At 38.7% G+C, this 70,145-nt stretch overlaps 1 long non-coding RNA gene across 1 annotated transcript; it reads right to left on the reverse strand.

The window, feature by feature from the left end:
* Positions 1-20,406: 20,406 nt before the first annotated feature.
* LOC129147249 (uncharacterized) lies at positions 20,407-48,395 on the reverse strand. The gene is made up of 3 exons (XR_008554620.1): positions 48,325-48,395; positions 20,977-21,177; positions 20,407-20,581 (listed from the first exon to the last, which is right to left on the reverse strand). It is a non-coding gene; the product is annotated as an uncharacterized LOC129147249 (long non-coding RNA).
* Positions 48,396-70,145: the final 21,750 nt, after the last annotated feature.

A 70,145-nucleotide genomic window follows, 5' to 3' on the forward strand; every position in this document is an offset into this window, starting at 1 on the left:
GTGGTAGGAATGTTACAGATTCCTTCCATTGTCCTTCCAAATTCTTTAATTTTAAAATTATTTCAAAATAGAAGAGTTATAAAAGGAGCAATGTTTCATTCAATAAACAGAGTTTTATATTCTTTGCTGGTACGCCTTGAAATAGAATTTTTAAGCAATATTTTTCTGTCTGTCATCATGACTAAACTGCTTTTTATTTGTGGAAACTTTAAAAAATTTTAATTTTTTCATGGATCACTTGACCATGACAAAAATCACATTCCCTACAGTCCCAGTAAAATGCATGTAATCCGGCTGAGATTCTAAGAAGTCTGATATACCCTGGATAAAGGAGCATACAACCTAATCTTACCTAATAATAGACAAACAAGTAAATTGACAGTACCTCCGCTACGCCCATAGCCAATCAGGAGTGAGTATGCAAATTAACCCAACAAAGATGGTGGGTTAATTTGCATATGTAGGTGCAGAGCATCCGGGAGGGGCGGGACGCCTGCTATGAGGGGGAGGGGGTTGCGGAGGGAGCTACAGGAGGGGTGTTCTGGGCGGGAGCGAGGACTTGCCGGCTCCCAGGCAGCTGGGAGTGAAGCCAGGGGAAGGAAAGCCTATTTTTGCACGAATATTGTGCAATGTGCCTCTAGTTACTAGTATATCACTCTACAGAGCAGTATCCCAGCACCCAAACAATGCTCATCAATAGCATCCACCAAGAGGTGTAATTAGTTTTATTGTTTCACAGAGTGCATAGACAACAACCAGCCTCTAAGATAGCCTAATGAGCTTCAGGTTAGTACAGATAGAACAATGTGTAGCATGCGCTCAGAATTCAATAGGTTCACCCATAGAAAATCAAATGCAGTAAGAAAATAAACACTAATATCAGAGGTAAAATTCTCAACAACTTTCCTGTTATACCTTAGGACATGTTCATGCTGCCCAGTTGCCCATATTTCATATTAATATGGACATATAGTTATAGAGCTTTGTAAGTTACAAAGTGGATTTATATACATTGTGCCATTTTAATTTTGAACCAGTATTTAGAATTAAATAGGTCAGAAACCACCAGTCATTTTATATTATAGTTTAGTAACCCAGATGTAAATTACTGTTTTGCTCCATAATGGCTACTAAGTTAGAGGAAGAGACTGCTATTGAACCTAGTTCTTATTCTATGCCTTATATTCCTTCCTTAAAAAAACTGGAGGCACCTTAATATCTTTTGTCTATTTTTATGGACAGAAATGAACAAAGACAATTTAGAATGCTTTTCAACAATTCAAGTTGAAAGCAAAAGGACTCTCTAATTATGTTGGCAAACATAACAGCAAACACATTTATGCAGATATTTTGATAGAACCCAATTCTACTTCATGTAGATAAATTGGCAGTGAGAACCCTCTTCATGTCTCTGTGATATCTAATGCCATTCTAGTAATTGCATCTATTTAGAGTTTAGAAATTGAAGCAGAGTTTAACTTACTCAAAATATAGAAACAAGCCAGGCATCTTTACATGGCCAGCATGTTGAAGAACATTTCTGACTGAAGACTTTGACTGAACCAAGCATCTGCATTTGCTCTTTTGGGAGGTATATTTGTTATGATGGATACTTGGACCATTCAACTGATTGCATTGTTGGATAAAGGACTGTAGATTTCCTGTGGGTTTTGGAGCTTACGTAGCCATCTTTTCTCCAACCCTTAAAATACTGACTCCACTTTCCTCCAATATTAGTATATATTTACCTTGTGAAAGGACAATGTACCCACTAAGTAGTTTCAGATTCCTTCATTTTTAAGCACACATACTTTTTGAGAAGATAAACAACTCTAAAGGAAGCAGATTTAGCTGTATAAAAGATTAACAAAACTTAACCTACTTATATTTCAGTTGAGCTGATGGTAAGGATTAACTCATGGATGACAATTCCAAGCTGAGCCTGGTATTCTACCAAATCCAATACTTTTTTTTTTTTTTAAGCTAGAGAGGGAGGGATGGAGGGCAAGAAGGAGAGAGAGAGATATGGGGAGTGGGTGAGAGAGACACATTGATGTTGCCTCCCACCCAACCAGGGATCAAACCAGCAACTTAGGCATGCGCCCTGACTGGGAAATCAAACCCTCGACCTCCCGGTGTACAGGATGATGAGCCAAACCAGCCAGGGCAAAATTCAATAAAATTCAATGGTTGTCTGTGTGGAGTTTTGAGCCAGATTTCTGATTTTGAATCCTGGCCCTATGCTTGTTAACTGGATACCAGAGACAAGTTAATTAAAGTCAATTTCCTCATCTATAAAATAGGGATAATGATAGGATCAATGCCATAGGATTGTTTTGAAGATTGCATGGGTCAATTATATGTAAGGAAGCCAATATATAAAACACTACCCAGCATATTACAAACAATTTAAAAAATTATCCACTTGGAAGTGTCAATGCAGAGATTTATGTTTAAGTCTGTTTATGTCATAAATCCTCAGATAGTAAGCAACCACTGAAAACTGGATCAAGCATTTCTGGGGTGTGTGCAGTTCTGAGAAAAAGAGCATTCATGTACTCCTAATTAAATGTATAGAACCTGAGCCACCACCAATGGAGACAGGGCACAAAAGACAACCATTCTGAGAGTAAAGCTGGGAGCCATAACTGTAACCTGAGTCAAGCCATAGCAATGTTGAAACAGAGAATGTATGCCTAGAACCCAAGCTAATTCCTGAGTGAACAGGGGATGAGAAAGGTATCATTGAGGCTGCTGGCTGGCAAGGCGGTGCCTCACGGAATTCGAAGCATCAGTTTTGTGGGACTCATTTTTACTCCTTTTACTTGCTAGACTGGGCCTCCAAGGCAACAAGTATATTTGTTCTTTTACTTTAAAAGTATCCTTATGCTTGGCCTGTGAATGAAAGCTTAATAATTCAAGTACACATAAGACTTAGTATGTTTGGGAAAAGCCTAATTTGTACCTATTGTCTCAATATAATTATTAATAGCATTTCAATTTCACTCTCAAAAGTATCTCAACTTGCCCGGCTGGCATGGCTCAGTGGTTGAGCGTTGGCCCAAGAACCAGGAGGTCACGGTTTGATTCCTGGTCAGGGCAAATGCCCGGGTTGCAGGCATGATCCCCAGTAGGGGGCATGCAGGAGGCAGCCTATTGATGATGTTTCTATCTCATTAATGTTTCTATCTCTCTGTTACTCTCCCTGCCTCTCTCTAACATCAATAAAAATATATTTTTAAAAAGAATGCATTTGCTTAAAAAAAAAAGTAGCTTAACTTGGATAATCAATTATACATTTTTCCTATTAATAATGATAGCTGAATAAACAAATTGTCCTTACCCATACATCTGTCTTCTACATCTAATTTATGTTTCCCATTTCTCTAGCATTTTCCCCTACAAATAATAAATAGAATTGAGATAGAATAGTGGAAAGTTGTACAATGTATTATTTAATATAAAACGGCATCTCTTTAAATCTAGTTAGCCTTCATTAAAGTTAAGAAATATACAAAGAAAAAGCTATTTCAGAATAGTTATATGGAGAGGCAACTTTAATAAGGAAAGTCATATAATTATCAAAATTGAGCAAAAAATACTTAGTTTTTCTGATCATATAGCCACATATTTGATTTGTGGACAACCGTTGTTTCAAAATGATTTTATTAATGACAAAACATTTTGAAGAATGTACAAGCACCAAATTGATTTCAATATGTTTTCTAAAATTTTTGTTTTTAAAAGGAATGCAATAATTAAATTAGCTCCAAATTGGAAATGCCCATAATTTCATGGAAGCAACTCAAAAACACTACCTATAAAAATTATTTTTGCTAGTATAGTTAAACATTATAAATCACACTTGTTTCCTCATCTATTCATTTTTACTACTCATAATTTGATCCAGGTGTTTTATCCTCTTTTACATAATTAATCTCAATTGAAATCCAACCAACCAGAATATTGCAATGGCACACACAGTTACTAGTTATTAAAAACATTGTTCAGACTAATTGTGCCAATAAAAGGAAAGTCAGAATCCATCCTACCGTTATTTTCTCTTTAAACATATGCTAACTAAATAATCACCAAAACAACAATATTGGTGGAGGTACGGTATGTTCTCTCCTTCTCCACCAATTCTCTCTTCATCTTCTAGCTTGGTTTATGCTATATTTATAACATTCATGTTATTTAATTTCAAACAAAATGACATTGATTTGAGTGAGATTGAGACCACAAATATTAGTCTAAATATGTTTCATCACTTTCTCTATTTCTTTATCCTTTTATCTGAAAAACATGTAAATGGCAGCTCCATTGTTCAGTTAATTTGTAGGTAAGTATGGAGGTGAGTGTTAGAGGAACATAACTGCACAATTATTAGCTTTTAAATATCCATTGTTTAATTGGTGACATTTCAAATGACAAGAATGTTTGTACACTGCAAGTCTAATTTATATTTTGAAAAATCACTAAGGATAAAATTCAATCAAGTTTTTAAATTAATATTTAGAACATACATTTGCTACAACAAAAAATGGTGCTGTGCTCTATTAAAAAAAGAATCAACAGGCCAAGGTGGAGTCACTTGTGCCCAGGACAGCAAACCAAGATTTCATTGCAGTTGTAGCCCCTCCCAGGAAAGTGACCTTAAACCACAAATATTAGTCTAAATACATTCCATCACTGATCAACACTAGTGAGTAATCTGCCTGTAAGACCCCAAAGAAAGGTGAGCTTGCCTAAAACAATCCTATCATTCTTTTGTTAATCAACTGTGTTACCCCCCCCCACCCCATTTCTGCCTATAAAAACCTTTCGTTTTGTTTAACTTTTGGGGGCTCCCTTCTAGTTACTAGATAGGATGTTGCCCAACTCATGAAGTGGTTGATAAAGCCAATTAAAATCTTCAAATGTCTCAGTTGAATTTTGTTTTTTTTTTAATAGTTCTGCTTTAAATTCATACTTTAAAATCCTTTGCATCATGGCTGTTCAAAAAGTGTATAGATTTAAAGAATATAATTTCTCATCCTTTTATTTCACAGAGTTTAAAAGATAGTATATCACACCACTGACTTTGTATACCACTCTTGACAACATATTTACGATGCACTCTTAATCTGGCAAGTGATTTTGATCAAATCATAGAGTAACGTGATACAGAGAAACTGACCTATTAGTGGCTAATTTTCTCCATGTTATAAACTCTTAACTTCCTTAAATTTAAATTGTTTTCTGAAGACAAAGAAACAGGCATAACTGCTTTAAAAGTCTGACCACAGATACACAAAAAGAATAATTTCTCAATTATATTTAGTTTGATCATGCAAATTAGGTTGGAACAAGTAGGGTTTGTTGGTCCCAGGAGTGTTTTAATGCTAAGATACTATAGCAATCATTTGATTACTCACCCTTTTGTGTTGTCAACATGATACTACTTTGCCAGATTGAAAGTCATTTTCTAGCCAAGTAGTAGGTTCTGCAAATAGATGGGTAATCTGCTTGCTGCTCTCATCCTCATAACCTGTAATCCGCTAAGCGTTATTGACAGAAAAATCATAGGACACTGCAGAAGTCATTATCTGAGGCCCAGTTTGTTGAGTAACATTGTAAGGAACTTTATGTAGCTACGCACGCAGACACCTTTGTGGGGAGTGTGACCTGAGCTTTTATAAAACCCTCAAAGGACTTCAAGACCCCAAAATGCTTGAGAACCAATGTGCCACCCATTTCCCCATGACACTCTCTACTCAATTGCCTGTGTATGTCCACTGTCTGCCCAAAGGTTATTTGACTGAGTTATCCACCATATATTTATTGAGTTTCTACAATGTGCCAGACCACAGGGCACAATAATGATTAAACATGGACTCCATACTCTAGCAGTTTATCCTCTTACGGGAGACAGAACAGCAATTATAATAGAATGCGATAAACCTACGATAGAGATGTCTTCAGAGAACTGAGAAACCACTCAAATAAGACTAGAATTGATGGTGTGGAGGAATGAAAGACTCACAGAGAACAGGACATTAGCCTATTATCTTGATAGGTGAGAATGGACACAGAAGAATTTTGTTCCAGAATAGGAAAAGAGCAGAAGTGTAAAAAACTTGAGGGTATAGTGGTGTAAGAGGGTGGATGGGTAATTAGGCCAGAGGTAGGAAGGGACAGTGTAAAGGGATTTATATGGTAGGTTAAGTAGTTGCACACTTATTAAGATAGTGGTTTTCAATTTGGGAGGTTATGAATCCTCTCTAGTAGCCTTGGAAGGAGTCTAAATACTATCATCAGTATTTCATAAAGCCTGTAAAGATAGATATTTGTCCAAAATAAAAACTGTTAGCCTTGTGATAAGATTTTATTTAAAAGGAACTGATTATTGATGAAACCAGTTTGGCTCAGTGGATAGAGCGTCAGCCTGCGGACTGAGAGGTCCCGGGTTCGATTCCGGTCAAAGGGCACGTATCTTGGTTGTGGGCACATCCCCAGTAAGGGGTGTGCAGGAGGCAGCTGATTGATGTTTCTCTCTCATCGTTGTTTCTAACTCTCTATCCCTCTCCCTTCCTCTCTGTAAAAAATCAATAAAATATATATATATATATATAAAAAGCACTGATTATTAATTAATGCATTTTAGGATTAAAATGTTTCAACATTACGGGGTTCGTGAAGGAAAAAATGTAAAGAAATCTTTTGCAAAGTTTGCAAACTGTTGCTTTTGAGTAGTTAATGTGAACAAATTCTAGATTTAAGAATTTGTGTCTACTTAGTTGTGGAAATCAAGGTGATGCCGTTGTAATAGCTGGTTATTATTTAACAGGAAAGGAGGAAGAGGAGGACCAGAGAGACATGCCCAGTAAGGTCTACGTGATGCGGGAAGGTGCCTACCTGTCAGCCCGTCAATCACCCCTGAAAGAAAGTCAGTGGCCTGAATTGGATGGCCACTGCAAGCTCTTGCAGCCTGAATGTATAAATTTCCAAACAAAGGAGCCCCTCCCCTCCTCTCTCTCTTGCCCCCCCCCCCCCCTCTCTCTCTTGGCTCCAGTGCTCTGGGCTCCTGTGATCCTGCTGCAGGGGCACACTCCCCTGCGCCCACATGGCCCACAGCCATGTTGGACTCCACAAGTGGACTAAATGACTTTTTTTTTTTTAAGTATATTTTTTTTTATTGATTTCAGAGGAAGGGAGAAGGAGAGAGAGATAGAAACATCAATGATGAAAGAGAATCACTGATCGGCTGCCTCCTGCACACCCCCTACTGGGGATCGAGCCCGAAACCCAGGCATGTGCCCTTGGCCAGAATCAAACCTGGGTCCCTTCAGTCCGCAGGCTGATGCTCTATCTACTGAGCCAAGCCGGCCAGGGCGGACTAATTGACTTTAATTAGTTTGAATGCTGAACTACACGCGGCTGTAACATGGAATGGAAGCTCTGGACACTGGCTTTGCTTTGGACTCTGCTGGAACCTCAGTTGCACCTTTTCCAGGGCCGGCTTAAGGGGCAGGGGATGTTGGAACCCGAGAAATGTAACTTCATGCAACTAAAGCCTTCTTCCACCTCCCATCCATCTGTGGGGGCTTCTGAAAATTCTTATTTCAGTGGCACCCCAAGAAACTACACCTGGCTCCCACAAGCAACAGGGGAGTTTAATTCTCCAGTAACAAAGGGAGAGTGGACAAATGATATTAATCCCCATCTTTCTAATTTATACATAGAGATAATACATTCAGAATAAAAGAGACATTCAATGCCCATTCTTGGAGTTTAATTTAGTGAGTTATTGGGAGAATATAAAATAAAAAGAGAAAATCCTTGGTGAATGCCAACAATTAAGAGATAAACATGATAGTTAAATGCAATGTATATTTCTTGATAGATCCTAGGGGGCACAAAGGACATTATTGGGCAATGGGGGAAATTTAAAAATATGGATTATGTATTAGATAATAAAATTACACAATGTTAAATTTCCCAAGTGTAATAACTGTTCGCAGAACATACATGCTGAAGAATTTTGGGCGAAATGTCAAGATATTTGCATTTCTCTCTGAAAGGATTTTTTAAAACCCCACTATAAATGTGTACGGTATGTGTATATGTGTGGGGGAAAGTAGAATTAGTCAAACAATGGAAAATATTATTAACAATTAATGGGTCTAGATAGAAGGTATTTGAGTATTTATTATACATTTCTGCAACTTTTCTGAAGTTATAAAGATTTTTATAATAAAGGGGACAATGAGCTAAAAAAAAAAAAAAAAAAGAACTGGTAAAGAGGAAAATTTGGAATGAAAAGCAAAAAGACATGCACCGGATTCAAGTGTTGTTAATGGAGGTAGTTGCCACTGATGCTTTAGGAGGGAAATTTGTCTCTGCCAGGAAGGAGAGAAGCAGCATAAAGAGAAGGGACCACTGGCAGGAAACTAGGTGAAAACTGATATGATACATTAAAGAAAGGGAGATTGGAAAGAAGGAGACCAGCTATAAAATTTAGCCAGAAAACTCAGGGGGAGATTCAACTAGTGTTTAAATAGAAGGCTAGTATCTGAAGGAAGACTGTACAAACTCTGAAAACTCTGTTGGTTTTGATGGGTTTGCTGAAGGGAAAAATCCTTTGATCTTTTTCCTTGACTCTATTTCAGTGATTTGAGGCTACTTTAGAGTTCATTAGCTGATGTTTGATACAACTCTTTCAGAAAAAGCCACTTATTTCAGAGAATTTAATTTCAACTTAGTGGTGGTAATAATCCTATCTAATAATAGAGTAACATGTAAATTACCATCACTCCGCTATGCCCACGATTGGGCGGTGGGAGGCTGGGGGGCGGGACTCAGGGTGGCCTATCCGGCCATTGAGAGGCACGGATCCGCTGCCACTGAGGGGGGCTACCCTGCTGTTGAGAGGCGCAGGGGGTGGGACTCCCGCCCCCGTGCCTCTCAACGGCCAGATCCGCGGCCTGCTGAGGGGGCCTGCCGCGGACACCCAGCTGTGCCTCTCAACGGCAGGGTAGCCAGGTGTCCACGGCAGCCCCCCTCAGCGGCCATTGAGAGGCGCAGGGGGCGGGACTCCCGCCCCCTGCGCCTCTCAACAGCAGGGTAGCCCCCCTCAGCAGCCGCAGACCATCAAAAGTGGGGGAGCTGGGTGCCTGTCTGCTCCGGCACCAGGCCTTTCAGAAGCCTCCACCGAGCCGGAGGCTTCTGAAAGGCCTGGTGCACCAGCGGACAGGCACCCAGCTCCACCGCGAAAAGCGAAAGCGTGTAGGGGACCCTACACGTGCATGATTCAATCATGCACTGGGCCTCTAGTAATAATATAACAATAATTAGTACCTTTTGAGTACTTACTATCTTCTGGGTACTGGGTACAGAGCTTTGGCTATATAACCAGGTTAAATTCTTGCAAACATCCTATTTGCATATATTAATTTTATTGATATTCCAAGTTTACCAATTTTACAAGGGAAGTAGATAGTAGATCGATTTAATTACATATTCAAGGGCACCCAGCTCGGAGGTGCAGAGCCAGTACTCAAGCTCTAAAGCCTACGCTCGGAAACATAGGACATTTATTTTGTATGAGGACGATTAAAATCCTAAAGAGGATTGCCAACTCCTCATTAATCAGATATAGCATATTTTAGAATTACAATAATTTTAAATCGAATGTTAATAAGTTTACTTGCTGTCTTCCCCCCTTTCTAAACTTGAAGCCTTTTGTAAATTAGATTTTCTATTCATTCATTCATTCATTCATTCAGGAAATTGCTTTGCCTGTGAACTCACAAACTGATAAGGCACAATGCTGCAAAGTCCTGGGGGAGGAGAGGACTAGAGAGATCTAAGGATCCTGATAAACAGCTAAGGGTGTGTCTTGGAATAAGGTGGGGAACTTCCCTATTTCTCTTTCCCTCCCCCACTCCGGAGCAAAGAGTCACCAGCTTCCAAGCTCACTTGGCCTCCTCTTCACCCCCACTCTTGTTTATCCAGGCTTCTTTTGAAGGAACACTTATTTAAAATGAACTCTTTGTTGTGAAAGGATCATAGTAAATCCAAAAGATAGTGCTTGAGAGTTCACTCTTCATAGTGAACAAGAATTCTTATAGAATTAAGCCATTAGATAAAAACCTTGGCAAGATTCTTGGCCTAGATCAGTGGGCGACAAACTGCAGCTCATGAGCCCCGGTTTGCCGCTCTGTTGACTAATGAGTTTGCTGACCACTGTCATATACTACCATTTACCTCTTTGCACACAATATGCCACAATTGCCTAATCCTCACAGCTTCCAACTACATGGTAACATTTAGTCTACCAGTGGTCGGCAAACTCATTAGTCAACAGAGCAGCAAACCGAGGTTCTCGAGCCTCATGTGGCTCACAAGCCGCAGTTTGCAGACCACTGGCCTAGATGAATCAAAACCCCAGCAGAGGATGTTCAAGGGCACAGGGCTGGTAAGAAATGATGAGTTACTTCTGTAGGGTCCACAGCCCCAGAGCTCCGTTCTTTTAGAAGGGACCTCCCTCTGATTACAAAAAAGCCTAATTGAGACATGAATAAAAGCACAACCTATATGGATCACAGCTGAATATTTTTGAAATGGGAAACAGATATCTTGATTAGTATTCCAACGGCATGATACTTTCCATAAACTCAGCAGAAATATATCAAGAGGTTAAAAATAATTACCAGTGAAAAATCAGGGCCAAACATTGTCTTTTGGTTGAGTAAACTCACATGTTTTCACCAAGGCTTTTCAATTTCTTATGTGAAACTACCCATTTAAGAGCAGTTTCAATTTCTTATATAAACACTACACCTGCACAATTAGGCTTTATTCCAGGCTTTCAGAAATGGTCAGGCTAGTGCTAGGCATCGAGTAAAATGATACTTCGGCCCTGGGTCAAAGATGGACCTGAGGAAATCAGATGGAGAAGCAAGGAGGGTGGAGATGCTTCAGAAAACGTAGTGAGACCCAGGAGACTCTCACTTGCATTTACTAGACAATGAATGACTGACCAATATATGAATATTTTGGCTAAATTTGTTTTTGTACAGTCCACATAAAACTTATCAATTACTTGAACACATTCACTATTTAAAGAACTAATTTGAATGGTGAAACCAACTTGGAAAACAGTCTTACAGTTCCTCTAAAGCTTAAACATCAAGTTACCATAGGAACCAGCAACTGTAGAGAAATGTAAACATATGCCCCCAGAAAAATGTATACACAGACATTCATAGCAGCATTATTTGTAATAGCCAAAACATGGAAATAACCCAGATGTCCATGACCTGATAGACAGATAAAATATGGTATATCATACAATGAAACAAAAATGAATGAATTATTGATACATACTACAACATGGATGAACCTTGAACATATTATGCTAAGTGAAACAGCATGTCACAGAAGACCAGATATTTCATGATTCTATTTCCATGAAAGGTCCAGAACAGGCAAATCTATAGCAAGAGATTAGTGATTGCCTAGTGACAGGTAAAGGTATGGGTTTCTTTTAGGGGTAATTAAAATGTTCTAAAATTAATTGTGGTGATGGTTGTACAACTTGGAATTCTTGAAAAATCAATGAATGATACACTTTAAATAGGTGAATTATGTGATATGTGAATTTTCTCTCAACAAAGCTATAACAGCAAACTGCCTAATTTAGCTAACAGAGACAAAGAAGTTTGCTTGTTTTTTAACCAACAATAATTTCCCTTGTCTCCTTTCCTGCTACTGGTGGCCCCTTTGTGAGGATGTAGGCATCCGACATTATTTTTAAACCAAGCTGATCTCACACTCATGGATATTGGAAAAATAAAAGTTCTATATACATAACTAGATAATCTCATTACCTAGATATACATATTGTTAGTATTTGGTAAATTATATAAATATATCTTTTTTTTGCAACATTGGGGCATAATGTACATTCTTTTGTATTCTGTTTTTGTTAACTTAATATTTTATGAGTAGTTTCCCATGGATTTTGAATTTTGCCAATCAGTCCTAAAAAACTCATTGAAAATATTTTTAATGACTGCAAAGTATTTCATTATGTAGATAGAGCATAATTTAATTTATCATTTATTATTGTTGGATATTTAAGTTGTTTCAATAACTTTTATAAATAATACAGTGATGGAAAACATTTTACACAAGTATTTTTCCTGCATTTCAATTTTCCTGTGATAGATTCCTAACAGCAGACTTATTGTGTTGAGTACCTATTCTGTTTATCTGTGACTCTCCTTCTGTTAAAAGACCCATTTTCTGGGGTTCCGGGACTGGCAAGTGTCTGACACTTTGCCAGTAATGATGCCCATTCCTCTGACCACATAGACTAGTTGAGGGACAGTTATATGACTCAGGCTGGGCCAATCAGCTTAATGACTATATATCGCAGAGAAGCCATGCCCCTCCCCGTCCCGAGACTATGGAGAAAACAGTCAGCTGGAGAAAGTAATGAAATTAATTTGGAGAGCAGAAACAACAGGTAAACAGCATGCAAATTTTCAACCGATTCTAGCTTACTCTTCCAGAACAAAATTACTTTAAAAAATATAGCTCAAGTTGGATTTATCAGTCTTGAAGAGTTGGAGTATGATTGCATTAAAATCTACACATGTGTCTGAGAACATTGAACACCTGTATATAGTATTTAGTCTTCCTATTTGGAAGCATTTTATGTTTTTCCATTTGGATTTTCTTTTATAATTTGCAGTACAGCTTTGTAATTTTCTTCATGTAGGCGCAACATATTTCTTATCAAGGTTATTCTGACACGTTAGTTTTGGTTGCATTTGTTATAACAAGCTTTACCTCTGTATTAAGATTTCTATTGCGGCTGTAACTGTTTACCACAAACGTAGTGGCTTAAAACAACATAAATTTAGTATCTTACCGTTCCGACGGTCAGAAGTCCAGCAGCGCTGTGCACCTCCCGGAGTATCAAAGGGAGACTCGATTTCCTTACCTGTCCAGCTCCCGCAGGCTGTTTCCATCTTCAAAAGCAGCGCTGGCCAGTCGAGTCCATGTCACAACACTCTCTCTGTGCTTCTGCTTCTTCCGCCTCCTCCTTCTCTATTTAAGGATTCTTACTTTAACATTGAGCCCACCTGGATAATCTCCTGGCTTTAAGGTCACCTGATTAGCAACCTTATTCCACCTGCTACTTTATCCTTGGCTACGTAACTTAACATAGTCACAGGTTCTGGGGATTAGGATGTGGATTTCTTTGAGGGACTGTATTACTGTGTGCACTGCAACCCTCATTATACATATCGATTGGCTACTGGTTGACTGATTTTTGTATACATATGATTTGCTGCTTTTACTCAAAACTCCAAATGATTGTGTCTATACATTTGCTCTTGACATTGTCTCTTGAATGTATTGCAATCATGCTTTCATTCTCACCATGCCACTAGAAATTTATTTCAAGGTTATCAATTTTTTACACGCTGCCAACCCAAGGATTAACTCATGGTTCCCATTAGGGGAGGGGAGAGTTCACACTCATGAAATCTCAGTGTCTTGGCACAAGGAAAGTTTATATCTTGCTCATGTCAAATGAAGGCTGAAATTGGGAGACAAATGAGATCCACACTGACATTGTATGACCCAAGTCCTTTCCAAATAATGGTTCCATCATCCCTAAGTCCCCACAGTCCTCCCCTGAATCCTTTACCTACAGCTGAGAGAAGAGAGAAGAAAAGTGTGCAAAGTTTACTTTTTTCAAAGGAGCGAGCACTGGAAATGATGCGCAATGCACCTTGCACATCCCGTTTAGCATAATTCAGTCTTGTTGCCCTTCTAACCACTGGACATCATGCGAATTGGATCTAGCTGTGTGCTCAGGAGGACAGGAAGATGGTGAGAAGGCTAACCCCTATTTGGTAGAACTACTGTTTGGAATTCTCTGCTATTTTTTAGATGGCCTCTTATTCTAAAAAAAATAATAATAATAATAACAACAACAACAACAACAACAACAACAACTTTGCTTTCTAGCCTGCTTTAGCCTGCTTGAATAATAAGAAAGATAAACTTAGCTGTCTGACTTTGTAGGCCAGAGACTAGATACGCCCATACTCTCAATGCCATGCCAGGTGTATTTTTTAATTGGATAGAACTGTGTTGTTTTCAAGGCCAGCAGCGAGATAACCACTAAGCACACATAGGGCTGGCTCTTTAATAAAAAGGGAAGTTCTGCTTGTAGCTCTGCTTAGAATTTGAATTCATTTTTCTCTGAGCCCACCACGGTGAATAAAGTGTGACTCCAAACTCTCCGAGCATTGCTTGATTTAGTCCGGTTCTCTGTAACAATGGGGTTAGGGAACACAGGGCACTGCGTCCGCTGCATAACCGGTCCTGTGCATTCACCACAGTGGTCACTGCCTTCCGGGACCTTCACTGTTTCCCTGAGACCAATCCAGGCAGACCCTGCAAAGCTCAGCCAGTCCCAGAACCAATACAATCTGCCCCCAATCTAAGGACATGTGTGTTGATTTAATTCTGTACTTATTTTTCTCTCCCCAAACTTTTCCTTTATCCTATTTTCCATATATCTTTATTAGTGCTCTGTTCTTCCTTACTAGTGAAACATTTACTCTTCTGACTGTGGCAATATTTTGCAATTTTTTACACATTTTAAAAAATCCATAGTCCGTTTTGAACAATTCCCCCCAATGCCCACACTCATTAATCCCTTCAAATAATCCATTATGATAAAATAACTTAAATATGGACATTTCTCTGTGAAGTTCTCTAGTGGACAATAAACATTTGCCTTAGTTCATATTAAAGGGCCAGAAGGGGGAGTTGGTATTTTCTTTTCCAAAAATTGTTTGTTTGTTTTTTAAGCCCAAGTCCTCATTACTTTTCTTCTAAGCTTTGGCCTTATGGAATTTAATATTACCATTACTATTAATAATAATAACAACACTAATTAAGATATATAGCATTTGTTACATTTACCAAGCACTGGAGTAAGGATTTATATATGTTCATTTAATCCACAAAACAAAACAAAAAAATTTCCCCCTAATTTCAAAGAAAGAGCTATCGCTCTTCCTTTAACATGTCAGATTTCATTTTGTGCAACCTTATAATTATTATCTGAAGGTCTTATTTGATTATTTTCTTTAACTTTTCCCCCCCAATATTTAATCCTATCAAAACCCTTTTCATAATTACAATAGCTAACATGTATTGTGCCAATTATGGGCCAAAATATTAAGTGTTTTGTGAGAACTGTCATATTTAATACTTCAAGACATTAGTACTTTTTTTGTTGTTATTTCCCCATTGATTTTTTTTTTCCTTTTTAGCGAGAGAGTGGAAGGGATGGGGAGAGACAGAGAAATATTGATGTATCTGGGCCCCAAACAGGGCCAGAAATCAAGTACACAACCCAGGTACGAGCCTTGACCCGAATGGAACCCGGGACCCTTCACTCGGCAGGCAGATGCTCTATCCACTAAGCCACATCAGCCAGGGCAGACAGTACTTTTTATTCCATTTTACGGAGTAGAAAATAGAGGCACAGAAATATTCAAGAATTTGCCTAAGATTGTGTGGTTTCACAAGTGGAAGAGCAAGACCCCTGATGGAGACCCAGTTGGATGCCAGTGCCCGGTTTCCCAGTTAATGGTGTGTTTGTCATTTGGCCCTTGACTCTCCCATATGCCGACTGTCCAGCCAAGGCCCTCGTTTCCTCCTCTTTACAGCCATGATTCTTGTCCCTAGACAACTTTCTGTGCTGGATCTCTTTTTCCTATTTTTTAAGATGATAGTTTATTAAAATTAGAAATGAGGTGAGGATTTTTGTATGTATTATTTAAAAAATAATTGTGTCCATCTATTTTCTTGTTCACTTCTGAATCTGTAGAATGTCTGTGGTACAATTAGAGATAGGTTTTGACTTTCGTGAAGGCATCAATCAGCCATATTTTAAAATCTGTACTTTTATTCATTTAAATTTTGCTAAATAAGATAAAATTCTGACACTTAAGAATAAAATACAATAAAGAGATGTTTATATGTAATACGAAGCAGTGAGGGTAATTTTTGAGAAAGATTTTAAATTTAAAGTTCAACAATGATAGTGATAAGCATGATAAATATAAAGGGAATTAAAAAACCAACATGTGTATGCCCATATCTGGACAAGTTCACTAATCTGTGAATTTATTGCATGCGTCCTAGCATGCAATAAGCACAAAAATTGCCTCATCTCCTTCTTGACTAATCAAACACTTACAGTAAACTCTGTAGCAATGAGATTATACACAAGTCATTGTAAATCAAGTGGAATAAAATAGGCTATGAGGTAACTTGATCCAGAAAATCTGGCTTTTCTCTGAACCACATTCAATAAATTCTGGGGATTCTTCTAATTTAGACAATTTATGTGCCCAGATGAAAACTAATAAATATATATTTTCCAGTACCATTGTTGGAGAAAAAGTTGCCATGTTTATTAATAGCTGAAGAAAATTCAAAAGATTGAGGGTATATTAAAATATCCGTTAATAAAGTATTCTAAAAATGCCTGTCAGTTTTTCATTATAAGGAATGTAGATTGCATTCTTATTTGAACACCACTGTTGACCTCAACCCAATGACACTTGTCCACTTTAAAAGTGAAGAGTGTAAAACTGCTTGAATTTCCATGGTGACTTAACTTCGCTGACCCTTTTCATCAGTTCTTATTTTTGAGGATTTGTAGTTCAAAGAAAAGTCCACAGTTTAGCCCATTGCAAAGTAGCTTATGCTCAAATCCATGTGAACTGCACCAAGCATTAACCTAGCTTTAATAGACCTCTTTGGTTTCCTAAAGAAACTGCTGCTACTTAGCAAATGTTTCCTCAATTGTTAATTTGATCTTTCTTCTCCTAGTTCCCCTAATGTATGATTACATGTCCTTGTGCTATTTACATTTTTTTTTTCAACAAAAGCAGTAAGAATCATGCGAAATCAAGAGTAGAATAGAGTCAAATATCCAAGTAATGCAAATAAACATAATCTTGCCGGTAGTCCTACCACCTGTTAATAAATCATGAAAATTAGCTCTTCCTTTTCTCAGATTATTTTTTAATCAAGTCAACATGTTGGTCACCAGAGTGTGTTATTGTAACAAAATAAAATTCTCCTACAATCAATTTTTATTCTACTCTTCTGACCTCAAGATATTTTGTTTGCATAAGTTTATAGTAAGTCACTTAATGTTTACATATGTTTAAATATGACTATCACCAATGCTTGCAAAAGCATCATAAGATCTCAACCTTTATTAATTGTAGCCCTTAAAACTGCTCTGCTGACCATAACAGCAGCAATGTAATGAAGATATTTTCTAGTATCAGTCATGAAGGTTTTGAAATAGAGGGGAGGTGGCTCATTTGGGCAACATACACTTCCCTTGGGTCAGATGCTGGTTAATTTAAAGCTTATAGCTAATGGGTCTTATCACCTCCTATGACACAGAATTGGCCAGAGGCCCAGATCAGGAGCCTGTAATTGGATGAATGATTATTAATTCTGAAGATGATATAAATCAAAGGATTTAAAGAATGGGGTTGTTATGTTCATCACAACTGGCATCTTTGGAAAATTTAATAGCTCCCATCCTCCCAGCCCTGGCAGACCAACTCAAGCTAATCTTGGGAGGATTTCAATATAAGAAAAGGTTCAGGCTACTATGACCACCAAGCTCTGTGGTTCAGACTCCAGGCAAGGGTGATGTAACATTATCTGGGAGCCACCAGATGTCGTACATACATTGTTCATTATTTGATTTTCCAAGTACATGTAGTAAGCACTGGAAAGAAAAAAAAAAAAAAGCTTCTGCAGCTGTTAAGAGGTTAAGAGGATTCTATCCAGAGCAGTGTTGAGTTCACTGATAAAACTTACTTCCTCTACCTTTGTACATGTAGTTTATAAAAGAACTTCTACTCATTCATGGAAAGTATTTTAAGTTAACATGAAACATAATCATTTTTATGATGGATTCAATTTTCCTGAACACATTAAAAGTTTTTTTTTTTCCCCCTTTTAAGTTGACTCCTTGCTTATTTTTCATTCATTCGATGGACAACTCCTGATGGAGTGTTTTCTATTTAATCACCACTTGCTAGCTGCTGGGAATCTACAGCTAAATAAAATTTGTCCTGTCTTCAGGGATCTTTCAGCCCAGTCAGGGAGTTAGGTAGAGAAGTAAACTAATAAGAACATAGCTACGGAGCAGTCTCAGGGGAGGTTCTCTGGAAGCAGGTACTGAGATGAAGTTTAAGGTGAAAGATGTTTATTTGGGGTGGACACCTGTGAAAGGATGAGGAGGAAACGGGATTGGGCAGAGGGAAAAGTCAGACTGATGCAGATCTGCCAAAGTGTTGGCCAACACGTTGGGACATTCTGAAGCAACTGCCCCTCAGAGCTATCCCATGCCAGGATGGTCTCTCTATCTCTTACTTTGCTCAGTGGCTGGAAGAGATCTGCCCTAGGAAGGACATGACCTTGGGTGAGGTTGTTTTCTGTGGCTGAGGCAGACTCTGAAGCTGTCAGCTGAAGGCTGTCTGAGAGCCACACTCCCTGTAAGCTGGGAAGCAAGTCCTTTCTTGTGGGGGGATCTAGGAGGTACATCTCTGTGTGGACCATACACAGGATGCTGTGAGGCCCCAGGAGAAGGTCAGCTCAGCCTTGGGAGGTAGTTCATGGTAGGTCATAGATGGTTTACAGTGAGGCCATGATGAATCTTAGAAACAATAATGGTAATAATAGCTAAGCTTTATTGAGCAACTAATGTATGTCAGGTATAACATTAAATTTTTTGCAAGGATTATCTCATGTAATATTTACCACACACCTAAGAGACATATATGTAACTACCATTCTTAGGTTATACATGAGAATATAGCAGATGAATGATTAAGTAACTTCCCCAAGGCTACAGAGTTGGACTCAATCCCAGGCTGGGTGACTTCAAGACCCATTGGGGATAAGCATATGTGGGTTAGGCTGTCACTTTGGGGAAATAGTGCATAAAGACATGAATTGCCAATCACAGTTCCTAACCTAGAATGTGAACTTAACAAGTATTTGTTGAAGGAGATAGAAAGGGAGGGAGGGATGAGAGGGTAAAGGAAGGAATAGGGAAATAAACAAAGTCAAATTTAAAGAACTATAAGAAGATGGATATGGTCAGATAATTGAGTCTCACATCCTGTTAAGAAGCTTCCAAACTTTTCCTAAAATGAACTGAATGGGTAATTGGCATGCTGCTGTTTGTGTTCTCTGCATGGAAAGGGATTCCTTCTGAGACTATTTCCTCCCGCTCACCATTTTTAAAAGCTACACATGTGATTGCTAGTTTTTTTCCTCCAACATCAGCGTTATCCTATTAGGTTGAGATTGTTTACAGAGGTCTTCACTCCTTACCAGACTACCTGTGACCTTAGGGACCACACGATTCTTGTCTCAAAAGGATGCTTGTCGTTCCTAGAGTGTTACAACAGACGGTAGGATTTGACTTCTCAGGATTTGATGGTCATGCTATTTTCACTTCCATTTTTGGGTCTCTTTTCCAGATTTGTCCCTTTCTACATATTTTGAGTTCAGCCCATCTCATCTACCATCCAGCAGTACTTGTGGCTCATACTCAGTTACCAAGCCCAGTGGAAATGTGCCTCCACAAGATGCAAGCCTGGTCTCAGTAATATGGGAATAGCTGAATTTTTGGCAATCCTGTCTACCTTACGTATATAATGTTGTTAAGGGTTATTAAAAAGCTTCATAGGATGCTGCTTATGATAACTGCATAGGCCTATTGCTATAACTCTTTGGTTGAGATTTCTGATTTCCTAGCTATATTTTAACTTATGTGGCCCTATTTAATTTAATTTATTTATTTATGTTGTTAATCCTCACCAGAGGATATTTTTTTCAATTGATTTTTTTAGAGAGAGTGGAAGGAAGGGGGAGAGACAGAGAGAGAAACATCGATGTAAGAGAGATACATCAATTGGTTGCCTCCCGTATGCACCCCAATTGGGGCCGGGGATCGAGCCTGCAACCAAGGTACATGCTTTTGACCGGAATCGAACCTGAGACTCTTTAGTCCATGGACTGACATGCTAACCACTGAGCTAAACTGGCTAGGACATATGTGGCCCTATTTTAAAGCCCATGCTTCATGGTTTCTGGAATTGAGAATAGTACCATGTACAAACAGAGCCTAGATACTATAATGGAAAAGAACAATGGAATAGAAGAGGAGGATGACAATGTGTCCCATTTTTACATGATTTTGGAAGAGATGGCATGTCAGAAAAATCCATTTTGATGGTGCTGGATGATAGGCCTCGGAGTGCAAACTTCCTGCAGTGTTTTAAGCTTACACCAGAAGTCCTCTATAAAAAACTTACAAAAAGAGAAGCTGGGACCTCTGTTACAAGCTACTGCCAGAGGCCTAACCGAGACCTGTGATGTCTGATTTTCTGCTGAACACTGGTGATCTGGGCTGGCACCAGGGCGACATCTGAGACCAGAGCAGGAATTTTACCTGGAATGAAACTTAAGAAGCAAGACTGGAATAGTGAGTGGTGCAGGAAGCATACACTTAGCTTCAAATACAAGGTTAAATGAGGGTTAGTAGAAAAGAAATAGAGGTGATTAAGGACAAATTTGAAAATAGCTTTGGCCAGGGCAGGGCAGGGGGGGCAGAGGGTGGGGGAGATGGGATGAAAAGTCCAGGACAAAGGTATTTATAAAGGCAGGATTTGGGGAGCATCTTCCATCCAGTTCAGGGAAGTAACACTTAGCTTATCCACACATAAGGATGATAGTGGCTGGGGAGGGTGGTTATGTTGACATGCGGAACAGGAGGAAAAAAAAAGAGGTATGTGATCTCAGAAGGCACATTCTACTTTACTTTCTGTTTTTATCTGGTCTACTTACATATATAAAAGTGATTTTCAAAGTATTTTTATTTTACTAGTGGACAAAATCCTACACGGAGCCCCATTTCAGAGAAGACAAAGAGAGCGGCCGTAGTTGATATGGGTGGCAGTTGGGACCAATGACTTCCTCCTCTCCTGAGTGGGTTCCTGAGTAGAAGCTGTTAGCAGTTTCCACTGGTTTTATGGTGTTTGAGAGGAGCTATGGGATGGAACAGGAGGTGTGGGATTAGTGCAAAGGGAATTATAATTATAGAACATTTTTGTGTGGACATTTTGCATGTGCTAGTAATTAAATGTACAGTTATTCTAATAATCTTTTTAATGGAATGGAATTAAATTTAATTTTTGGCATTACGAGGTCATTTATGGCATAATGTATACATTGAGAGTAAATCTAAATCCAGACTGCCTGGGATTTTGTTCCAGTTTCACCACTTACCTTAGACAAATTCTATTTTTTCTGTGCCTCAGTTTCCTGACTGGAAATTATATCTTCCTCATAGATACTATTCTGAGGATTACGTGAATTACGTGTATAAGCCACATAGAATAGCCCTTGGCATATGGTGTGTGTTATATAAATGTTTTCTATTGTTTTGTCATTATTATAATTAACATTGTTTTCTGTACCTTTTATTTGTAAGCATATTATGAACTTTCAGAAATATTACTTATGTTTCTTTTTATCTTGAAGTACAAAACTAATGTTCAGAAAAGTAATAAATTAATAGACATCCAGAAAAGTAATTCATAAATTAATCAACTATTAATTGGACACCAGCTATGATATAAAGGCAATTGTAGAGTTTGAGAGCATAAAGATGACTAAAACAGGACTCTTGAGAAGCTGCAGTCAAATTTCCCTAAATGAAGTGAAATATGATATAATTAAATGTAATTAATTTAATGTGAATTATTATAATAAAACAATTATAATAGAAGTGTGTAAAAACTTTTAAAATATACTTTGGGAGAACAAACACTTGGATGAATTGGATTTTTTTGGGGGGAGGGGAAAGTACCCTGAATTTTGTTTCAGTTAAATTTTAAAGAATGTATTAGTTTGCTAGATCTAAAAGTGTGATAAAGACATTTGCCTCAAAGAACACGTGTATGAAAAGGATCAGAGACAAAAAGCAGCAAGACGCTGGAAACCGAAAGTCCTTTGGATTCCAAAAGAGTGGGAAGTTGTTACTTGGGAAAGATGTGAAGATAAGTAGGAATCCAAACATAAACACCCAGGTAGGCCAGTCTAAGATTTAGGACTTAATCCTGGACTGCAGGTTTCTCTGCATAAACATTTGTGGATACTGATGATTTTAATTCCGGATAGAATAACTCTGTTGAGTTCCCTTTGGGGCCTTTGGATCTTTATACATAGATACTATTTTAAAGTGAAAAACTAAAAATGAAGATCTTTGCTCTTTAGTGGCTCTAACTAAGTGACATTAAAGGTCATGACAGATAAGTGAAAGATTGTATGTTTCGAGCCATACACTCTTCCAGGTTTAATTTTGAAATCCTGTTTTTCTGTGCAGAAATTAGATATTTTCTTTTTATATAGTAAAATGTCAGGAACATAATCGTGGGAAGTTTTCACTTGGATGGAAACCACAATTTTAGTCTACTATAATTTTGTAGGAGGAAGAACAAGAGCTGTACTTGGCCAGAACACATTGGTCACAAGTAGGATAGCGAGAACCATCAAAATACATGAGGTGGCCTGTGTGTGAAATTTTGTTAATTTAGCTGACTCTTGGTCTTTCCTTTATCTATCTTTATTGCTAGTTTATATGTTTACTGTGTCATTAGGTATTTTATGCCTAAGGTTTCTTTACTATGCTTAGCCATATTAAAATTCAATAAGCAGTTGTTATGTAAATGACTAACACAGTTTGAATTTCCACACCAACTAATTAATATAAAATCCATGACAAAATAGGAGTAGAAAATTCCACCAAATCTCCATCCTTTAAATATTATGATAACAGTGGAAAAGGAAATCTTCTATCTGAAGTTCACTACCAAAGGCATTCCCATTTTCTTGCCAATGACTTTCTAGTTTTTCTTGGACCCATGCTCGTGGTTCCCAAGAATGGATCACTTTCTCAAAGTAGACTGCTAACAGGTAATATGTCTTTTTTTTTTTTTTTTTTCCTTAGAGGAAAGGAAAAGGGAAAGCAATAAAAAATGAAAAAGAAAATCTCTACCTACTTTGTCAGGGCTCCTACATTTTCCAACTAAGAACATTACCATGTGTTGAAAAGCACATAGTTTTCAAAATTAGTTCTGGGGTTAAAATTGAGCGCTGATTCTTGTGTGTCCAAGCTTGTCAATTTACCAAGGTCAATTTACTTTCTCAATCATAAAATGAGGAATGGTAACACCTATCTCACAGGGTTATTAGAAGATTGAAAAGAAGATGGGTGGCCCTAGGTGGTTTGGCTCAGTGGATAGAGCATTGGCCGCTCACTGAAGGGACCAGGATTTGATTCTGGTCAAGTGCACATACCTTGGTAGCAGGCTCAATCCCCAGCCCTGGTCGGGGCTTGTTTGGGAGGCAACCAATTGATATGTCTCTCTCACATCTATGTTTCTCTCTGTGTGTCTCTCCACCTCCCTTCCACTCTCTCTAAAAATCAATGGAAAAAATATCCTCAGGTGAGGATTAACAAAAATAAAAAATAAAATAAATAAAAGAGGAGATGGGGTTGGTCACAAGTAGGATAGTGAGCATTATCTGTTACAAATAGAAGGGACCCAGTACACCCCGAGTGGCCATCTCGCCTCCTGACTTCTGGAGGTTTGAACCATAACACTTGCCAAGAAATAGTTATCTAATCTAATAATAGACAAATATGCAAATTGACCATACCTCCGACACACCCACAAGCCACGCCCACAAGCCACGCCCACCATCCAATCAGAGCGAGTATGCAAATTAACCCAAACCAAGATGGCTACAGCCACAGAGAGCAAGGTTTCCTAGGTAACAGAGGAAGCCAAGCTTTCTGGCAGCCGTTGCAGGCCTAAGCCTCCACTCAAGCTACAAAGTTTCAATTATAGAAGGTAAACAAATTCAAACAAATGGCGGCAGAGTGGAGCTTGAGAGAGCAGGCCAGGGTTGCCGCCGGCAACACGGGAAGCAAAGCTTTCCACACACCCTGGCCAGGCTCACCCGCTTAAGGCAACATAGTTTCAATTATAATCCCAACACAATGGCTGCGGCCTCGGAGGGAGCCCCAGGCTTGGCTTGGTTCCGCTCCAGGCTACAAAGTTTCAATTGTAGAAGGAAAATAAATTCCAGATACCAGGGCCTCTGCTTGGGTTACCAGGGGGCGTGGCCAGCCTGCAAACCACCACAGGCCCCTCACTCAGGCCGCCCCATGCCCCAAGGGAACCCCCACCTGATCCGGGACACCCTTCAGGGCAAACCAGCTGGCCCCCACCCCTGTACCAGGCCTCTATCCTATCTAATAAAAGAATAATATGCAGACTGATCATCACTGCAACACACAATATAGCTGCCCCCCTGTGGTCAAAGATCCTGCCCCCATGTGGACACAGGATGGCCACCACAAGATGGCCAGCAGGAGAGGGCAGTTGGGAGGCACCCGGCCTGCAAGGGAGGGCAGTTGAGAAGGACCAGGCCTGCAAGGGAGGGCAGTTGAGAGGGACCAGGCCTGCAATAAAGGGCAGTTGGAGGTGATCAACCCTCCAGGAGAGGGCAGTTAGGAGTGACCAGGCCGGCAGAGGAGGGAAGTTGGGGGCAATCAGGCTGGCAGTGGAGTGGTTAGGGGGTGATCAGGCTGGCAGGCAGAAGCGGTTAGGGCCAATCAGGAAGGCAGGCTGGCAAGCAGTTGGGAGCCAGCAGTCCTGGATTGTGAGAGGGATGTCCGACTGCCCGTTTAGGCCCGATCCCACGGATCGGGCCTAAACGGGCAGTCGGACATCCCTCGAGGGGTCTCATATTGGAGAGGGTACAGGCTGGGCTGAGGGAGAACCCCCCTCCGTGCACGAATTTCGTGCACCGGGCCTCTAGTTATAAATAATAATCTACTGAATTCTTTATGATTGCTTACATTGAGTCATATGGCAGACCTTTCCAGTGTGAAATGCACTCTTTCCTGTAGACCTGTTGTTGAGATAACCCTACTCACTCCATTCATATATCACAGGGCAGCCACACCCCAATCAGAGTATTCATTCCAAAGAGATTCCTGGATGGGCAGGTGGCATGTGATCTCAGCCAGGACAATTCTTCCATAGCTTTTCACTCAAGTGATAGAAAAACTACTACTTTCCACTGGGCTTGATCAGTTGGCAGGATATGAGTCTGAAGGTGTCATCAGCTCTCTTGTGTACCACATGAAGGAGATGTGCCTGAAGTGTGTGTGTGTGTGTGTGTGTGTGAGAGAGAGAGAGAGAGAGAGAGAGAGAGAGAGAGAGAGAGAGAGAGAGAGAGAATCTTATGGTATTAGTTTAAGCTATTTTATCCCTGGACGTCCCTTTATTCTTGAGATGGGTTTCTTTTATTTGGGATGAAAAGAATTCTGAAAATACACATTTTGGCTTCTAGAAAAGGCTACTTTGACTAAATAGATAAAAATCAATTAGCCCTTTCAGCACATATATAATTTTCCAAAGAATGTTGGAAAGGATATATACAAAAATATTTGACATTTTTCTATTTTTGTTTCCCTAGTGTTAATACCTAGACTGGGAGATTTATAAAGAAAAGTTGGCCTTGTGTGCATTAAAGGAAGTGAATTCATATTGAGGCTGGGTGACTAATTCTCATATTCCAATGCACCTCAGAAGCCACTTGGTTTGAGAATCTCAAGAAAAGCAAACACCAGCACCAAAAACAAAGCCATAGACACACTGGGAATATTCATAGGTGTTAATCGGGGCAAGTGCTTGACGAAGCTGCTGGATACAAGCCCCTGACAGCTTCTGTAGAATCTCAGAAGTATCTGCCGTGTGGTACTCCACACCTCACCACTCTCAGGTGACAACGGATTTAATACCATTAAGGGGCAGGTATTAAAGAGAGTAAAAATTTTAAAAATAATCAGGGAAAATGGCAGATTACAATGATATTACAAGACTAAACGTTTGTTTCCCCAAAGTCAGAAAACCCAAGAACTGTCTTCTCGGAGACTTACCATCAAGTACAACATGCTAGTTGGTTATCCAGCGTTCATTTATCCCTCTACTTAACAGATAGGTACTGAGTCCCCATTAAGTGTTAGTCACTGGTCTAAACTCTGGGGGTACAGCATTGTACAAAAACAGAAAGAAGCCCCTGTCATCTTGGGGATTATATTGCAGAGGGCAGACAATTTAAAATAAAAATAAGTAAACTATGTGATGTGCTGGATGGTGCTAACTGCTCTGGGGAAATCACACTGCACGGAGATGGGGGATGCACTTTGCGAAGGGGGAATGGAAGAGACCTCACAACCAAGAGGTGAGGGAGAAAACCACCAAGATAACCGGGGGAAGAGTATTCAATGAGGTAGGATGAGCGGGTGTGAAAGAAAAAAAATGAAGCAGCAAGGAAGTCACTGTGGCTGGTGAGAAGTGAAGGTAGGAAAAGTAATAAAAGACGAGGTTTGAAAAGTAGCCAATCTAAGCAGCGGGCTTTTATTCCACACAGAAGGGAAGACATTTAAGAATTTTGAGCAAAGCAGGCTCATGATCTGAGTTGAATTTTGGAAAGATCTGTCTGGCTACTGTGTCAAAAGGATATGTGGCGGTGGCGGGGGAATATGGGGACAGAATCAGGGACACCAGTTAAGGCAACAAGGCAATGATACACGTGAGCAATGAGGATGGCTTGGTCTTGGTAGAGGTGGAGGTGGGAAGAAATATTCAGATTCTGGATTTATTTTGAGGGTAGACTCAACAAATATCAGTTGAATACTTTTTAAAATTCCTAAGAGTGACAATATATATGTTCAGAAGGATTAAAGTATACATAATGAGTATAATAAGTCTACAATGTTTATCAGTATTAAATATGTAACAACTAAAGAATGTTTTATCAAGAATTTCATTAACTAGAGTTTAACAATGGAAGCTGACTAGTCATCAGAATGAGAATCTGGGAAGTAAATCTCATTTCTTGCTCTGCCTTTGATGTGTGCACAGGAGATTCCTGGACCTCTCTGCCTCCCTCCCTCCCTTCCTCTGTCTGGCCATCACTTACGTATATATGGGGCAAGAAACATAATTTGTGGCACCCAGTGAAAAATGAAACTTCAGAGCCCCTTGTTCCCCAAAGTAGGAAAACAAAAGCATTAAAATATAAAGGTACTAAACTATAAAGCTCTTCCTTCTCATCTGTAGTCTCCCTCTCGACGTGTCATGGTATTTTAAAAAATGTGTTGTTTGTTATTATTCTATGTAAAGAAAATTAACATTTTTTGATTAGAATGAATTTTAACTCTTCATGTTTGCATTGTGCAATGCCAGTTTTAAGTGCCAACATAACAGCACTTTATTCATATGTAGAATCACTGAAATTGCACAGTTTGCATTTTGTAACTTTTACACACATTTATATTTAATTATGACTAGAACAATTGAAACCAACTCAACTGTTTTTATGTCATTTCTTTCCACCAGCATTCCTGTGCCCTAGGCTTCCTGATCAGGAGGAAGAACTGAAAGGAAAAGGAACTATGCATCATCTTCCCTTTCCCTTTCCTTCCCTGCCAACACTTTGAGCGTTACTGGTGGGCTAAAACAGAGAAGCTATGCAAGTAAGAAGATGCATGATAGGATTTCTTGGGCTTTCATGTCTCTTAGAATGCCATTACCTCCTTTCTGCGTTTGAAACAAGTTCTGTTTGAACCGAAAGCAAAGCGTCTAGGGGCCATCATGCCCCCACGTGTTCAGTAGTAGAAAACGGGCTGACTGACCTCCCACCCACAGCAGATCCAAGGGATTTCTGTGCTTATAGGACACTGAGACCACTATATGCAAATGAAGTACCAAGAAAGGACAGACATGCATGTTACACATTATCTCCTCTGCTCACAAACATGCTCCATTGTCCCACTGGACCTCACGTGCAAAGCACACCTCCAAAGGCAATTAAGAATTTCAGGCAGCAACAGCACAACATTAAATGAAGTAGGGGTGATCACGTGGGTTGCACACCCAAGAACCCATCCCTGTCTATATCTTACATTAAGCCCTTTGCCCCTTTCTTTTAAAATTCAAAGATCCTGATGTAGTAGAGGACAAGGCTCACAGTATTTACTGAACAGTTTTCCCCTACTTTTCTATCTCTTTCATTTTCACTTCTCTCGCTCTCTGATTTGCCCTGGAAACTCTAAAGCTTTTCAGTCTTTCTTTGAATTGTATGGCACTATTCCCCATTACCACTTGCCAACCCAACCTTTGCCCAGCACAAACCCAAGCACTGGGAGAAAGCACACCTTTCTAACCTCGCCACTCCTCAAATACACCTGCAATAATTTCCCCTATTGGTATAAGTACGTACATAAGAGGGGTCTGGCTGTGTTCAGCTCAGTATCTTGTTACTTCTATATAAACTTTTTTTTTTCACTTTTTAAACATTTTGAAAATGTGATGCAACTTAAAATCAATGTGCACATTTAATGTAATAGTGTTATCGGTATTTTAAAATTTGAGGGGGGAACTGTGGAACCTAATATCTATTTGAGAACATTCTGGGACCATTTAAAGAACTAATTAATAGAGAACACATTGCATGCACTCCTTGCTCCTGAATAGGCGTGCATATAAACGCTGAGGACAATAGTCCGCACTCAAAACTCCAAGCATTTACACTATGTCTGTCTCTTCTCCTACACTGTGAACACGCTGAGGGTACAGACTGTGTCATCTTCAGATGTACATCCCTACCACCACCGACAGTCCTAATTTTAAGCTCCTAGTAGAAGGTGTTCAGCACTTGTATCCTGAAAGAATGAAGGGCTGTTCTTATTTCTGGGGTTATCATTTTAGTTGAGCTTTCAAAGATACATTTTAATATTTATGTGCATTCTTTATAAATTGCTCTAATTACTTTTTGTTGATACATGTGGAAAACCACATCTAGGAATCTATATGGTTCAAAAAATACACAGGCACAGTATCTTAAGCATTTTGTTTTGTTTTTACCTACACCTTTAGTCCCTCCTATCTCTGAAGATAATTTTTTCCAACATTAACATTAGATAAAATGTTGATGGCTTATACAGCAAAAGTAGGTGTACCATGCTACCCCATTCCTTCTTTCTGAGTCCTGCTCAGTGGAAAATATACTTGTAGGTATATTTTCTTTTGACTTACCAAGCCACAGCCAGAACACCAGGACAGAAAACTTAGTGGACACAGAAGAGGAGTGTATAACTCTACCACCATCAACCATGCATATGTATTCTATAGAACTTCTGAACTCTTGAATTGGCAGCAAACTTGAAAATTGTCTAGTTAGACTTCTTTCTTAATGCAGAGATCTAGTGTGCATCACCTCTGAAAAGTTTATAAAATTCATCTCTGAGTTCCAGGCTCTGAACCAAGATTAAAAGTGTGTGCCCCGGAATATGAAAGAACGTGTTTCTGTTTTATTGTCAGAATGCCCTTTTCAGTTGGCATTTCTCAGTCATCACCTTAAGCTACATGCCTTTTGATTTCATAAGACCTCAGTCTTGAGAATATAATATTCTTCAACCATACTTTTCTTTTAGGAATTTTGAGAACTTCCTTTGTTTAGAATTTATTTGACTGTAAATGACAAGAGTTACAACTCTGAATATAACTACGAATTTCTTTTATCTATAACTAGAAGCCCAACGCATGAAATTCGTGCAAGAGTAGGCCTTCCTTCCCCTGGCTGCTAGCACTGGCTTCCCTCTGGCACCCGGGACCCAGGCTTCCCTAGCAGCCCCAGCTTCGTCCAGAAGGACATCCGGTATTTATTATCTATAATAATGCATATTATTATCTATAATAATCTATAATAATAAAAGCACAATATGCTAATTAGACCGGACAGCTGAATGATCTTCCAGACATTTTTCTGGATGACCTTCGGGACGAAGCCGGGGCTGCGAGGGCCGAGGCAAGCCACCATGGCTGCGAGGGCTGAGCCCCTCACACGAATTTCATGCACCGGGCCTCTAGTTTATCAATATGCACTTATACCTAAGGATAGAGTATGTGAGATGAAAAATCCCCATTTACTCATTATTTAACAAGTATTCGAGGGCCTACACACAGTTGTTCTAGGCCTGGGAATAAAGTGATGGTCTCAAAGCCATTGCTTGTCTTCAGAAAGCTTACGCTTTTGAGGGTAGATAGTAATTAAACAAGTAACCCTGATGGGCTTCGAGGAGCTTTCTGATGTGAGCACCTACCTAGTTCAGAACAGTCGGAGTTTGCCCGGACAACGAATATTTAAGCTGAACCATGAAGAAGTAGAAGTTGCCAAGATGAAGAGAGCAGGGAATCACCTTTGATGGTCCAATGACCAGAGGGACTGAAAAAAAACCTAATATGGCTGGCGTGTGATTGAAGAGGGGCATTGAATGAGTTTAGAGAGGTGGGCATGAGCCAGAGTGTGGAGGGCCTTGTAAATTCAGTGAGGGGTTTAGCACTCAGGGAGATGGGAGCTGCTTTTTAAGTAAGGTGTTGACAGATGGCCGGCTGCATGGAGCAAGGCATGGAGTCCGTGGGGGGCTTGAGCCAACTCACACTGGTGCAAAGGGAGCCAATTGCTAAATATTCAGGAGTTTTGCCAACTGGTTGTTGCTAAACTGTCAGTAGCTTGAAATAGGCCATGGTGGGAGAATATACATATTGGAAATTGGCAAACACCATGAAGAAGGGTTTTGTTGTTTTTGCTGATGTAGGAAAGCTGGTTTACCACACCCGACTGGATAAATGTGAGCAAGGGGAAACATGATGGCCTAGACCAGGGAGGTAGCAATAGGAGAGGAAATATTCGGTTACCTTTGAGAAATAGTTAGGTATGCGGTGTCTATGTGGAAGTAGGCACAGAGATAGAAGAAATGCATAGCAGGCACCAGGCTCATTTCCAACCCGTCTGTGGACTTCTAACTTGACACCCTTCAAGTAGCTCCAGCTTGAAAGCAAAGGTCAAACTCTTTGGACATTCCATTCCACATTCAGTCATACCATTGGTTTCTTAAGAAAATGTGCACTAAATCACTTGCCATGGGTTTCTATGAAGAAATGAATAACACTGCACTTCAATTTTGATAATACTATCAGTAACATAAAGCAAAAGCCTTTTTTCTACCCAGAGACTCATTTTCCTCATCTGGCATTTATTGCTGATGTTCTCCAAGCCCTCTCAGACAACGTGATTGCCAAATGTGGAAGGCAACTTGGACATTAAAGTATATGTTCTCATGTGATTTGTAAGATTTGCAAAGATGACTTTTCTCCAGGGTAACACTGAAGCAGATGTTACAATTCTGTGAAAGTTTTATTTGTAATTTTACGAGATTAGCACACACAAAGAATACCCATATGGTATGTTCTCATTGGTATTCAGCAAGAATTATATCTTGTACAGAGAGGTAAGAAACAGAAGTGAAAATATATTTATTTTGGCCAATTCAGTTGCTAAGTAGACTCATTATTTGTGTCCTGGCTCAAAAGTATCACATTTTGAATGTGGATCAGAATACTTTTTTTTTTTTTCTTGTGTCAGATTACAGGGGTTGAATTGCTTCACCAATAGTTACCCTTTCTCTGACTGAAAAACCGTATCCTGTCATTTTTACGCTCCAAAGAAGATTCTGTTTAGATAGAGGAAAGTGTCAGGAAGGAGGCTTTCTGACAGCAGGGTGAAACTCTCACATTTAAAGAATTCTCACCAGAGGTGTCTGTAATCTCCTTCCAGTTTTCCCTTCCTCCTGAAACCTGTTTGAAGATAAAGCAGAGTGTAACCTGTGCCCTGTCAACTTCCTGCAGAGTGTTAACTCAAAAACCTCCATCAGTCACCGAGTACATCATTTAACAAGTTCCTGGTGATTGGGAATGAGTTCCAGATCACTTTCCATAGGACTGATTGTCCATTGCCCCAGGCTACCGTAGCTATTCATTAAAATTTCGGTAGGCAGTATCCAGCTTCATGATTAAAGAATCTTAAAAGAAAGCACAGTGTGATTCCTTGTCTGTATTTGTATCTCACTTCCCCAAAGCTAGGGAAGTGGGAATTGGTTTATGAGAATTTGCTAGCTTTTAAAAAATAGAATATGAGAACACCTTTGATATCCAGGGTTTGTTGCTATTGTTGCTATGGTCATTATTTTACTTTTAAGATGTAAGGATAAGTCCAAATGATAAATTCATTTTAGGTCAATTTAAAAATGTCCTCTCAGTATATATTATAACTGGATGTTGGGACTATTGTAGTGAACAAAACATGAATTCTTTGCTCTGATGGAGCTTGAGTTTTAGGAATACGTGATTAACTACATGAAAGAATGATGTGTTATCTTCTTGGAGGCAGGGGTGGAACCAGTTTTTCATTTATGATTCCTTCCAGCTCTTTACCACTTTTTTATTTTGAAATCATTTTAGTCTTTAAGAAGAGATGCAAAGATAGTACAGAGAATTCTCTTATTTCCCTAAGGTTAACATCTTACATCCTCCATGGCAAAATGATCGAAACTAAGATAATAACATTGGTAAAATACTACTTAACAAGATGGATTTTATTCATATTTCCCCAGTTTTCCCTGATGTCTCTTTGCTGTTCTAGTGTCTAAGGTCTAAGCTTGGGTATCACACTGCAGTTAGTGACCATGTCCTTGGTCTCCTCCCATTAGTGACAGTCCTTTAGTCTTTTCTTATCTTGCATGACCTTGGTACTTTTGAAGGGGTTTGGCCACATATTTTGCAGCATGCCCCTCAATTTGGGTTGGTCTGACGTTTTCTCATGATTAGACTGTGGTTGTGAATTTTGGGGAAGAATACACAGAGCTGCAGTCTCCTCATCATCTGAGAGGTTTCCTGATATTAGTGTTTTATTATAAGTAATATTAACCTTGATCACTTGGTGAAGGTGGTGCCTGCCAGGCTTTGCGTCTCTAAAGTTACTATTTTTCCCTTTCCAAACTCTGTTTTTGTGGATTAAGTCCAACCCACATTGAAGCAGAGAAGGATTTAAATGAACCTTCAAGAGAGGAGTATCAAAGAATTTGTGGATGTATGTTAAAACTATACAATTATTAATAATTATGTTCAGGAGGTGCCATTTCTTTTCATTTTAGCATTCGTCTGGGGATATAGCTTGCAGCTCTAATTACTGTGGTGTTCTAGGGACGTCCTATTTTCTTCACTAATTCAATGTTTATTAATTAGAATTTTTCTGTGAGGAAGAACTGTCCCTCCGCCTCAGTTTGTTCGTTTCATCATTTATTTGTAGCAATATGAACTCATGAATATTTATTTTAATCTTTGGGTTGTAATACAATCCCATCAATATTTTATTGTTTGAAATTTTCAAGTTTTAGCCAATTCATTTTTTGCTTGGATGCTATGCTTTTTACAACTGAAGACTGGGGCTGTTATTTTTTTTTCATATGAAGTAGGATTTATCTCCATGAGAGGCAATGCGATGTGATTTGTGAGCTTTTGAAATAAAACTGAAGAAACTGTCCTCATTAACTGAGAATTATTCACACATATATTTGAAACAATCAACCACATTTGGTGAGTAGAAGTAATAACATAGCAGGAAAGAATAATGAAAACATCATCTTGGGTGTGTTTACTCATTACTACAATAATCATGCATTTCCTTAAGTGAGATATCACACAGTGATTATAGTTGTCAAGTCTTGAGAGCTTTTTCTGAACCTAGTAAAGTGTCATGTAGGCAAGCCTAACTACCATTACTTATTGAGCTTCATCTTCATTCTGCACTGTTCCTCTGGCAAGAGGAAAAATAGAAATAAATATGTTTGTTGACTTCATAAACCCTCACTAATTCCTGAAAAATTGCAATGTTTGCCAGTGAGGTAAGATGAAAAAAAAAGTGAAGCATTTAATTCAGAGCACACTATTAAATATAGGTAAACTTACTTTTTTCAAATATATATATGTTTATATTTATTGACTTAAGAAAGGAAAGGAGAAGGATAGAAACATCACAATGAGAATCATTGGTCGCCTGCCTCCTGCATGCCCCCTACTGGGGATCCAGGCAGCAACCTGGGCATACCTTGAAGGAGAATCGACCTTTGACCTCCTGTTTCATAGGTTGATGCTCAACCACTGAGCCATGCTGGCCAGGTGGTAAACTTACATTTTTTGGAACAGATAGTAAGGGACACTTCTAACTAGAGACATTACTTGCTTTTCCCTGTTATGATTAAGCTTTATTAATTTGGGTTTATATTGAAAACTGGAAAAGTTATGAGATATGGTTTAGTCTGATTCATTTATCTATTATAAGAAGGCAGACAAAAATATGTTGAATATAAAAATCATTTTTTCCTATCATCTAGAGCCATCATTTAAAATTGTTGTGAATGATATTTCCAACTTCCATATTATAATATGCTACATTTAAGGAATCTCTGAATGACTTCTTGATTGATAACATTGAGTGAAGATCAAAGTGTTTTATTTTGTTTTTTATATTCCACATATAAGCAAAATCTTTTGGCATTTGGCATTTGTCTTTCTCTCAATGACTTACTTCACTTAACATATGGCAAGATTTCATTCTGTTTTTATGGCCAACTAATATTCCATTGGGTATATGTATGACTTCAAAAGTGAAGGAATTAAGAAGTGCAAATTGCCACCCTAATCAGTTTGGCTCAGTGGATAGAGCCTCGGCCTGCAGACTGAAGGGTCCCAGGTTCAATTCCAGTCAAGGGCATGTACCTTGGTTGTGGGCACATCCCCAGTAGGGGGTGTGCAGGAGGCTGCTGATCGATGTTTCTCTCTCATCTATGTTTCTAACTCTCTATTCCTCTCCCTTCCTCTCTGTAAAAAAATCAATGAAATATAAAAAAAAAGAAGTGCAAATTGCCAGTTATAAAATAGTCATGGGGATGCAAAGTACAGCATAGGTAGTGTAGTCAGCAATGTTGTAATAACTATGTATGCTGTAAGGTGGACACTAAATCTGGGGAACCACATTATCTTATATAATAAAAGGCTAATATGCTAAGTGTTCAGTCGTCCATTCAACCAATCAAAGCATAATCCTCTCTAATAAAAGGGTAATATGCAAATTAACCATCACTCCGCTGCATAAGCCATGCCCACCAGCCAAGCCACGCCCATCAGCCAATCAGGATGAGTATGCAAATTAACCCCAGCCAAGATGGCTACAGCCACAGAGAGCAAGGTTTCCCAGGTAACAGAGCAAGCCAAGCTTTCTGATAGCCGTTGCAGGCCTAAGCCTCCACTCAAGCTACAAAGTTTCAATTATAGAAGGTAAACAAATTCAAACAGAAATGGGGGCAGAACGGAGCTTGAGAGAGCAGGCCAGGGTTTCGGTGGCAACAGGGGAAGCAAAGCTTTCCACACACCCTGGCCAGCCAGGCCTCCGCTTAAGGCTACAAAGTTTCAATTATAGAAGGTGAATTAACTGCAACAGAAATGGCTGCCGCCCCGGAGGGAGCAGCAGGCTTGGCTCCGCTCCAGGCTACAAAGTTTCAATTGTAGAAGGAAAATAAATTCCAGATACCAGGGCCTCTGCTTGGGTTGCCAGGGGGCGTGGCTGGCCTGCAAACCACCACAGGCCCCTCGCTCAGGCCGCCCCATGCCCCAAGGGAACCCCACCTGATCCGGGACACCCTTCAGGGCAAACCAGCTGGCCCCCACCCGTGCACCAGGCCTCTATCCTATCTAATAAAAGAGTAATATGCAGATTGACCATCACTCCAACACTAAGGTGACCAGATCGTCCTGCTTTTGGCAGGACAGTCCCGATTTTTAACAATTTGTCCTGAGTCCCACGGCATTTTAAAAAAGTCCCTATTCTTGGAAAGATAGGGACTTTTTTAAAACACTGTGGGACTCGGGACAAATTGTTAAAAATCGGGACTGTCCCGCCAAAAGCGGGACAATCTGGTCACCTTATCCAACACACAATATGTCTGCCCCCATGTGGTCAAAGATCCTGCCCCCATGTGGACACAAAATGGCCACTATAAGATGGCCAGCAGGAGAGGGCAGTTGGGAGGCACCCGGCCTGCAAGGGAGGGCAGTTGAGAGGGACCAGGCCTACAAGGGAGGGCAGTTGAGAGGGACCAGGCTTGCAAGGGAGGGCAGTTGGAGGTGATCAACCCTGCAGGAGAGGGCAGTTAGGGGTGACCAGGCTGGCAGAGGAGGGAAGTTGGGGGCAAACAGGGTGGCAGGGGAGCAGTTAAGCATCAACCAGGCTGGCAGCGGAGTGGTTAGGAGGTGATCAGGCTGGCAAGCAGAAGCGGTTAGGGGCAATCAGGAAGGCAGGCAGGCAAGCAGTTGGGAGCCAGCAGTCCTGGATTGTGAGAGGGCAGTCGGACATCAGGAGTCCCAGATTGGAGAGGGTACAGGCTGGGCTGAAGGATAACCCCCCACCATGCACGAATTTCGTGCACCAGGCTTCTAGTTTATATAATAAAAGCCTAAGCAACCGTTACGGTGTTTAGACGTGCACTGACCACCAGGGGGCAGACACGCTGCTCAGCCAGAAGCCAGGCTCATGGCTGGTGAGCGCAGGGGTGGTGGCTGGTGGCGGGGGGTTCTCCCACCTCTGCGGCAGTGCTAAGGAGCAGTGAGCCAAGCGTTAAGGAGCAGTGAGCAGAGTGGTAAGGAATTAGCAGGCGGGCAGTAAGGAGCGAGGGATCCTGGATTGCGAGAGGGGTGTCTGACTGGACAGGTGGACATCTCCGAGGGGTCCTGGACTGTGAGAGGGTGCAGGCTGGGTTGAGGGATGAATTTCGTACACCAGGCCTCTAGTAACTTATATAAATGTCTAATTACTATGTTGTACACCTGAAACTAATATAATATTGTATGTCAACTATAATTGAAAAATAAAAATACAAATTTAAAAATTATAAATAAATATCAAAGTGTTTCACAGGAGCACTGTTAAGACTTCTTCAGTGCATTTCCTCATTCTAACCTGATGTTATCCATCACAGCATGTAGAATGGATTGTTATTATTCCATATGGACCTTCTCCAGTGTCCAGATTCAGGAATAACTTACTTCAATGTGCAAACAAAAAGCCTCATGAAGATGTATGTGCTTATGGACACTGGGTCTACCCACTCACTCACTCACTCACTCATCTGCATAGAAAGCTTACACCCCTCATAAGAGGTTCAGGGATCAGCCACAGATACCAGGTTCTTGGGAGGAATACTCAAAATGACAAATTTAAATTTGAGAATACCAAAACTGGAGTGTTCCTTCGAGGCAATCTTTAGAGAGAGGATATTTTTCAATGCCAGATATAATTTTGTTACCAGGCTTTTATGGTCTTTATAGTTTGGTATCTTGAGATCCAATGGTTGGGATTCTGTATTTTCAAGGGAAGTTGACCTTCAATGAAATATTACAAGCTCTTTCTTAGTCTGAGAGTAAGATCTCTGTTGAGATGTAAGAACTCCGTTTGGGCAGAACCAACTTTTAAAAACAAAGATTCAGGCAGCTGTTTCTACACCCATGATTTGATGGAATCAAGCTTGTGAGGAAGCAGGAGTAACATGTGGGAGTTTCCCTACCAGGGCCTTTGAGAATGGACTTCCCCCACATGTAACAATATATATTAGAGTATAGTATAATATGGTATAATAAATCTCATTTTATCAACTGTCATGGCTGCGCCAGCAATGGCTGTATTTTAGAACAGAGCATCATAAAGATAAGCATCAGGCTTGAAGAAATTGTAGGTAAGGTTAGGAAAAATGATATGAAGAAACTGCTTTCTAGAGTCATTGTCGGAAGAGAGACACTAAAAATCACCTACATAAAAATCTTATCTTGTGTTGTTTTTTTGTCCTGAAAGATGAGTGATTTTTCTCTCGATTTGTACATAGATTTAGTCTCCCTCATACTCCTCAGTCAAAAGGCAACACTCCAGCATTGTTATTGGTGGATATTTCACCATCCCCCATCTCCTCATCTCCCTGACAATACTTACCATTTTTATTCAAGAAATTCCAAAGTCAAATATAAAGTGTAAGGGCAAAAGTAGGTTTCCAGTTGAGAGTATGTGAAACAGTTTATGCTTGTATTGTTATTTATTAATTATTGCATTGTTTTCCATATGAACAACCGTAAACCTACCTTTGCTCCGTCAGTAATAGCAGCAGCATCATTTTAAAAAATATATATTTTATTGATTTTTTTACGGAGAGGAAGGGAGAGGGATAGAGAGCCAGAAACATAGATGAGAGAGAAACATCGATCATCTGCCTCCTGCACACCCCATACTGGGGATGTGCCTGCAACCAAGGTACATGCCCCTGACCTGAACCAAACCTGGGACCTTTCAGTCCGCAAGCCGATGCTTCATCCACTGAACCAAACCAGTCAGGGTGCAGCAGCATCATTTTAATATTGGTTCTTCAGAATAATAATGGGTAAGGAAAAATTGACAAGATTTTTTTTTTTAACTTCTAGGCTTACACACTTAGATGATAGCTATTTTGGATAAGGGGGATTAGATAATGTTCCTCATTTCACAACTAAAATCAATTTAATCTCCATTCCAATATGAGAAATATCTTTTTGGCCCTGATGACAATAGAAATAAAAAAGAAAAAAAACAACTCCTCAAAATAGGAAAACCAAAATGAAACAGAAAATTCTACAACCAAGAACAATGAGGGAATTACTATTAACAGCCCGTTTTTTCTTTCTTACAGTCGCTGGCTTAGGAGGTCTGGCTTCCAAGGAGTCTGCTTATCTAATGAAGTAGCTCCACATAAATTGAGACTTAACATTCCCCAGAAATTTGACTAAGTTTCATTACTGACACACATCTTATTACTCTTGGATGAAATTTCAAGGAAGCAGACATTTGCCTGTTTCTGATCACGTAGCCTCAACCCTGCATAGTCACATTTAGATTAGAGAAGTTTAAATTACAAATCTTATTTTAAGCGTGAGTGCCACTGTGATAAGAAGCCCATAAATAAGAGCATGGAACACATTAAAAAATCAAGATTACTAGCCTTACAAAACAGATTCAGGAACAACATCTCTACAGAGTGAGTTGAGTAAGGGAAGGTTCTCTTGAAAATGAGAACTATTACTACATTCAAAAATCAATATTATTTATTTTATGGTAGTAAAATAAATGTTAACACACAATTTAACATTGTGAGTCAAAGGACCCACTTATTATTCCATCCAAAATTCCTGATGTGACATTACTTAGGTGGCATTATAGAAATTTTAAAATAGGGTCATATTTTAGAGAATTAAATGTCTGTGACAATGGAAAAACAAGAATCATGTGTGCATTGAGTTTTTATTTTTAAAGCCAGACTATATATACTTTTTGGGTCAGATTTAATAACAATACATGATATTTAATTGTAATGACCTCCTTCTAAAAAAATCAGTAAAAATATTTACCCTTTTCAAGGATGGCTAAAAATTTTTTAACAAAATTAAATTGTGATAAAGTCTTAAAAATAAGTTTCAGTCTATAATTATTTCATGGTTAGCATAATGGATTTGTGGCATTGTGTGTCATGAAGCAAGCTATTAATATATGTGAAACAGTCAATTAAAAAATAAAACATAGACTAATAAAAGTGCTTATGTTAACTTTACACCCATAAGAATAGACCATGTGGTTATGAAATTGAAGGTCCTTACATAAAACACTTCATGTGTTCCTTGACTTTTTCTTTTACAAACTGCTACTACCATTCTCTCCAGGCCCCCAACAATGGTACATAGTATCACCCAGCACCCTAACCCCTCTGTTTTCCGCCGTTTCTTTTCCCTTCCATTATACCTTGCATACCTACTCCAGACTGGTTTCAATCTTGTTTGCATCATGTCATTATTTTTACTCACAAATCTTCAATGGTTGCCCATTTTCTACTGTGTAGTGTCCAAATTACTAATAGCTTTTAAAGCTGTACATAATCAAGAACAGTATCACCTTTGAAATGGAATCTGACACTATTTTTTCTTTTTCTTTGAAATATATATTTTTTTATTGATTTCAGAGAGGAAGAAAGAGGGAAAGAGAGAGAGGAACATCAATGATGAGAGAGAATCATTGATTGGCTGCTTCCTGCAAGCCTCACACTGGTGATCCAGCTCACAACCTGGGTATGCGCCCTGACCTCATAGGTGGAAGAGGCTCAACCACTGAGCCACGTGGGCTGGGCTCCTCTTTTCAATTTGTATTACCTTTAATTCCAGTTACCTTTCCAATTTCCTTTATTTCTGAGTCCCATTTAACTCCTGCCTCCTTTTTTATAATTTTCAAACTGTACTAACCTCTCTTCCCCAAAATTTATCACATTAAATCAATCTCTTTTAGTTAATCTCATGATGCTTTTTGGCATAGCTTATGCTTTTTAAGTCTTCTATAGTTATTTAATTATTTATGTTTTAATGTATGTTATAAAGAGTCCTTTAGAGCATTGGTTTTAGAAGAGACAAGCCTAAGATTTGAATCTTACACTATCATTGTACCAGGGCTGTTATTTAACCCCTCTCAGCCTCAGTTTGCTCATCTCTAACAATGGGTGAGACAAACAAATTGATGGGATTGTAGTGGAGTATGGTGATGATTGCATAACGCACTTCGTATTCAACAAATGTTCTTTCCTCCCTTATACCATACACAATATAGTTGCTCAGTAATTATTTATAAACTGCATTGAAGAAGCATTTAATTGTTGGTTGAGTCTTCGTCCAATGATTAATTTAAGGATTAAATTAAATCAAAATCTAAGCCCAAAAGAGTTGAGAGTTGTATTGGCTCTCTGTGGAAAATTCTTTGTGGATAGTTCTTCCCCAAAACATTTCATCAGCATCAGCTATATTCTGGGCTCAATTTCATGTAAATAGGATGAGGTTGCCAGAAACAAAATTCTGGAACAAGCCAGTCATCAGGATGCTAACAAAGCTGCCTGAAGCCAGCTCTGTTGAGGGGGTCACATGGAGAAGACAGATGACGGCATGATTCCCACATAATAGCTGCTATATTTTGACATGAAGTTGACTATGCAACAAAATCTGAGAAACACTCTATTAACATGTAGGGAAAAAAACTTTGACAGAGCACCAGGGGTCAGATATTTTAAAAGTAAGAGCAGTGGAGATGGAAGAATTTTATTTAGCTATTTGGGTCTGTTCAGTCCAGGAATCCATGAGGAGGAGCCCAAACCATATTAGATTGTTAACAACACCTGCATAAACATGATAATGATATTTATTACTACAAAACGTTATAAATTGGAGAACTTGCATTTACCTTTCAAATCACACTCATAGATGTGAGAGTACTATAATGACTGTATCATATCAAGGAATATAGATGTGTAACAGTGTGTAATCTAGAGAACACTGAAGTTATTAATAAGTAATATAAATAAATCTCATGTAAATAAATTTGTGTCCAATACTTAATTTGTCCAGGAAATGATTAAAAGGATGTGAGAATTCAATATGGTACACATATGAATAATATTTTAAAAATCTGTTTTGGCCACAAAGATTTCTTGTTAGAGAATATAATATAGCACTTAAAAAGAAAAAAAAGGAAAAGGATACGAATTGCCAGGGTGCTTATGTCAAAGTGTCATATTTCTTTCTTTTAAAAAATACTGCATTGTTTTTAACATGTTTTCACATTATTTATATATTAGGAGTGATTATTCTTCAGAATACGTGGGAAATACTTCAAAAGGTGTTAATCATTATTGTTGATAGATGTCATTATATTGCTATTGGTAACTAATTTACCTAATTCATTTAAACTTGTCATTGTTTTTAAGAATTAAGAAAGCAAGATTATGCTCTTGTTTCCAAAATATCTTTAAAATATATTTTTATTGATTTTAGAGAGGAAGGAAAAGGGAGAGAGAGATAGAAACATCAATGATGAGAGAGAATCATAGATTGGCTGCCTCCCACACATCCAGGGATCAAGCCTGCAATCCGGGCATGTACCCTGACTGGTAATTGAACGCTGACCTCCTGGTTCACAGGTCGATGTTGAACCATGCTGGCCGGGCACTTCCAAACTTTTTAATGATATGAAATGCTTAGTGTTCAACATTCTGGGTAAATTTTTGTCAGTTTCCCTCCCAGCTCACTTTACTGTCCTGGTAGCACCTAAGAACATTCAGCAGTGTTCACATGATCAGGCAGCTATTCCTACTTCACAACCCAAGCAAGGATAGATTGCATGAACATTTGTTTCTCTTCTTCCCTAATATGTTTAAATGATAATTTTCAGACTTCATTTTAGAACCAGAAGCCCATGGTAAACTAGCTAAATGGCTTGGCCAATTCTTTGAGCAAGAATCCATGAAATAGTTCCATGTAGTGCTGAAAACACAGCTGATTTATAACTGAGCGATTCTTCTTTTCAGATGGCTGTCTAGACCTTGCCTGAGATGCCGAAATAGAAATGTACATAGGAGCCTCTCCTTGGCTTTTCCTCCTTTGCTGTTGCAGTGGTGTGGTGGGAATGTGGCTGGGGCTCAATCACACTGGCTCATAAAACAGAGGCAATGACATTTGGACATTTTACATACATTTAAATGTGGCCCTACCTACTCCTATCACTGGATTGGAGTAGACAGACATTTCATCAATTCTCTTCATATAGAACTCTTATGGGTGGTTGGGTTTTGTCTTGTGCTTTTCTTCTTTTATCTGCAATAGCAACTTAGAGAACCTAATTCATAATGTCAATCCCATTTTTTAAAACATTATTACAGTGAATAGAAAGTGCACAAGAATAGGGAAAGGTCAACCTTCTGTGTAGTCAAGCCTTTGCCTAAGGAAATCCGTTGGACAGGAAGTTTTATGTAAGTTGACAGGTGGTTAACTGGGGATCACTCTAGACTGAGGTCTACTGTGGTAAGCACGCTACTTGAGTTGCTTGTGGTTTGTTTTGTCTTAAGAAAAGATAGCACTCTATAATGTGTTTTGAGACATTTGATTACACGTATGAATCAATAAATTCCAAAGTAATGAGGTGTCTTTAAATAGGGAGTTTATAAACCAGGATAGTAATGGAAGAGATGGCAAGAACCCATCTGTTCAAGGAAACCTGCCCAAGGAAAGCAATGGGTTCTTAAATTTTATGTTTCTGAAAATGTTTTCATCCTAAAAAGAGATTTATGCACAATTATATGCATATGTAGATACACATACATGCATGTATATGTGTGTATTTATACATACATATACCAGCACACTTCGTTAGAAAACATGGTCAGTTTCTATTTGTAACTTTAAGATACTCAAATACATTTTGTCCATCATATGAATGTCTTAGTTATTCAACACTCTTGGTCCTGGATCTTTAAACCTTTCAGACAAGCTGGGAATCAAGAATGAACAAGACTCCAGTGCAGAGCAAGAGGAATTCTTAGAAGCTGAGTGAAGATGTTAAGATGCAGGAAGAGCTTAGTCTACCGGTCCAAAGGAACAATCAGCACATGGTCAAAGCCAAACCTCACTGGTGCTAAGTCAAAGATGTTTAGAAAAGACATCACAAAAACAAAAGGAAGCAGCTGCGTCAGTAGTGTGTGCTGGGCAGCAGCGCACAAGAGAGCAGATGATCTGATGGTGATTAATGGAAGTCACGTGGCTAGAGGAAAGCTTTGAAAAGTAACATCAGTGAACAGATCTTCTCTGAATCTCAGCTTCTTCACTATTAAAACTGGGATAATGACAGTATCTATCTTATGGTATTACTGTGTAACTTAAAAATATATTTGTGTAACAAAAAGTATGGCTGGATCACATTTACTGAGTTATTATTATTAACTCTATAACATGAAGTTTTCAAAAATCAGTTTTCAGAAATATATATATGAAATATAGACTAGAATGAATATATGTCTCTCCAGATATTGCATGCCTGTCCACCTACCTATGGCTTATGTTGATTGTATTACTTGTTGGTGGGTTGGATTGTACACTATAATTTTCCTATGTGGCATGCTATTTCTTCCAGGTCACTGCCAGTGTTGTGATGGCTACAGTGTTATGGATGAATTAGTGGCTATGGAAGCTAAGATTTTTAAGAAGGATATATTCTCAGTGGAGACCCGTAGGGAAGTTTAATATAATACACATGTCAACTAATCAGACCAGATACTGGCTCCATTTGAAAAGGCATCAGTTGTACATCACTGGAGGAGATGTACCACTCTGTACCAGGAGAGCATCAGTTCTGCTGCCATGGTACCAAGTGCAGCTAATATGCTGTGGGAAAGTTTCAGGGAGAGGATTTCTGTGGATGGAGCATCCTCTGCTTTCCATTTGGTATTATGACCTTAAAGCAGGAGTCTACCTAGTGATTCTGGATCCCCGGTAGAGAGAAAGGGAAGGAGGAGGGAAGAGGTGATAACACCAGTGGTGCCAAGAGCTCTCTCTGTCCGGACACAGGGCATGGTCTTGTGATGATTACTTAGACAGAACGCCAAATTGCCCTTTACCTTGACATCTATCCTATTGAGGCTCCAAAAGCATGTCTTGGCCTGCCCTGTATTATAATGGCAGCGTCACATTCTGAGGATTGGGAAGAGGTTTGGGGTTAGTGGAGGTTAATCCTGAGCTTGACTACTTTCCCTAATACTGGTAGTATGTGGTATTTACCAGTGACAGGTGTGATGCACAATGGATTTTCCAGTTGCATATGGTTATAATAATTTGGCATGCTTGGTATGTATATAACAGACTCTCAATAAATATGGAAAAAATAAAATAAAATACAAGATGCTGTCCTACAACTTCCTTGACAAATGGTCATCTAAACTCTGCTAGAACTCAATAGAACATCATCTGTGACAGAAAACACAACTTCCTGAGGAGTCAATTTCATTGTGAGCCAACTCTGGTTCTTAAATAGTCTTCCTTAGACTATGTTGATTCTAAGTCTGTCTGTCTCTACTTCCTTCATTTTCTGTCTTCTGAACTAACAAAGAGCAAGTTCCTTTCTTTTCTTGATACTTATATTATCCCTTAGGCAATTACTTTACTCCAGGGGAAAAATCCCCATTGCTTCAACCATCATGATATGATTTGTTTCTAGCTACTTAGGAGAAAAGTACATTAGAAACATCTTGGGAAGACTCATGAAATTCTCTTGCTTTGTGTCAGAATTAACAGATAAGTCATACCAGTTGTTTTCTCTATGATATGGAGCATTAACATCTTGATTCATGAGCTGTACTTATTACTGGTGATAAATTTCAGTGTCCTGTTCTGTTAGCTATTATCTTTGCTTTTTCTCATTTATCACTTTTTAATCTACTTTGTGAATGGTCAAATCTGTCACTAAAATTTCAAGAAACTATTAAATAAAACTGTTTTCTAAGAAAATATACTGTCTCTGTCACTGCATTAAAAAGGTTTTGTTTTAATAAGGTTTACAATGTCCCTGCACCACCATTCCGCTCCTAATTCACCATGGATTCAGTGTTATCAAACTAAGCTTTAGTAGATGTATTGGTTCTTTTAATCAGTCACTATTTCCACAGATTTTTTTAAAGATTACACACTGGGCATATATATTGCCTTTTCCGGCAACAAAATAAAGTTAAGAAAGTCTGGATATATTTTTTTAAAAAAATGTTTTTGTGTATAAACCACAAACTTCTCACACGGTAATTAGGGAGCTAATGAATAACTTAGGGTTGCTAGGCAATAGTAGAGGAGATAGCACATTTATAAAATGCCTCACGGGTTAAAAAGCATTTTTGTTAATTTCATCTTATGTGGTCTTAACAGAAATCTGGCAGTTTTAAATAAAGGAAACTCTCAGAGCTATTTACACTATGAAGACACTTTCCAGAATATATTCCTAATTTTTGAAATGCAAAGTGATATGTCAAATAAGAGGAGAAAACCAGTGTAGGACGGCTTGATTCAACACACAGGGAGGCCATTTGAAATTCGCCACTCTGTGATTCCTGCTCTTTCTAGCTTGTCCCCTTCTTCCAGTTTCGAATCAACCAATTTTCTATAAACATTACCTAGGTGACCACAGCTGGATTCTTAGCAGGTATCTCAGAAGCAGAGTGGGAAAGGGCCATTGTTTATAGATTTAGGTAATTCCAGGATTGGATGTTTGAAAGCTGGGGACTTGAAAAAAAAAATCATAATCATAGGAAATGTTATTCCAGAGGCTGGATTTCTTATTTCTCCCCAAACACTTTAACTGTAAACCTACCAGTCTGTAAATTACTCTGGTTTGTAAGATACACATATTTAGCTCTAAGACAGCAAGGGACTTGCATTTGCCCCGAGGTCAGCAGTTGTACTCTAATTGCTGACATTAGGTGAATACCAACCAGCTAAATCACAGTGGCTCCAGACCGTTTTAAGGAGCTGTGTCTGCCTCATGTGCAGAACGGGAGAGTGCCTACACAAACACTAGGGTGCACGTGCAAATTCCTTTTTGTGCTGAGAGCTGCTTATTTTGTACAGATAATTACCAGGCCGCATTCCCACTAAATATATTCTGCTGCCTTAAATTGGGGTCTTAATTGTGAAAACGGATCCTTTGAAGAGATGAAACCCTTTGAAGGTTTCTTTCCTGACTGCAAAATTTTATGGGTTTTGTCTATAAATTGAGTTGTGCAGGATGACTAGGCTGATGGATTCTATAGACTGAGGTCCAGTGGTGTCACATTACCCATTTTCTACCCGAATACCGTCTCTGGCACGAGGGTCTACGGCCTGGGAATTGATGGTGACGTTAACTCTCCAGTAGGTCAGGTCTCTGCTTCTGGACATTTTCCCCATTCGAATAGGCTTTCACTGTTGGCAGCAAAGGAATTGGGAAACACGGTTCCATCTATGAGGATAAGCTATGATATGAAGTAGTCCTAATTGTGATATGGAGATGAAGGGATGGTAACATTAACAAATAATTCTATTTGTTATCGATGTAAAATGCTTTGAGCACTAGGAAGAAATGGTTCTATAAGGTCCAAAGCTTATACTTTTCTTATATGTCATTTCTGAGCGAGATGGTTGGCAAGACTAATTTAGATCCACAGATCTTTCCACAGTGAGGGATTAAAATTAATTTGACACGTGGATGCAGAGACCATCACAGAGATTCTCACAGACAGGCATGGTTTGCAGTTACCTTTCAGAATCTTAGTTCAGCCTGTATTTGGAGGGCTTCGTTGTGTATTTTCCTTTATGCCCTTCTCTGCGCTGCCGGTGGGGTATAAACATAATCCTAAAAGCGAGGGTACTACCCTGGCTGGGAATTTTTATTGCATTTTATTTTAAACGGGCATGTGACTGTGACAAGCATGCAAGGTGGGCATGAATGGTCGTTGGTGGTCTGCACTCTGAGTCAGGGCTGTTGCTATTAGATGCTCTGTAACTGTGCCTCAAATATTTCCATGATGAGAACCTTCCTCGTTGCCAAATACCAAGCCCCGCAGTTTGCTGTGGTGTGGCCTGGAAGCCCACATCTGTGCCCTGTTGGGAAGGTGGCTCACATTGTGGTTTCCAAAAGAACTGTCTTTAATATATGTTGTGTGAGAATTTATGCAGCCCTGCTGGAGGGAAATTCAGCACTGGCCATTCAAGGACTGAACAATGCCTATGCTCCATGACTCAGCAGCTTGACTTCCTGGAATTTACCAGAAGAAAAAAAATCAGTTGACATGTGTTAAGATTCATGAATATAGTTGTTCTTCAAAGTGTTAGGTAAAATTATTATTCTTCACAATGAAAGATTGTTCATATACATTCCATAGAATAGAATGGTATGGAACCATTAAAAAATCATTAGATAAAGGGATATGGAGATCAGGAAGTAATTATAATTGTTTAAAAATGGAAAGAGTGGTTTTGGAAAGTTTGTTAATTTGAAAATACTACTACTTTTTGTAAAAAAATAAAGGTAAATATATAATAATAAGCATTAACATATTATATAATCTGTATGTGTATAATGTTAACTAATAATGATTATATATTAATAATGTAACTAAGTAAACAATAGTTGTTCTATTTCCCCTCACATAGAATTTCCAAGTACAGCAGTGTTTTATGAAGAAATCTTAGGGATAGACAAGAAGTGAACAGACCTGCAAACAAATATGTTGTTACTACACAAGTAGTCTAGTTAACATACCCTCTCATCCTGCCTTCTTTTCCCTTTCTGTGTACAATAAAGATGGCTGCAGCTTGGTTCTGAAATTATTGTCCATTCCTTTCCAAACAGCACGAACTGCAATTCCACAACCTCCAGCACCTATCCCCTGCGGAGAGTGTGAAATAAACCGTGCCTCTGTGCACATAGCAAACATCGAACATCAGCCAGTGAGGGGTATGCTTGGATGAGGCTGTGTCTGTCACACTGGAAGTTGGGGAAAGATTGAAGAAATATTAGAGAGGTAGAAAAGAGATTGATGTGGGAGGGAATTGGGACAAGGCAAGTCGACTTCCAGGTTCCTGATTTGGGGCAACTGGCAAATTGTGGTGCCATTATCCAGAAAAGGGGAGGTGGGAGAGGGGTAGGGAGAATGAAAAAGAAAATTAATTTGATTTTAAACATTTGCAGTTTAAATAAAATAGCAATGCCACTTGCAAATAAATGTTGCAGGGTTGTGATTGTTGCAGATGGACACTGAAACACTTTAATGCAGAAGTTTTGCTGATAAAAATTCTGCAAAAAAATAAAAAAGAATTATTTTGCCGCTTCCATTGGAATTGAGGTAAGTTTGCGTCTTATACCCCAAGTATTACTGAGCTCTAACATCACATTCCATCACTGATACATCCACTGGTTAGCAGGCAGGGCCCCGGGATGTAGAGATGGTGAGAAACAGATACTATAATGCAGTGTGGTTAGTGAGGTAATTGACAGGTAGTCTACACTGCCAGCTCAGAAGAAGGAACAATTACTTTCTGGACAACTAAAGCTCTATTTAAGTTTCAAAATCAGGGTGATGCTTGATTTCGATCTTGAAGATTGAGCAGGCATGGAAATTATGAGTCTTACAAATGATGAGTGGTGACATGTGGCAATGTAGTCCCATCGTTTAAGGTTTTCTTAGGCCAAAGCAAAGGTCAAATGTGGTTCAGTCAAGTGAACCATTAGAAAATGCCATTTTGAATTACACATGTGTAGCCTTCTTCCCACATACCATCTAAGAAACACCAACAATATCACAGCTGTGAGAAATGACACAACTCCTTAACATCAAAGCAGCAGGACCCACACAGTGAATTCTGTTTGTGAAGCTTAAACTTCAGAACAAGAACAGATAAATGTCGGAGAAGTGAACTTTCAATAATTTCACCAATTTATCAGAGGTCTCAGTGTTCCTCAACTTTATTTTCATTATCACTCCCCTGCCAAGGAGCCTTTTTAGACTTTCCTGCAATTTTCTCTCTCTTTTTCCTCATGAGATTTAAATACCACAGATACATGTTATCTGTTTTACCCAACCACAAACCATTGTAACATCTGAGAATTTTTTCACTCCACCAGAGTTCATTTTTGCCCCGGTGGGATTCATATTGCCTCATTACTTATGTATGATTTAGATAAAGATGTTAATGTGAACGTTTGTCTACTACATTGCTTGGAGCCCAACATTATTTGTAAAGGAGTCTATATTTTGTTTTGTTGTTTACATGCCTTACGTATATAAATCACAAGACATACATTGACTTCTGTCAAACCCTTTATGTGACTCTAAACCCTTATTCAATGCAGAAATTTTGTTCAGATTCCTTATGAAATCCTTCTCAATTTCTGAAGTGTAGCTCACCATTAAAGATCATTGCCTCAAAATATCTTAGATGTTCTAGGAACAGCTCATTTTTGCTTTCACACTATCATGGGTATTAATTAAAAATAGAGATCAAAACTTCTTTACATGGACAGTCCTTTTTTTGGACATAAGTTTCCTCTCGCTAACCTCAACTATACAAAATCACAGCAACAGGCAGTTAGAGCAATTTCAAAGAACACACACACACTCACAAACTAAAAAGGAGGCATAGTTTTACTTGGCAAACACAAGCTCTGACCAAAATTGTTATGTAAAGTATAATGCTTCAGAAAATAGCATACCCACAGCTATGCAGCCTGGAGGCTCTGATTGAAGAAAGAAGAGATTGGCTGGAGAAGGGAGGAACCTCCACAGGAAGATAAAAGGGACAGCTTCTAGGTTTGAAAAAGTTAAAGTGGAAAGAAGATGGGTTGAGAACATCAAGTGAATGGGAAAATGTCCCCTTATTTCTGGACATATGGAGAGGTGCAACGGGCTTTAGACCCTTTCCTGGGGTAACTAGCATGCACATGAGGGACTCAACCAAATGCAGATGAGGCCCATGAACCCCAAAAGATGACTGTCCTGCAGACTAAAGCATGAACAATAGGAAAGCATGGAAGAAACGGAGGAAAACTTCTCCAGGTTCCATCACAGTCTGACCCCCACATACCAGAATTTTGGAGCAAAAGAATTTGGCAGTTCCATACACTAATCACTGAATGACACATTATTAAAACCATTAATTTAAAACTATTTATAAAATATTGTAGGTATTTCCCCCAGGAGTAATAGAAATTGGGATGAAGGGTTGGAGAAGGATGGATCTATGCCATCTTGTTATCCATGGAAGTGTTTACAAGAAAATAATTAAAGTACAGTCCAGCCAGTGTTGCTCAGGGGTTGAGCATCCATCTATGAACCAGGAGGTCTGGGTTCCATTCCTGGTCAGGGCACATGTCCGACTGTGGGCTTGATCCCCCGTAGAGGGCATGCAGGAGGCAGTCAATCAATGATTCTCTCTCATCATTGATGTTTCTCTCTTTCTCGCCTTTTCTCTCTCTGAAATCAATAAAAATATATATATAAAAAGAAAGAAAATAATTCAGGTAGGGATGGCCTGAGATGGAGTCCATAAACAAAATGTGCCTCAGTGTTCTTCCCTGCCCTTGGCTTCCCCTCCATGTGTGGATCTCTCTTACTCGCCCCCCCCCCTTTCAGATCTCCCCTTCAGCCCTTGGGCACCAGCCTTCTTTGCTGCCAGGAGAGAAGAGTTATCACAGACACACTGAGGTTGATTTATAAACTTTCTGTTGGTCTAGGGCAGTGGTTGGCAAACTCATTAGTCAACAGAGCCAAATATCAACAGTACAACGATTGAAATTTCTTTTGAGAGCCAAATTTTTTAAACTTAAACTTCTTCTAACGCCACTTCTTCAAAATAGACTCGCCCAGGCCGTGGTATTTTGTGGAAGAGCCACACTCAAGGGGCCAAAGAGCAGCATGTGGCTTGTGAGCCGCAGTTTGCCGACCACGGGTCTAGGGCTTAAAGCTCACAAACTGCTATCCCAAAAGGATGATAGATGTGCATAAATAAAATTCTCCATGGGAGAGTAATGTTGGGAATTTAGATGAATCCATTTAAACAGCTTTCCAACATGCTAACAAGTGCTTGATTCTTCACGAGGAGCATATAGTACATGTAGTTTGCTAACATATATTGGAAGATAGTCTGGGAAATGCTAAAATGCAATTCTATTTGACTTTCGCACTGATGAATAGGAACTACTATTTGTCAGTACAAATTTTATTTCAGGTTAGAGGCAGAAGTAACTCTGAGTGAGCAAGAGTAACTCTTTGCAGTTACTTGAAATCTGAATTAATATTCAATTTAACAAATTTTATAACCTTAGCTTTCTTTTAGCCTTTCTTTCAACCTATAGATCTTGAGCTTTTACCTACTCTTCATAATATGAAAATAAAACCAGTTAACATGCAGCAAAATAGCAATCAATTAACTCAATCTGAACAGATAAAACCACCTTAAACAATCCATAACATTTAATATTTAGTTAAATTTTTAAAATGTTTTATTGACACTTGTGAATTTAATAATTTCATCTTCTTAAGTGATTCAAATGTATGGCAGGGTATACTAATGACCTTCTCTTGCAAAGTCTTTCTAAATATTACAGCTAAACATTTACATGGTGCTCAGTCTATGTCAGTTACTGTTCTAAGCTTTTTACATACATCAATGTATTTCAGCCTCATATCATTTCCACAGGTATCTAACAATTCTGATTTTCTATTTTACATTTGAGGACACAGAAGTATTAAAGTATTGAGCAACTGGCTCAAAGTCACACAGATAACACATTAAACTTAGTGTAATAAAATCAAATTCTCTTAGACATTCCAATAGTCTTAACTAACTAAATTCTCTAATAACATTCACTTAAAAATTACAAAACTGATATGTTACAGTCTCTCAAACATACAAATGCCTTAAATAACAAACAGATTATTTGGAATGTAACATAATCTTTTAATACTAACGATTGCATTTGGCTTTTATTTCTAAGTCTTCCTGCAGCTTAAAAGGCAAAGATAAAGGAGTTACCATCTCAGACACACGGAGGTTATGAACCTATAATCAGGACCACAGTATAGTTACTTCTCAGTAAAAAACCAGAACCTAGGACGTGTGGCCGAGACGCAAAAAGCTTCCAGATAATTCTCCTAGAACTGCAGTGGGATGCCGGACCATTGATTTTAATATTGCCTATGGGGCATCAAGTCTATTTTGTTAAACTGAAATTGTAAACTACTGATATTAGAATCTACTTCTCCGTGTGTGTGTGTGTGTGTGTGTGTGTGTGTGTGTGTGTGTGTGTGTCTAAGGAATGCTTGAATGGATTTGTGTTTTTTTTTTTTTTACTGTCTCATTGAATTCTATACTCTTCATGTTTTCCTTTTATCAAGAACTATATAGGCTTTCTAATGATAAATTATTACTAGTTTTCAAATAAGGATGCTGAGGATCTGAGAATTAATTAACTCACCCCGAGTCCAGTATGGATACATGGTAGAGTTGAGATACATACAAGCCCGGTCTTCTACATTCCAACCGTTACTTGTTCACCAATTATAATTGGTTCCTAGTCTGGCTGTTGTGGCTGCTGAGGTTGAACTCCTCTCCAACCCCACCCCACCCCACCCACCACCGTGCAACAGCTCTGGATCTCATGCTGAAATTACATTCCCTTAATTTATTTCCTTCATCTGTGCCTTTGAAAACATTCAGTTACTATTAGTCATTCCTTCTTTCATCAGTCAGTCACAAAGTATTTACTGGATTCCTGTCATATGCTGGGCACTGCTCTTGGCACTTGGGATGCTATGAGGACAAATATTAATTTATACGGAGAGAAGGGTTAGTCTTTTGTTAAAACAGACCCGCCACTCCTGTGTTTGTCAGGCTCCCCACTCTCAAGTCCCAAGTATCAGAAATCCAATTTAAATTTAAGGCAAATAGATTGATTTCTGTAACTGCAAACTTTATGAGCAGAGCCCATCCTTCATGGGTGGCTGGATCCAGAGCCTGCTCGGGTCATAAAGTCCACCTTGCTCTTACAATCTGTTTCCACACATTCTCTGTCTCCATGTCTTAATCTGCTATATGATGAGTGTTGGCCTGATTTTTTTTCCTGCTGCTAAATACTTCGTCCATGTAGCAAATGAAAATGCCTGCAGTCTTCATTTGTATTTTCCTTTCATCTGTGATTTAAGAGGAGATAAGAGCATCTCTTCCAAAAGCTCTTAGAAGAGAAATATTGGAGAAAATATTAATTGACTTAGTTTGAGCCACATGCCACTCTCTGAATAAATCCTGGTGACCAGGGGTATGGAGAGTCCTGAGCATGTCCTGGGGTACAATCACTGCCACCTAAACCAATTGGAATGGTGGCCATGGTTAACTAAAGAAAGGATGATAGTGGAAATCTCCTGGACCACATACGTATTCTCTTTTCTCTCCCTCTCTTTCTTCCTTCCTTCTTTCTTTCCTTCCTCTCTCCCTTCCTTCCTTCCTTCCTTCCTCCCTCTTTTCCTTCTTTCCTTCCTTCCTCTCTCCCTTCCTTCTTTCCTTTCCTTCCTTCCTTCCTTCTTTCCCTTCCTCCCTGCCTTCCTTCTTCCTTCCTTCCCTTCCCTCCCTCCCTTCCTCCCTTCCTTTCTTCCTTCCTTTCCTTCCTTCCTTCCTTCCTTCCTTCCTTCCTTCCTTCCTTCCTTCCTTCCTTCCTTCCTTCGTTCCTCCCTCCTCTCCTTCCCTTCCTCCCTCCCTCCCTCCCTCCTCCCTCCCTCCCTCCCTTCCTCCCTCCCTTTCTCCCTCCCTCCCTCTAATCGTTATTGCATGTCTACTATGTGTTAGATATTATGTTCAATCAAGAAGAAGACATACATAACCTTGCTTCTATGAAGCTCAGTATCTAGCAATGAAGATAGACATTAAATGACTAATTATTAAGCTTATTAATTACTTTTCATTGTAATAAATGTTAAGAAGCAGAAGTGTAGGATGTATAGGAACACAGTATATAGTAAGAAAGTAACCTGGCCTTGACGATCAGGAAAGGCTTTCTTAAGAAAAATGTGATTGAGACATTTATTGAGCTCTAAATGAAAAACAGTGATTAACTAGAGAAAGAAGGGAAAGAAGAGCACAACGGGGAGAAGGAAGAGTGGCTGTGAAGACAGTGAGGTGGGCAGAACCATGGTGATTAGATGATTTAAGAGGTTGAGATGACCAGGTTGTGCTGAGCATGGGAGAGAGAAACAAGAGATGCAGTCAGGGGTGTAATGACAATATCCACGTGTGCAGCCCAGTGCTGAGAACATAGTAGGTGATCAGTAACTATGAATAAATGAATAATTTCCATTTGTCTTATTTATATATACTTTTTCAGATTTATACTTGAATCTCCTAAGATTCTATTTGGTCTCCAGTTGAAAACTTGCTCATAATGGGCATTCAATAGGATTTGCTAAAAGGAATTAAATGAAGAAAAATAAATCCAGGCTGTTTTTAGAATGGCTGAGCCATGTAACTGTGTACACATAATTTGATTAAGAGATCAAAAGCACAGAAGAACTCTCCAAGTAATCTCTTAAATTCCTCTCTTTGTAGAGTCACACATAAGTGACCTTTGTTCCTGTCTCTGAATGCCACCATCAGAAAGATGCCTGCTGCTGTGAGGGGCGGGGGATGAGATTCGGGGAAGAGGGGACAGAACCTCTGAGCCAAATAACAGCCTCATTTCCTCTGGCAAATACCACACTATTCTATGGCTCAGCTCTGTCCAGATCTTCTTACACATTTTTATTTATTAACTGTTTAGTGCTTAAATGCTTCTCAGCGGAGGAGTATCAAACACACACACACACACACACACACACACACACACACACAAGTATATATTTCTCATTTGCTGAAGATGTCTCTCTTGTTTAGTTCCTATGCCAACCATAACTCTTACAATTTTACATTATCCTCCAACCTTCACTTTTCTCTTGAATAAACCACATGTCGGGGCCTCCAGCAGTAGCTGCTTAGAACTGCTGTGGCCACCAGATGAGATTTCTGTGATACTAAAATATTCCTGGCATGTGGACTCGTAACTCTTGTATACTCCTCTAGAAGGCGAATCTCGAAGATGAGTTGACATAGCCCCATGAACAAACATCCTACCGGATGTTTTCTTAAGCATTCTGAACAAAGTTCAATTGCCCTTTGGGAGAGAACACATATTTCTTCCTAATTTATAATTTTTGGAATGGTCCCAACCAAAAAGTCTGAAGAGTTCATTAGAGGAAAAAAACATCCAAATATAACAATACTTGCCCGTTATTTCATAGGACCATGGAGTTCTTTTTAAGCATCTCAGCAATCCGTTACTAGCATTTCTTCAGGAAGGCAGGACATGCTCGCCTCATCTTAAAGCTGCGGTAGAAGAAACAGAAAAGTTTATTCTTCTGAGATGAAGAACCTTCGGGGAAGAGGGTTAGCTTTTGAGAGAACGAGTTAATAATTTCAGATCATGCTCAGGAAGCAATGCAATGCATTACTAACTTTAGCTCTGCACAGGAACAGCAGGATTAAAAGTGATCTATAATGACTTAGGTTTTCAAATATGGGTTTTGTGGAGTTTGCTTTAAAACATGAAGGACCTAGTGAGTTAGAAAATCTGTAATACTCCTGCAACTCAATGTGGAAAACATTTATGCTTGGTTTAATTACATTAACACATCTATCTTACATTTCTTCAGGCCACTGTAGCCGGCTGGTAGTGCAATGCAGACCTAAAGCAAATAAAATAATAGTTTCTGACTATAGACCTTCCCAGCAACATCACTGCAACCTGGGCTAAGTGTTTCCCTGCAGCTTAAGCCAGGTTTGGTTTGCCCATGTGCCCACGTGTGACTATGGGATATTTGTGTCAATTTCGTGATAATCATCCTTGTACCCTTGTTTATTCTTCAAGTTCACTGACTAGACTCCCTATCCCTGAACCAATACCATTTAAAAAGGTATAGATGCTTCTCTTGATGCTGTGTTGCTATCTGCTCCAGCAAGGACCATGGAGATACATAGCCATGCTGCTTCAACACCACCAGGCTGATGAGGCAGACTATGGTGGACCCTCAGGCCATTGAAAATGCATGAAATATATTATAATATTGAATACATACACTTCAATTGAAAATAAAATATGTATATATAATTGAATATAATATGCCTGAATGTATAAACAGCAACACAACAATAATCCTACCTAATAATAGAGTAATATGCAAATTGACCGTACCTTCACTACACCCACAAGCCACGCCCACCAGTCATGCCCACCAGGAAACCGTTGCAGGGACGCTGGGGTGCGGCTGAGCCCAAGGCCGGGAGGCTTTCCCGGTCTTGGGCACCAGCTGGGAGCCTGCACGGATCGCAGGCAACCACCAGGGATCGGCTCCTGCGATCCGTAGCAGGTCACTGGGGTGCAGCTGAGCCCAAGGCCGCCGCCCGAGGCCAAGCCCTGACCCTGAAAGAAGGCAGAAGGCGGGGCCACAGCCAAGGCCTGGGTCCCCGGTGCCGGCAGAAAACTGGTGCAGGTAGCCAGGTGAATGAAGGTCTATTGCACGAATCTTCGTGCAAACGGGCTGCTAGTATAATCATAATAATATGACCATTCATGAACCCACCAGCCAGCTTAGTAACCTTGCTAACATCTCTAAGTTACTCTGTTTGGCCCAGCTCATCCCTTTTCCCCAATAGAGGCAGTAACCACTAGCCTGAATTTTCCATTACTCATTGCCTTGCCTTTCTTATAATTCTCTCACATATATGTATAACCCAAACGAATATGGTATTTAGTTTTGCAGTTTAAATGCATGAAATTACAATGTATTTGTTCTTCTCTGACATGCTTGTTTTGGTAATTAGATAATAGATAAGACTTTTTTAAGGAGTTATTTTAGGTTTATAGCACAATTTAGTAGAAGGTGCAGAGATTTCCCATATACCCTCTGCCCCCACAAATGTATAGCCTCCCTCATTATTAACATCCCCCGTCAGAAAGGTACATTTGTTACAATGGACGAACCTACATTAACACATTATAATCACCCAGAATCTAGCTTACCTTTATTCTTGGTGTTGTACGCCCTATGGGTATGGACAAATGTAGAGTGGCATGTGTCCATCCTAATAGCATGCAGAGTATTTTCACTGCCCTAAAAATCCTCTGTGCTTCACCTATTCGTCCCTCTCCCCACATTTAAAAATACTAAATTTTAAAACTAATAAATTTTAAAACTAATAATTACCTTTCTTCTTCTTCTAAATAATACAGCATCTTAAAAGTGGCTTAACTCCAATCACCCACTTCCAATAGTGATATATGCTTCACTCAGTTCAGTCTTCAACTTTTAATCTTACAAATTACTCATATTGTTAAAACTTCATAACTTTCTATTAAATTATATATTTCTATATATTTACAATTTTCTTTGCTCATCATTCATCATTTATCTCAGACCTTTGTCTTTAAGGACATTCTTCAGAAGTTACTTTCATGTGAATCTTTGGATAATAAAATCTGTTTTTGTTTACCTGAATTGTCTTTATTTTGGATCTTATCCTTTTTTTTATTGACTTCAGAGAGGAAGGGAGAGGGAGAGAGAGATAGAAACATCAATAATGAGAGAGAAGCAATGATTGATTGCCTCCTATACATCCTCTACTGGGGATCATGCCCTGACTGGGAATCGAATCGTGAACTGTGACCTCCTGATTCATAGGTCAACACTCAACCACAGATGCACACTGGTGGGGCTGGACCTTATTCTTAAAATAAGGTTTGATTGGGTATAGTATCTGGCAAATATTTTTAAATGCCAGTTACTTTTTTTCTGCACTTTGAATGTCACTGTACATGCTACGACTTCTATAATTTTTAATCATAGCCCCACTTCTGTAGGCCATTCTAGTCTCCAACCAAGGCAGGTTTACAATTTGTTGACAAGCATTTTTTCTTTTGGCTTTCATTGCACCAACAAACCTCATGGGAATTCAGCATCTCCTTTGGAGTCCCTATACTATTACTGGGAGTTCCCTGGGGATGTCTCGTGTAGGCCCAAGCAAGACACTTCTGCTCTCCTGTGGCAGGTGCCCTTTTCTTTGCCAGGTTCTCTGCCTTTGATGGACCTCATATACTTATAAACCCTCCCGAGAGGATGTAGCACCGCTGGATGTGCCCACCCCATAGGGTGATTTCCATGTCATGCCAGGTTTCCTGATGTCCAAACCCTGGCTGGTGCACTTCTTATGCCAACGACAGGCTGTGTTCTCCGGAGATCTGTGATGTTTTATCCATGAAAGGGAGAAAGAGCTCTCTCTCTCTCTCTCTCTCTCTCTCTCTCTCTCTCTCTCTCTCTCTCTCTTATTCTTTTATGTTACACTGGCAGAAAAGAAAAAGGTCTTACAAGGATAGAAATTAAACATCTTTTGATTCTTGTTCTGTTTGTTGATAGATTTTAGTCTGATCACACTGCTTTCCCTAGTCCCAGACATACATGCGTGGAGAGGAAGGGAAAAAGGGAAGGGGGTGAGGAGGATGAGCCTCTACTCTGTGTGTGTGTGTGTGTGTGTGTGTGTGTGTGTGTATGTGTGTGTGTGTGTATGTGTGTGTGTGTGTGTGGCAGGGGAAGGGGGACAAGGAAAGGGGGGGAAGTTGTGGGAGAACTTGAGATGTGGTAGATGCTGAATACGAGATACCATGCTCTTTTCAGACAGGTCTGTCCCTCAGATGACTAATGCGTTGTTATTGGCTAATCCTAAATCCTGTCCTTTTCTTCTTCAAGATGAACTCTTTCCTGGGAATTCTTGCTCCCAACAGATGAGTAGTTGCCTGGTGGGTCCATCCTATAAGCCTTCCCTTCATACCCAAGCACACCTGAATCCCAGGCTGTGGATCTTGGTGTGAATTTAAGTGGGAGCCTTCTGAACAGCATAAATTTGAGGTTTTATATGTATATTTATTTTAATATTACACTACCTGATTCTTTGCAGCATCTTAACCCTTTGCAGTCACTTGCTTTTTTCTCGATTCCTTTATTCTACTCGGGATTTAATTTTTTAAATACCCCAGATTTTACAAAGCGTGACAGTAGAATAAAAAAATGGAGTTTCTTTTCATACAAACTTATTTATTTGGATTTTTTTATATTTCAAATTATTGATACATTCAATAACCGCCACACTCGACATCCGAGTGCAAAAGGTTAATTTGCTCTACATTGAAATACAAAGATTTGTATTATTATTCCAACTCTCCCTACTGAGGCACATACCATTTATTTAGCTGGCCTCAATCTCATCCCTGTACTTTAAATATAACTAAGCTCCTCTCTCTTCTATTTGTTGGTGGTTTCTTCTCACATTTTAAAAAACGATTTCTCCTGTTTTCTTAATTTCCTGTTTTCTACTTGTATATTTTCTAGCTGTGTTTTCAGGTTTTGAAAGTTTAATTTCTTGAGGTCTGTTTCTTCTTTTTCCCTGTTTCCTTCATTGGAGAATTTTTTGCATTTCCATTCTTTTTCCAATGTTGTTAAGACTTTCTTTGATGACTTACTCCTGGTCGTTTTCATATATTTAAAAGTTAATTGAAAAAAGATTTTTTCAGAAGAAATTTAGTCTGTCTTATTTCAGACATATTTTTATTTTAACTTTAAGCTAATTTGAAGCTTACACATATTATTTCATCTATTCTGCATTGTCAAATGAAAATAGGGACCATGCTTGCTGTATTGCAGCCACAGCCTGGTAAAGTGGTCATTGCCTCATGGCTCAAATGTTGGCCACCACAGGAGAGACCATCACTGACCCCAGGGAAAAGAAAATAAGTGAAGTCTCTACTACATAAGAAACTTGGCTTGAATTTGCAGAAATACAAATAATTTGTTCGTTTTTTCTCACTTTAATAGCAGAGTTCAATAGCAAAATTCTCTATTTTGAATGATCAAATTTATCTTCAGAGCTCAAAGTACCATCTAAAACAAATTTGAAACATTAATAATCTCTATCAATGGAATCACCACCCTTAAAGGCAATGACGGCATGTGTGTGTGTGTGTGTGTGTGTGTGTGTGTGTGTGTGCGCGCGCGCACGCTCCTGAGAGTAGAATTTTAGCCATTTTCTATTTTAATTCTGCCATTCATTGAGCTCTTACATGTGCCTGGGATTCTATATATACCTTAGTATATGTATGTTTGATATTATGTAAAGTGATTTAGAATTCTGTCTTAAAATATGCATATATCTACAAACAACAGTTGAATATATTTATTCCTAACTGTGCCAGGTTGCATGAGGTTGTTTTTTAACCTTTATAAGAACCTCCTTACTCTGACCTTAACATTAGAAAAGATAGTATAATCCATCGCTGAAAATGTGACAGTGCTGGCTCATCAGTCACATACAAGTCATCCATAGGAATGCGTAGTAGAACAATCCTTTCTGCAGAACAGTCTGCTTACAGGGGTGTCTTACCTGGTGGCCAATGTGGACTTTTCTACCCATTTCTGACAACCATGCTCTCCTCTGCCCAGTCTTTCCCTCTCCTGCTCCCCATGGAGCCTGGTTCTTTGGAGGGTTTCTCTTCCTTCGGCCCTTCACCATTAGCCTTCTAGGTCAACTTTCACACACCTCCTCCCTTCTCCTCCCACAGTCCTACTCCTCTTTCTCCTTTGGCTGAGCATATCCATCATATAGTTCCAACAGTGTTTCTTCTCCCCTGGATGAAACTAAAGAGGCATCTATAAAAGCTCTTACTGGTCTGATTTCAGTGCCAAACCTCTTCAGGACAAACAGATTTGAGCATAGCTAAGGTCTGTCTCTTGCAGGAAACCTGCCATTATTTAATTAAAAAGGCCCTCTGTCCCTCATCTTGCTCTCAGGTTCAGTGAAAAGGGTCTCCCTTTTGTTGTTCAGGCTTTCTAAGTGGAAGTTCCTGAAGAAGGAGGGATTGTTTTATGTTCCAGTTGGAAGTAAGAAGGAGAGAAAAACCTCTTACCTTCCACAGCTGTTGAAAACGAATTTGAACACATCAACAAACCCATCACAGATGCTGTTGGGCAAACCATAAGTGGAAAATTGTAACATTCCTTGGTATGTTTTGGTTTGCAGTTTATTGGCTTAAAATGAAATTGGGAAAGTAGATCTAGATGGGCAGAAGAAAGAGGAATGTCAGGTCCGCACGATGACACTTTCCCAACAGTCTCGCATGTGGGTGGTCAGTGAGGAGCTTGTGGCTTTTGAAAGAAGCTGCATTTGTGGCAGACTTCAGGCTGATTGATCAAATAATAGTTCACTCTACACCTGCTCAGCTTATTGGACATTTTCAATGCTTTCTGCACTCCATTGTGCTCTGGAGTTAGGAACCTGGGGTTGAAAATTTGATTGTTGATATGTGTGGTCATTTGAAATATTCCTGGATTGTCTCATCTGTTTTTGGCAGAGCTCAGTTAGAAAGTTAAGCTCAAAACTCTTAAGGGAAAGTAATCCAAGTGCCAGCTTTAAATGTTTTTTGGAGATTAAAAAAGAAGACATTCATATGGAATTTTTTACATTGGTAAAATATACATTTCCAATGTAAATGGGACATGGGTAAAATCATCACCATTTTTGGTACTTTAGCCTATTTTTATATGAACTTTAGAATATACCCTAGGTTAGTATCTAATTTTCATAATAATGTATTTGACTGCCATTATCTAACTTAACTTTCAACTTTTTGTGTATGGGGCGATGCTCAACCAACTGAGTCACACCGTTTAAAGCCCATTTTTAAATTGGATTGTTTGGTGTGTGTTTTTTTTGGTGTTGAGTTTCATAAGTTCTTTATAAGTTTTGCAAAACCGTATCAGATGTATCATTGGCAAATATGTTCTCCCAACAGTAGGTAGTCTTTTCACTTTGTTGATTCTTTCCTTTGCTATGCAAACACTATTTCGTTTGATGTAGTCCTATTTGTTTACTTTTTCTTTTGTTTCTCTTGCCCGAGGTGATATATCAGAAAAAATATTGCTACAAGAAAAGTCTAAGGTTTTATTGTTTATGTTTTCTTCTAGGGTTTTAATGGTTTCAAGTTTAACATTTAAGTCTTTAATCCATTTTGAGTTCATTCTTGTGTATGTTGTAAGAAGGTGGTCTAGTTTCATTTTTTTGCACATAACTGTCCAATATCCCCCAAACCATTTTATCTTTACCACATTGTATGTTTTTGCCTCCTTTATCAAATATTGACCATAAAGGCATGGGTTTATTTGGGGATCCTCTATTCTGTTCCTTTGAGCTACATGTCTGTTTTTATGCCAGTACCATGCTGTTTTGATTATTATGGCCTTGTATTATAGTTTGATAGTGTAAGTCCTCCAATTTTGTTCTTCTTTCTCAAAATTGCTGTGGTTATTCAGGGTCTTTTGTGGTTCCATATAAATTTTGGAATATTTGTTCTAGTTCCATGGAATATGCCATTGATACCTTGATAGAAATTGCATTGAATCTATAGATTACTTTAGGTTGTAAGCACATTTTAATTCGTCCTATCCATGAACATGGTATATGCTTCCAATTATTTGTATCTTGCACAAATTCTTTCTTCAATGTCATATAATTTCCTGAGTACAGGTATTTAAATCCTTGGCTAAATTTATTTCTAAGTATTTTATTTTTTTGAAACAATTGTGCATGATATTGTTATCTTAGTTTCCCTTTCTGATAGTTCATTATTGCTGTATAAAAATGCAGCCAATTTCTGGATATTTATTTTGTATCCTGCTACTTTATCAGTTCTAGTAGTTTTTAAAATATATATATATATTTATTGATTTTAGAGAGGAAGGGAGAGGGAGAGATAGAAACATAAATGATGAAAGAAAATCATTGATCGGCTGCCTCCTGCATGCTCCCTGCTGGGAACTGAGCCCGCAACCCAGGCATGTGCTCTCGCTGGGAATTGGAAGGTCAATGATCAACCACTGACCCACACTGGCCAGGCAGTTCTAGTAGTTTTTTGGTGGAATCTTTAGGATTCTCTATATACAATATCATGCTGTTTGCAAATCATGACAATTTTACTTCTTTCTGTTCAATTTGGATGCCTCTTATTTCTTCTTCTTGCCTGATTGCTGTGGCTAGGACTTGCAGTACTATGATGAACAGGAGTGGTGAAAGTGAACATCTCTGTCTTCTCATTCTTAATGGAAATGCTTGTAGTATTTTGTCCATTGAGTATGATGTTGCCTGTGGGTTTGTTATATATGGATTTTATTATGTTGAGGTATATTTCCTCTATTCCCACTTTGCTGAGAGTTTTGTTTTTTTGTCATAACTGCATGCTGAATTTTTATCAAATGTTTTTATGCATCTATTGATATAATCATGTGGTTTTTATCCTTCATTTTATTTATGTGGTATATCAGATCTATTGATTTGAGGATATTGTACCAATCTTGCATCCCCGAAATAAATCCCACTTGATCATGTTGTGTGATTTTTTTTTAATGTATTGCTGGATCTGTTTTGCTAATACTTTATTAAGTATTTTAGCATCTATGTTCATCAGGGATATTGGCATATAATTTTCTTTCTTTGTCGTGTCTTTATCTGGTTTTGGAATTAGAATAAAACTGGCCTCATAAAATAAGCTTGGGAGTCTTCCTTCCTCTGGAATTTAAAAAAATATTTTGACAAGTCTAGGTGTTAGTTCTTCTTTGAATGTTTGGTAAAATTCACCTGTGAAGCCATCTGGTCAAGGACTTTTGTTTAGTGGGAGTTTTCTGATTACTGCTTCAATTTCACTAGTTGTAATCTGTCCAGATTCTCTGATTATTCCTAATTCATTTTTGGAAGAATGTATATTTATAGGAATGTATCTATTTTGTCCATATTATCCAATTTGTTGACATATAGTTGTTTGTAATATTTTCTTGATGAGTCTGGTTAAAGATTTGTCAATCTTGTTTATCTTTTCACAGAAACAGCTCTTGATTTAATTGATTTTTTGTGTTATTTTTTAGACTCTATTTCATCTATTTCTGTTCTGATCTTTATTATTTCATTTTTCCTACTCACTTTATTTGTTGTTCTTTTTCTAGTTTATTTAAGTATAAAATGAGATTGTTTGAGATTTTTCTGGTCTCTTGAGATAGGCCTGTAATCCTATGAATTTCCCCCTTAGGACTGCTTTCACTGCATCTCATAGATTTTGGCTTATTGTGTTCTCATTTTTGTTTGTTTCAAGGTATATTTTAATTTCTTCCTTGATCTCATGTTTAACCCATTCAATGTTTAGAAACATGTTATTTAGCCTCTATGTCTTTATGTGTTTTTTCAGCTTTTTTATTTTATTAATTTCTGGTTTCATAGCATTATGATCAGAGAAGATGTTAGGATTTTAATCTTTTAAATTTATTGAGACTTGTTTTGTGTCCTAATATGAGGTCTATCCTAGATAATGTTCCTTATGCACTTGAAAATAATGCATATTCTGCTGCCTTGGGGTGAAATGCTCTGAAGATATCAATGAAATGTATCTGAACTAGTGTATCATTTAAGGCTGCTGTTTCCTTGTTGATTTTCTGTCTGGAAGATTAATTCATTGATGTCAATGGGGTGTTAAAATCCTCTACTATGACTGTATATCACTGTCAACCTCTTCCTTTATGTACATCAAGATTTGCTTTACAAATTTAGGTGCTCTTGTGTTGGGTGCATAAATGTTTCAAGGGTTATATCCTTTTGTTGGATTGTCCCCGTTATCATTATGTAGTTTCCTTCTTTATCTTTTACTATAACCTTTGTTTGGGGTTAATGGCCTCAGATATCATTGTTGCCATGTCTCAGGAAAGTCTCTGAAGCTTAGACTCATTCAATGCTCATAAAAGTATAGCTTAGGTTTTTAAACTTGAGTCCTTAACCTACAAATGACCTGAATAATGTAAAACAGTGTTTTTTGAAATGTGAGCTATAGAATAATAGTATGTAGGAATATTCATACATGTTAATCACTCACACAAAGTTCACTTTTTAAATAAATTTGGGAAAGTCTGAATCAAACAAATTTAAACAAAAATTTTTATTGAAACCATATAACATGCTAAGATGTCTCAAGGCTCTAGATTGCATTCAGGCAATAAATATTTATCCAGTTCCTACTGTGTGCCAGGAACAGCACCATGCATTGCTCAAAGAAACGTCAACAAATCAGACATAGTTTCTGTCCTCATATGAGTTCCAAAGTAATGGGAAGAGAGTGTTAAACAAATAAAGACATAAATATTTATATAGGATGTTGTATTGTACTATGAAGAGAAAGATCAAGATGCCATTAGAATGAAGAAAAAGAGATACCAATGTAATTGGAGAATGGATTTAGGAATGGTCTCTGATAATAAGTGAGATTCAAGCTGAAGTAAAAAGAAGTAGGAATTAGTAGGAAAAGGGGCATTCCAGCTCAGTGAATAGCAAATCCAGAATTGTGAGGCAGGAAGGAGTTCGCTATATGGGAGAAAAGAAAAGGTTGATGTGGTCAGGGTGTGGTAAACAAGAGACCCAAGATGAAGCAGGAGAAACAGTGAAGGGTAAATTCATGCAGAATCTTCTAGGCCACTTGAAAGATGGTTTTTATTTTAAGTGTAAAGGGTTTTAATGAAGGGACTGGAGTTTAAAATACCATTTTCCTGTAGAAAAATATAGTTTACATTTAGCATTCCCAAATGTATTCGACCACGAAAATATTTTGATGAGAAATTTCCTGGGAGCAATATCTTTGGAAAACACACTGCCAATGCCAATGCTTTAATAAACCCCACTCTAACCAAGGATGGTGTCTCAGTTGGGACTTTTAGATTGCAAGTGACAGAAAACAGTCAAAGATTTTACCAGTTCAAATATGTTTATCAGAATCAGAAACATTCAGAAGCAGGGCCACCAACATAGATGGATTTGGGGACTAAGTTTCTCTTCATCTATCGGCCCTTCCTGGCCCTGTCTTGGTTTATTCTGGAGGCTCAATACTATGCACCCAGAAGCTCCAGGATTTTCCACTGTGGTGACAAGATGGCTGAATCATCTCCTCACATGCTCCCAGACCACATACCAGTGGGAAGGAAAAGGAAGCCTCTTTCACAACATTCCCAGAAAAATTCCCTTGCTTCTTGTTACTTCTCATTGAGGTACCCGTCTTGGAACCAATCACTCAAACCAAAGTAACAGGACATGTGGATCAGTTTAAGCCCAGGTAAACTGCAGCCTTGCTGATTTGGATTCCAAAACATAAATCTAGGAAGATTCCTACAAGGAAGAACAATGCTGGGGAGGCAGAGAGCTAACCTCTAGTATGGATTTTTTTTTCCATTTAATTTTAGTGTTTTAAATTATGTGGATACATTTGGGGTCCTCATGATGCATTTCCAGTTGAAGTGTAAAAGGGAAAAGCAATAAAGTGTTTAAGACAGCACAAAAACACTGTGCTTTTTGTTTTTTCTGGGTAGTTATGGAAATATTATGGAATAATGAAGAATACTTGTGTTATTACTAACAATTCTCCCCACCTATAACCTTTTCTTGTTGTGGCTTTCATTTATGTAAAAATTCTTCTACTTAGACTAGTGGATCACTAAATAAATGTCATGTGCTTCATGTAAATTACTGGCTGCAGCCCTTCCATTGTGTGTGTGTTCTAAATACACCTTTCATATATATACACAAACACATATTCATATATATATATATATATATATATATATATATATAATTCAAGTATGTTCACATGTGTGTATATATAATATATATGCCTTTACAAAAGCATAAATCTTGGGGATTATAAAAATGATTTTATGGTCGATGGTCATATTCTTTAATCATGATGTTCTCTAGAGTACTTTTAAGGCAGTCATAAATATTGGAATTTATAACAGGCAGTGAGTCAAACTCCTGAGCATATAAAATAAATTTTAGAGGTATAAAGGGGGAAAATGTTCTTTTATGAGAAGATAGTAAGGTCTGAGTGATCAAAATAGACTTAGGTAAACCATGGAGCTTGCATAAAAACCACAGATCAAGGAAAAGCTATGACCCTTGCAATATCAACTAGCAGTGTATTTTTAGTCTTACAGACGGTAGTTAACACTTTTGGTCATTTAGACTTTGTTCCTTATTTTATGATTGTCATCTAAAAATAGTTGGGGCCTTAGCAGGGCAGAAATTATTCTGGAGGGCTTGTGGATGAAATGAGACTTTGGGGAATTTTTTAAAGGGGGTGCTAGAAGTGCATGGTGAGAACCTAATAGGAAGATAAACAGGGACAAAAACAATTTGGCAAATGCAATCTTCGTGTTCCCATCTCAAAAACAGGAACTGTTTCCCTCAAATCTCAAGAATAGCCTATAGCAATTTTCTTTAAGCTTTCCAGCCTTTCTAGGTTAAATTAGATTTTCTGATTTCATCCTGGACATTTGTGTGCCTACAAATTCTCTTCTCATCCTAGAGGAAGAACAGAACTAGATTTGCCTTTAGAAGCAAAGAGAATGGCGTGTATGTTCTTCTTCTTCTTCTTCTCCTCCTCCTCCTCCTCCTCCTCCTCCTCCTCCTCCTCCTCCTCCTCCTCCTCCTCCTCCTTCTCCTCCTCCTCCTCCTCCTCCTCCTCCTTCTTCTTCTCCTCCTCCTCCTCCTCCTCCTCCTCCTCCTCCTCCTCCTCCTCCTCCTCCTTTTGAATTGGCTTTTAAATACTCTTTTTCAATTCTGCACAAATTTCAAATGTTTGCAAGCAGGTAGGTTTAAGTATAAATATTGCATATGTGTATTTTTTAACTTAGCAATCATTAAGTATTAAAAGATTTAATATGCAACTTATATCTATCAGTTGTCCTGTGATTTTTTTTATTGATGTACTTTTATGAAAGTCCAAATATATGTTTATTCCTAAATATCTTCATCTTTAGACTTTGTAAAACAAGGAGATTAGTTAGCAGCTATTTGTCACACAGCTCTGTGAAGTAGAGAGCATCTTTGGAAAGTGTATTAGAATTATTTTATTAATATAACTTTTGCAATCATTCCTGAATCATACAAAATCCCATGCATAATATTCTGGAGGTATAATGAAATTACTTTGAGAATTTATCAAGATGTATTAATTCAAGCTATACATGTAAATGAATTATGGCCCATTTTCTTAATAATTATTGTAATATTAAGTATTACACCATGTTTATGCTCTCTTTGTTTCAAATGGTAGATTCTTGCACTCTATATAAGTAAGAATATTAACATTAATATGTCTAGTTAATTAGATTATTCTCAGGTGCTGCATTAATGTAAGAATATTTTAAACAGTTGCCAGCATATAAAAGCTATTAATCATCAAAGTATTAAACTGTCATTAACATTAAAATTTTAAGGAGGATTTTCCCTTGAGATTAATAATCATGAATCTAGTTGTTTAGAAACATGGGATCTTTTTGTTGTAGTTGTTTATTGAAGTATAATTGACAAATAAAAATGGTATCTATTTAAGGTGTATAGCTCACATAGTTACCATTTTCATTCTTTTCTCTTTGTCGTGAGAACAAGATCTACCCTCTTCATAAATTTTAAGCATACAATGCAGTATTGTTAACTACAATCACTGTGTGGTATCTTATAAGAAGAGATCAATGGCCATGTAATACATTTTGCATTGAACACATAGCTGAGGATTTTAATCTGCCACAATTTTTTTGGTTTTCTTTTTCTTTTAGATTCCACAAATAAGTAAGATCATATAGTATTTGTCTAACATCATACAGGATTTGTCTAACAGCAAGGAACTTATGAAAGAAAATTGGATAGCAAAGATAATGATTATAATCTATAATTTAAATTCCTTGTTGCCCCTAAGACAAAAGCAAGTGAATTTCACAATTGTGTGCAGCAGCTGCTTTTTCTGAAGTTGGGTGTAATCAGCTAGGTTATCATCAGGATAGGCCAGGCTTGAAAAACAGCGCTCCAGACCCAAAAACAACTGCATCACGGGAAGAAAAAAATAGAGCCTGAGTGGTGATTGGCAACCAAGAAATATCCAGCTTAGATTAGGAAGAAGACTAGCCTGCAAGTCCAGAGACCCGGCTTCTGGTCCTGACTTATTAATTTGTTGTGTGATATTAGCCAAGAACTTCAGTTATTTGGGCATTCATTTTCTCATCGAAAGAGAGAGAGAGAGTGAGAGAGAGAGAGAGAGAGAGAGAGAGAGAGAGAGAGTTTTCTGTCTTCTATATTCACTTCTATGTGCCAAGATCCTATAATCTATGGGGGTGAGGAGAGATAAAAGCACATGGATCAGATAAACACTTTTGAGAACTTGTAGAAGTTGCCCCCATGGATGTTGCTGTGTTGCTAAAATAAATACTGCAGAAGCATTCCATGTCTTGGATCTGAATGGCATCAACAACAATGGCAGCCAGAATCCCGAGGAATGACTCGGAAAGCAGCATCCCTCCCAATTGCACATGTCCCAACATCAGAAGAGAGCTGGACAGGAAGTTGTAGAAAGCTGGCAATTTTCATGGCCACCTATGAAACTCC

This window comes from Eptesicus fuscus, chromosome 19, assembly GCF_027574615.1.
Source record: "Eptesicus fuscus isolate TK198812 chromosome 19, DD_ASM_mEF_20220401, whole genome shotgun sequence".
In the NCBI taxonomy this organism is placed as follows: domain Eukaryota; kingdom Metazoa; phylum Chordata; class Mammalia; order Chiroptera; family Vespertilionidae; genus Eptesicus; species Eptesicus fuscus.